We start from the raw sequence: 72,089 nt of genomic DNA, 5'->3' as shown, positions 1-72,089 counted from the left end.
TTACTTACGAAATAAATATTTCAGAGCAATTTTGTGTAGCTTTTGTTGTGTGACAGGCATTATTCTGAAGATATTCATAGATAAACCAATGTAATCCTTGCAACAACCCTAGTAGGTAGGTATAGTTATTCATCCTTTTTACACATGGGGAAACTGAGGCACAGAGGAGGTAAATTGTTCAAAGTCACATGGCTGATAATGGGCAACACTGAGATTCAAACCCAGGAAGTCCGCCTCCAGACAAGATTTATTTTAGATTTTGTTCACTGAAAGTTTACTCATTTTCATGGAGGATTCCTGAAATACTGGGTAAGAGTTGGCATAAGTGATAATCAAAATGGGTGAGCAGGACATGAATAAGTAATACCAACTTGGACTGGATATTTGAATCATTTAGGGGAGTTTAAAAGGTAAAGGGACCTGCAACCCACCTGAGCTGAATCAGAATCTTCGGAGGAGTGGCTCACATAACTGTAATTTAAAGGTTAACAGGCAATTCCAATGTGCAGCCAGGCTGAGAACCATTGGTTCAAACCTCTTTAGCTAAGTCTTGGTGCAGGAGACCTCAAACTTTAGTATGCATCAGAATCACCTGGAGGGCTTGCTAACACACAAGGGGCTGGGTCCCATTCCTAAAACTTGTTTGGTCAGACTTGGGTAGAACCCAAGAATTTCCATTAAGTTCCCAGGTAATGTTGATGCTGCTGGTTTAGGAAGCACACTTTGAGAACCACTGTCTTAATAGGTTGGGATAGGAGTAAAGGGGGGTGGTGGAGCCCCAGGAGACACTGGACTAATTCTCCCAGTAGCTCATCAACCCTGATGACACATTTCCTCCACTTTGTTGATTTGTCCTATACCGCAGATCCAGGATGAAGGGGGAAAGGGAAAAAGAAAGATATGAAGTTAAAGGGAAGTGATGGAAAAGAGAAAAAGAAGAGGAATCATCTTCTGGTCAATAAAATAAAGTTTTGTGGCTCTCTCACTGCCCTAACCGTATGTCAAGTAGAGATAGGTAAAATATAAATTGAGAAAATTTAAAGGTAAACTTTTCTATATCAGAAACAGAACAGAAACACATGGCTGTGAGTGAAACTAGTGGGCAGGTGAGTTGGGCTGTTGGTTCAGGTTATGAAAGCATTTGTTAGTTCAGCCTCTGTAGGGTAACCTGAAAACCTGAGCTAGGGTCACTCTTTGAAGCCAAGGGCAAGGACAGATACGCTTTTTAAAAAAAAATCCTAGCTTCATGGAAAGAGACCAAATGATCTGCCACTAAGAATTGCCTTAGGATAGACCAGCACTTCTCAACTGGGGATGATAATATCTGGAAATGCTTTGTATGTTGTCACAACGAAGGGGACAGGGGTACTACTGACATCCAGTAGGTAACGACCAAAGATGCTGCTAAATATTGTGCAAGGCCCAAAAGTGCTGAAATTGAGAAAGCCTGGGCTAGACACAGTCCCAGAGCCAGAGCCTGGGCCAAGGTGCCAGCTGACTTAGGAATGAATATGCTAAATGGGTAGTATTACTGTGAGCCTGGTCATGCAGCTGTCAATGTAGAGCTGGTTCTGGGCTGGGGTCCTCAGGAAGAAGTAGTAGAGAGGAGCGCAACACTAGAGAAGGCAGTTAGGATGAAAAGATGAGCCAGTCAACAAAAAAACCTTTCAAAATGGGTCTACAACACAAAACTCCAAAATATGGGAAGAAAACTACGAATAAGAAATAAAGACCTAACAAAATCAACAATTAAAAAATGGGTTTACCTTCAATTAAAATGATAGAGCAATCTGAAAATGACTTTCCAGATTCAGGAGTCATCAAGAAACAAATATATGAATAACATCCATAGGAGAATATATGAACATTTGAAACAAAATAGGCAGATAGTAAGTAAAAACAGGTGAAAACAACCAATTCAAAATTGGAAATAAAAACTTAATCATTGAAACAAAAATTCAGTATATGGGTTAAAACCTGGATTGGGTATGAATAGGGTGAACAACTATCCTGGTCTGTCTGGAACTAAGAAGTTTCTGGGACATAGGACTTTAGTGCTAAAACTGGGAGAGTGCTGGGCAAACTGAGAAAATTGGTCACCCTGGACACAGATGAAGTAAACCTTAGTGGATTGAAAGATGAAGTTGATAAACCGATTTAGAATTCACCACAGGGAGGCACAGGGCTAAAAAATTTGGAAGAGTAATTAAAATCATGGAGGACAGCATGGGATTTTTATCTAATAGGGACTCTAGACAAAAAAACTAGGAAGGATAAAATGGTAAGGATAAAATGGTAGAGTAATAGTTTTGAGGAAATCATAGCTAAGAATTTTGCAAAATTAAAAATGTCATTAATCTTTAAATCAGGCAACTATAGCCTGTGGGCCAAATTCAGCTTGCCATGTTTTTATAAATAAAGTTTTATTGGAACACAGCCATACCCATTTGTTTATGCATTGTCTATGGATGCTTTCATGCTACAGTGGTAGAGCTGAATAGTTGTAACAGAGATCATAGGGACTGCAAAGCCTAAAATATTTACTATTTGGCTCTTTATAAAAATGTTGTAGGCTCCTCTTTAAACTGATACTCTCAGGACCAAGCAGGATAAATAAAAATAAATTCACATCTCTATGAAGTATAGTAAAGCAGCAGAACAGAAAGATTAAGAAACATCTTAAAGGGAATGACAGAATTTCACTTACAGAGAATGACAGATTTGATAGCTCATGTCCTCCAACAATAACTGAAGTCAGAAGCCAGTGGAGTGAGTCTTTAAAGCACTGAAGGAAAGTAACTATCAATTTAAAATAGACACAGGTAAACTATCATTTAAGAATTAAGTAAAAATGAAGACGTTTTCAGTCACACAAAGACCAATATACATTTTAGTATATATTACTCTTTTTCCAGTGGGCATCCATCTCTGCCATTACCCCGAATGCATGGCGATTATACCTCCCTACATGTCTGTCCTTTTAGCTGAGGTAAGACCATGTGTGACTTATTTTGGCCAATTAAATGTGAGTGAAAATGATATACATCTCTTCCAAGGAGAAGTTTTAAGAACTAGAAATAGGGTTGGAGGGTTGTGTTCTATAGGTAATTACACTGTATTTAGGTCCTTGTTGTGTTTAGGAGAGTAATAATGGAAATCCTAAAGAACTGTAGAAATTGCTAGACAGTAGGCAAGAGCATATGTACTTGAGCAAAAGGATATATGAATCCAGAGCAGATGAGTAAGACGTAAGAAACAAACATGGAGTCTTATAAAAAGTATTGTCCAGTATGACAGAATTGGGAGCCTAGAAACAGAGTCACATATACATGGGAAATAGACATATGACCGAGGAGGCATTAGAAAGTGGTAGGAGAAAAAAAAACAGATGCAAATAAATAGTACTAAATTGGTTATCCACATGGGAATATATTAGGTGACTACCTCACATCACAAGTATATATAAAATCTTGATGATTAAAGACCTAAACATGAAAATCAAATCTTTAAAAGGTTGAGTGAAAAGCAAAAGGTTAGGAAATAGCTTTAATATCTAGGGGTAGGGAATAACTTCTTTAAAAGGACATTAAAAATGATAAAAGGCCTATTTTTAAATTTGTTGGCATTAAGATTTAAAACTTCCATATAAAAAAGAGACACCAAAAGAATAAAGTAAAAAAGAAACCAGGGAGCATAAAATTCACAATGCACGTAATCGACTCAGAACGCCTAGAATTGGATAATGATTTTCTATAAATCAACATGAAAAGATGATCTATAAGAAAATGGACAAACCACCTGAAAAGGATTTACAGAAGGGGTTGCCTGAATGGTCAATAAACTTAAGAAAACATGTTCCATTTTCGTAATAATAAGGAAAATTAAAACAACAGTGAAGTGGGGTTTTACATATAACAAATTCTCAGAAGTCTCTCAGTAAACCTGGACGATACCGGTTTTAAGAATGATGGAGGGGGGGCACCTGGGTGGCTCAGTTGGTTAAGCGACTGCCTTCGGCTCAGGTCATGATCCTGGAGTCCCGGGATCGAGTCCCGCGTCGGGCTCCCTGCTCGGCGGGGAGTCTGCTTCTCCCTCTGACCCTCCCCCCTCTCATGTGCTCTCTCTGATTCTCTCTCAAATAAATAAATAAAATCTTTAAAAAAAAAAAAAAAAAGAATGATGGAGGGGGCGCCTGGGTGGCTCAGACAGTTAAGCGTCTGCCTTCGGTTCGGGTCGTGATCCCACCGTCCTGGGATCTAGCCCCGTGTCGGGCTCCCCGCTGGGCGGGGAGCCTGCTTGTGCTTCTCCCTCTCCCTCTGCCTGCTGCTTCCCCTGCTTGTACACTCTCTCTCTGTCAAAAATAAATAAAATCTTTTTTTTAAAAAAAATGAATGATAGAGAGAGGAGGGCCCCTGGGTGGTTCAGTCGTTAAGCGTCTGCCTTCGGCTCAGGTCATGATCCCAGGGTCCTGGGATCGAGCCCCGCATCGGGCTCCCTGCTCCACGGAAAGCCTGCTTCTCCCTCTCCCACTCCGCCTGCTTGTGTTCCCTCTCTGGCTGTGTCTCTCTCTGTCAAATAAATAAAAATAAAATCTTTTTTTTTAAAAAAAAGAATGATGGCGAGAAATGGCAACTGATACACAGGCTGGTGAGAGGTTAAATTGTCATGATGACTTTGGAGAACCATTTGCTAACATTCAGTAAACTTAAAGGTGCCCATGCCCTCTGTGTAGAAACATATTCATTCTAGGACTGTTTGAAATGGGAAATATTGACAATAAATTAAATGTTGGGAGAATAGGTGAACAAATTGCCATATAATTACATAGCAAGTCAATAAATTGAACCAGACCTGCATGTGTCCAAATGGATATATCTTGAAGACATACCAATGTAGGGTAAAAAAAAGGCATTTGCAGAAATCATAAGTAAATAAAAACAGACAAAACAATACTGTATGTTATTTTATAGATGCCAGCAAATGAAATAAAAACATAAAAACGTGACTGGGTAGGCGAGATGCTGCTTTCAGAGCAGGCATCTCCCTGCTGTTGGAGGGAGGGGCATGGAACTGGGAAGGGCAAAGGAGAACTTCAACTTTGTCTTTTTTATTTTTCTGAAAAGATGGCAAAATGGCAATATTATGACAAAATGGTAGTATGTGTGAAATCTTGGTGGTGTGTGAGAATTTGTTATTTGTTTCATAACATACCATAATATTTTATTTTATTAAAATTTTTAAAAAATAATTTATTTCTTTATTTGAGAGAGAGCAGAAGCAGGTGAGAGAGAGAGAGAGAGAGAGTGAGCATGAAGGGGGTGGGGTAGGGGCAGAGGCAGAGGGAGAAGCAGACTCCCTGCTGATGCAGGGCTCCATCCCAGGACCCTGGGATCATAACCTGAGCCAAAGGCAGACCCTTAACCCACTGAGTCACCCAGGTGCCCCCATACCATAATATTTTTAAAAAGAGAATGACATGAGAGGACAGAAAGGGCAGATGGAATCTAACTTGGAGAATCAGGGAAGTGATACTGAAGTTACCAAATCAAGAGCTAGAGTCCCACACCCACTTACTTTAAGGACAAGGGTGTCACACGTTTAATATATGCCAAAATGTGCTCCAAGAAGTGGCTCTCATGTCCTCCTACATGTCTTGACGTGTGGATGAAAGAGAGATCCCTTAGTATTTGAACCTCTCATCCTTGGTTTAAAACTGGCTTGTCATAGCCCAGGATTTTTTTTTTTTTTTAACACATCAGGCTAGATCTTGCTGCAAAAGGCAGGTGTCCCTTTTTGCAGAAGAGGATATAAGCCAGGTAGTGGGGATGCATGAAGAGGTGAGCGGATTTCCATGTGGGGATATTAGCATATTATTCAGGAGCCCTCCAGCTTACATGATAAGAATTCTCCTTGAAAGAAAATGGCTGGAAGCCCAGCTCTTAAGGTGATCCTTCTAGCTCACCTTTCATGTTCTCTGACTTCCCTGGGACACCAGCTTCCAGCTAGGCTATCACTGCGGCCACTCAAGTTATTTGAAGGTCTCTAAACCTATTCCTTTCAGAAACCCTACACTATTTATTCTCTAACTTGATGGTGTTCAAATTTGGGCCACAATTTTAAAAAGACAAGAGAGAAAAAGTCAATATTTAAGCCCCAGGCACGGTCAAGACTGCCTGCAGAGTACACATGTCACTTTAGAAGTAGCCCTACTTTCTTTCTTTCTTTTTTATTTTTAAAGAGTTTATTTATTTATTTTATTTGAGAGAAAGAGACACACACAGTGCACACGCATGAGCTGGGGGGAGGGGCAGAGGGAGAGAATTTCAAGCGGACTCCATGCCCAGTGTGGAGCCCTGCATGGGGCTGGATCCCACGACCCTGGGATCATGACATGGGCCGAAACCAAGAGTCTGACGCTCAACCGACTGAGCCACCCAGTCGCCCCAGAAGTAGCCCTATTTTCAAAATGTAAACCAGATAATGGCATTCACTCCTTTGCTTCAGATCCTCCAGTGACTGCTAGAGTGAACAAAATAAGATCGAATCCCTTGACTATTGCCTATTTCTTAAAATCACCTCTGGCCACTTTCGTCTTCCCTTGCTTATCCTCTAGCCATCCTGGTCTTCTTGCAGATCCAAGCCCTCCCCGTCTCACAGCTTTTGCACCTGCCATTTCCTCTGCTCAAAGCGGTTCTTACGGCCACGTTTCCCGTGCCTGGCTCATTCTTGCTGTTTGGTGCAGCAGTTCTCAACCCTCGCTGTGCGGCGCCTCCCACTTCAAGGTTTTGATTGAACTGGTCTCAGTGGGGGCCTCGGGAATGGGTATGACTTATAAGCTGCTCAAGTGATTCTCATGGGCAGCCAGAGTTGAGAACTGGTGCTTTCGTGTAGACAGCACTTTATCAGGGACCAGAGCCCTGGAGAGGGTATCTCCTTTCTCTGTTCTATCTCAGCTCCTTCTTTAGCTTCTTTCTGAAGTCACTACAAGGTATTGGACTTGTTTACTTTGTTTCGCTTTTGATCCATCACTTCTACCAAACAGTGGTTCTCTAGTGCCTACCAGCAGCAGCATCTGAAAACTTACTAGAAATGCAAAATCTTCAGCCCTGTCCCTGACTGAGAGGCATACTAACGTTGGAGACCCACTGCACTGAGTGTAAGCTCTAGGGAGCTGGGACCCCACCTGCGTTGTTTGCCCTGCATTCTCCTCTAGCCAAAACCCAATGTGGGGTAGAGGCTCAACAAACCTTGGTTGAATGAACCAGTGAGAGCACATTTCTTTTGTCAGTAGCTCACATGTCAACTGAAAGTCCAACGAAAGGAGCAAAACAAACAAAAGCTCCAAAACCAACTTTCACTCCATTTCTTAAAACCTTCTAAGTGTATTCATAGAAGATCTTTCCCTCACCCATCACGACCATACAAAAATTAGTATGTAGAGGGGGTGCATTATTAGATATCTGCTTCTGCTTTTTTTCTTCCAGAAAATTCAGCAACTTGAAATGTACCTTAAATTACTTGTCATGTAGATGGGTAGTATTCTATTTTTTTTTTTTTCATTTTAGGACCGTGAGGTGGGAGTTAATTTGTCTAGGTTCACAGATCAAGTCAATTTCCACAGGGGCAGATGTTTGAGAATTAGAATCCTATTGCCATGTCCTTCCACTTCTAAAATGTGCAATCATGTTATAAAGAACATGGGCCACTTCTAAAATGTAGAATCATGGGGCGCCTGGGTGGCTCAGTCGGTTAAGCGGCTGCCTTCGGCTCAGGTCATGATCCTGGAGTCCCGGGATCGAGTCCCGCATCGGGCTCCCTGCTCGGCGGGGAGTCTGCTTCTCCCTCTGACCCTACCCTCTCTCATGCTCTATCTCATTCTCTCTCTCAAATAAATAAATAAAATTAAAAAAAAATAAAAAATAAAATAAAATGTAGAATCATGTTATAAAGAATGTGGGCCAACGTAAGGCCAACTCCATACCTGTCCTGAGCAGCAATGTGTATAAATGAATATATTGCCTCTATTACCATAAAGAAAGAAAAATAAGAAGCAATCTAAATGTTTAACTATATGGAAATGATTAAATCATGGAAAAATGATTCATCATGAAAAATGATATCATAACTCAGATATTATTCAAGATATTTTAAATAAAAAAAGCAGGTAAGGAAATGGTTTATAAAGTATAATAGCACTTATAAAAATCGTATTTTTAAAATATGTTTTAAAATGATGAAATTCTGGAAAGATCTGTACTCACATCACAGGGATTGCCCCCAAGTGTTGAAACTATAGAAAATATATATTGTTTCATTTCTGCATATGTATATTTCTAAGAAATTTTCTCTAATAGTATGTGTTACTTTTGTAATAGGGAGATGGTAATCCCCTAAGAAAACATTGCTTAAGTATTGCACCAAATACCCACTATCCAGTTAAACTTTTTTTCTGGTATTATCATCTCATTTTCCCTAAGAAAACCCAAATAACTCAGTAAACCTCACTTATTTTTGAAAAGGCTATCAGTAATTAAGGTCAAGCTTTCTTCTAAGAATCTGGGACCTAAAGACCCAGTTGGAAACACTCCCAGGACTTGTAAGTCCCATCTTGACAGGTGACTGCCTTTCTCCACATGAGTGTGGCTGCAGGTAGGATCCCTATGCCACCATTTCCTCCATGGCTGTGCATTCCTCCCCGCTATGACTCCGCACCCTGACCCCGTCTCTTCTCCTCCCTTTCTCCTCTACGGCAAGGTTAGTCTCTCTCACCTCTGTACTTCCCAATTCTGGCTCAAGAGGCCCCCGCCTTACAGACACATCCCATGAAGACCTTGCTCTCTACTCCAATGCCTGCAGTGCATTCCGCCCCTAGCTGTGTACCTGCAGGAGTCATTACCTCAGTCCCTGTCTTTACACCAGGGGCTGGCAGGAAGCAATCCCCTTCCTCACAAGAGAAGGGATAACCAAGTTTCCAGCCTTCTGGGGACTGGGGAGTAGTAGAGGGGGTGTATGGACTAGAAAGTTAGCTCTCTTCTAGACTCTGGGAGCATAAGAACACTACCAGTATAAGAACACAGGCAATTTTTACAGAGAAATAATAGGAAACCATGTACTAACACTGCAGTTCAGCTATATTATGGGTTAAGCGAGTTGTTATGGTGCCATCGGGAACCCAGTCACTCTTTTAAGTGTGCTCCAAATAATGACTTTCAATTAACTTTGGGAACACAACCTGTCCCTAAGGTTTGGACTATTTGGGTTTTGTTTGCTTCTCTTAGCTAAAATAATAAAATGCATTTTTAAACAAAAGAGCTCCTTTACAAAATCCACTGTGTTGTCAAAATGGCACTCATCATCAGCAATACTTACTGCCCAACATTTATCATTGGAGTTCTCCTCTGGGATCCCAAAAGCTTATAATAGGAAACTTGACTCCGTTACTGATCCTGGCACCTCTCTACCTTAAGAGGCAAAGACAAAGAATGCAACTTTTCTTTCTGTAAGTCATAGCCCTTCCTCTATTCTGAAGGCTAGAATCAGAAACGGGAAATCCTGAAGCCACAGACTCTCAACTGGTGTAACACTCAGCAACTTTATTTGCAAATGGAACAACAACGGGTCAAGTAAACATTCCAAAGGCTTGGAGGACTTGGCAAGAAGCCTCCCCACCCCGCTCTGCTCTACCTAGAGAAGATGGGATGTTTGCCAGGGGACCAGGGAGAGTCATAAAATCTCTTACTTACCATTTTACTGAAAAGAGTTGATGTGCCTGGCACACGGCGACCCCGAAGATGCTGTAAGGCGGACAGTGAATGTGCAAGTTAGCTTTGCAGAGTGCACTTCCTTTTTTGAACTGTGTGGTCTGTCCAGTCTTCACACATTGATATGTAGGGTTTATTTGCATGTTATCTCAGCCCTCAGAGCATTTGTATAACTGACCAGGTTTATCAAGTTATTATGCTTTAATAATATGAGGACAGGTACTTGGGAGAGGTTTGAAGTCTGAAAGATGACATGGAATTTTTTAAGAAGTGCCTGGGTATTACATTTTGTGAACACAACCTGTTTTTTTTTAAAATTTTTTTTAAGATTTTATTTATTTATTTTTGTGAGAGAGAGAGAGAACAAGGGGTGGGGTGCAGAGGGAGAAGCAGACTCCCTGTTGAGCAGGGAGCCCGAGGTGGGGCTTGATCCCAGGACCCTGAGATCATGACCTGAGCTTAACTGACTGAGCCCCCCGGGCACCCATGATTAACCTGTTTTATATAAAATCTATATTTGTGAATCTATCTATCTATCTATCTATGAATGAAGGACACAATCTAAAATGTTAACAGTGATTGACTTAGGTTAACGTTTTATTACAAATAATTCTTGTTTTGTACTTTGCTGACTTTCTGACTTTTCTGTTTTGAGTATACTTGTTAAAAATGTAACTATGATCTTAAAAAGAATAAAAGGAACATGATAACAATCCCAAATGTATTTAAATCTATCTCACCAATATTTAAATGGTGGAGATATCCATAAACTTATCATAGGATGGCATTCGTTTCATTAAAAATATAAATTGTATGTGAATCTAGCTTCATGTGTTAGGTTTTTAGCAATTTTTATTAGCATCACCTATCTCAATCTCTCAGGCTGGTAAACTATATTCTTAAAGCATGGTGTTTGATCTCAAATCCCATCAATTATCTGCAATACCTGTCTGAACACATTCTGGTACCAGGATTTATCTCCTTTATTTTGAATACATAGCCTGACACTAAAGTAATTTCAAGGGCAGAAGATCATTTGTGTTGCCTCTTGAAAAGGAAAGGCAACTGATGCCTTAATTTTGGGTTGCAAATTTCTAGATCTTCTTGTAAGTACTACCACCTAGGAGCGGGGCACCAGATTTTTTCACTTGATGCTGAGCTAATACTAATTACTGCTATGACAATCCAAATCCTATATTAAAAAAAGATGTTTCCTATTATTTATTTTTTTAAAATGAAAATGCTTTTCAAAATGCAGATGTGATTAGCAATATGGGTAGCATCATTGCCAGGACAAGGAGTGAAGACAGAGCAGGGGGCAAGTTCCAGAGGTGGAAAAGAACCTGATACTGCCTTGAAACCTGTGGGTATTTTAAAGAGGGTGTGGTCAGGAACTAGGTGCGTAGTCAGGAAATTGAAATTGCCGTCTCTGGCACGTAATAAATGCTCAGTGAATAAAAGGAGGATACAAAATGTTTGTTAGCGGAAGACCTTGAAATGGAGACATTCTTTAGCTTAACCAAAACGCCTTGTATCTACTATCTGCTGAAACAGTTTTTTCACAGTGCAGGTACAGTTCAGAGTGTAAAGCAGTGGTTTTCAACCTGGATGCACATTAAAATCACCTGGGACGCTTTTAAAAATCCCAGTTCCCCGGCTTCACCCAGACCATCAAATCAAAATCTCTAGGCTTTAGACACAGTCATCAGTATTTTTTAGTTTCCCAGGAAATTCCAAGGCGCATGCAAGCCTCTCTAGAAGGAGGAGCAGATGACTCCTGCCAGCAAGATGGTGAACAGATCACCAGGCAAGGCTTGCAGGTAGAAATAACCCTGATACTCTGACATTGTTTACTACTGAGTTTAACAACATATTTTCACCAGACAGTCCATAATAATTACTTATTCTTGGTCATTCTATGATTTTTCTCTCTGTGCCAGTAAGTTGGACAAAAATGACAACATGAGCAGAAATCTAGCAATTTCCATTAACAATGTAGCTGACTAGGTAAGTCTCTGGTTAAGACAACTCCGAATTTCAATTCGTTCATTTGCATTCCATTTCAACTTGTGCTTATTTCCAAATGAAACTTAAGGTAATTTTTAGTTGTTACTGACATACAGTCAGCAGTCTGTCAAAAATATATATTTAAAAGAAGTAATTTGACTAAGAGAAAACAGGTAAGGACTCAAGCTCCCAATCCTAATTTATCATCCACCAATGAGTTTTTATTTTTGGAGTGTAATCACTTTACTTAAGATATATTTCTTTTTTTTTTTTTTTAAGATTTTATTTTATTTATTTGAGAGAGAGAGAATGAGAGACAGAGAGCACGAGAGGGAAGAGGGCAGAGGGAGAAGCAGACCCCCTGCCGAGCAGGGAGCCCGATGTGGGACTCGATCCCGGGACTCCAGGATCAGGACCTGAGCCGAAGGCAGTCGCTTAACCAACTGAGCCACCCAGGCGCCCTACTTAAGATATATTTCAAATATCACATATGTGAGTATATTTCCTGTGAAGTCAATTAAGTATATAAGCCCCTGAGCAGGAAGGCGAAACAGGAAATGCAATAAAGATGACAGACAATATAGAGATACCATCTAAAGAAGATAAAGTTCTATTTTCCTGGTATGGGCACTGCAATTATTCCTGCTAGTGAAAGGGAGAAGTAGCTGAGAGGATGCAAGAGTCGTTAGAATTCTTTAACTACTTGGGCATGCATTCTCTTTTCCTAAATTTGCATTCCAGGGAACGGCTTTTGTTCAGGCAAGGATAAAATGAGTCCGCCATGTTGGTATTCACCGGTGACCGCTAGGGGGAGACAGTGAGGCCCAAAGATGTGGGGTGGGTCACAGAAACCAGCTTCATTTTTCAAAGTCAATTGACAAGAAGATGGAGGGAAACAGCATTAATAAAAATTTAGGTAACACTACTTACTGAGCATTATTTAAAAGCATTGTCAGTGTTGTATCTATCAGGGTCTTAAAAGGAGCCTGGTTAAAATGGTTAGCATAGAGGGTTAGAATGACTTATAAACTCTTACATAATTTCACCTTTATATCCCAAATGGCTAACATTTTAGAGAAGAAACAAATGATCACCTCCTTTATGTGCCCAATGCTAACATGCCCCGGGCAAGACCCCAGAGATAGGAGAACAGAGGGATGTTGAGTCTCACCTCTTCCAGGAAGCCTTCTCTTCTGCGCACTCCCTCTTCTCCCCCTTTTTCTGGACGCCTGCAGACTGCACCACCAAATGAAGCTCTTTGATATGTTTGCCTTTTATGGTTCTCCCATTGTATCGGCTGCATTAAGTTTGGCTCCCTAACTAGATTTGAAACTCTTCCAGTGCGAATTAATTTGCATACTTCCTTCTGTCATCCTAAGATCCTAGAGCAACTTTTATTTTTCTAAACTTTTTTTTTTTTTGGCTCATGGGTTCCTTTCAGAATCTGATAAAAACATTACACCCTTTTGCACAGTAAGCCCGCAGGCGTATGGCCTCCCTTGAAACCCACTATTTATGAGAAGCTGTAGGAAAACTCTTGGCTAAAATATTATCAAATACTAGGAGATGGTCATTACATTACTGCCCTTTGACGATGAAATTAAAGCACAGAAATGTGGAGTGACCCCTCGAGTTTCCAAACTGGGAAAAGTGTCAGCTAAAACTTCATTATTTGGTAAACTTGTCTCTTTCTATCAGCATGCAATTGAACTGCGCCAGCAAAGAACTCAAACTCACAAAATAGATTCGTAGAAATTCAAGGAAATTCTAGTCTCCCTGTTTGGATAGATATGGAATAGCCAAGTGGAAAGTAGCAGGAAGAAAGCAGGATAAAAACAAGCATGTTTAAAAAGGGTGTGCAAGAGGAAATGGGCAGTTCCTTGGTTTGCCTTATTTCTCTTTCACTTTTTGTTTTGAAAACAGAGTGGATTTTAGCTCTTGTACTTTATATTTTTGATGAAAGCAGGCCTTAACCCATTCAGAACATCAATGCTCTGGAAGAAATAACATTTATTTTTTAAAAGATTTTATTTATTTTAGAGAGAGAGGGGGTGAGCGGGAAGAGAGCCAGTGGAGGAGAGAGAAGGAAAGGGAGAGAATCCCAAGCAGACTCCATGCCCAGCATGGAGCCTGATGCAGGGCTCCATCCCATGACCTTGAGATCATGACCTGAGCTGAAACCAAGAGTCAGACTCTTAATTGGCTAAGCCACCCAGGAGCCCCTGGAAGAAATAACTTACTAATCAACTTTAGTAAAAAATGAACTCATCCTCCAACAGAAGGAGAGTTCCCACTATTTTCAACAGGATGAGTAAATTGTTTTTAAATTCATGGAGAGCAGGGAACGATTTTCTTTACAAGTTAAACCCAACCCCAGGCAAGCATTTACTGATCTCTAAAAGAACTGCTGAGACAGGACAATGGAGAAATAATCTAAAATTTATTTAAGGGGTCTTTTATCAAACCAACTAACTTGAAAAGCAAAGAGACAAAGAACAAAGCATATAGAATTCTGTTATTTATTAATATACTTATTACTTTCTTTTGCTCTTTTGGCTATAATTTTTATCTTACTATCTCTTGGGTTTTGGGGAGCTTGTAAGGCTCTGCAAGGTCTCTTGAATCTTGCTGTTTTCTACTCATGGCTCTTGCTATTCTCTTTTCATGGCTTCTCACCTCTTCGGTCCTTATATGGTCTTCTCAGAGGCAGAATCTAAGTTGTAATCTTTTTGTCTCACTAGATCTCCAAGTCAAGGATGTTTAACTGACATCATCAAAATAAACACTCTCATTGGGTTGGTCATTGGGCTTGACAATTTGTTAATAATAATTTGTACTTTAACGAGTAAAAGGTCATATGTGAAAAATGTATTTCTGCTTTTGTCCCCTTCCTTCCTTCCTTCCTTCTTTCCTTCCTTCCTTCCTTCCTTCTTTCCTTCCTTCCTTCCTTCCCTCCTTCCTCTTTCCTTCCTTCTCAGTTTCCTTCCCAATAGTAAGGTTAGGCCAGAAAGGTTGGAAAATAAACAGATGTGCCTTGGGATTTTACAGACTCAGAGAAGATGACAAAGGGGAAAATGGATCTCTCTGCCATTTCTTGAGTTCTTATTCTTTCCCACTGCCAACTAATTGCAAGTATGAATATACTCATTTTCCTAGTTTGTTGTCTGTTTAATTTTAAAATAGGAATATTTCCATTTCAGTACAAGATACATAGTGGTGAAGACTTACATTCTTTTCTTTCTTTTTTTAAATACCCTGATTTTTCAGGCAAGAAGCCTACCTAAATATAAAATTATCTATGACCTAATATAAAATTAGCCATACCTGGGTGTAACCTAGTGACAATTTTTCTTTTGATCAGAAGAATGCAAATGTTGCTATTTTAAATTCTATAGTACCTTTCAGAACTCAATACTACTACTTAGCAATGTTATAGGAAGTCTTCAGAGTATCTATAATGTAGCTATGAAACAAATTTATTATAACATAATTTATGAGATGATTCAAGTCATCCTGACCCTCTTTTTTTTTTTTTAATCCTTTCTAGGCTGACAGCCTTTAATAAGCTAGCACATGATTAAAAATTATTATAGATCTATACATGATACTGGGAAAACTGGATATCCATAATGCAAAAGAATGAAGCTGGAGCCTTACCTTGTACAACACAAAAAATTAACTCAAAATGATCAAAGACCTAAACATAAGAGCTAATAAAACTATAAGACTTCTAGTAGGACACACAGGGGAGAAGCTTCATGACAAAACTGACATTGGATCAAATGACTTCTTGGATAGGACACCGCAAGCACAGGAAACAGAAGAAAAAAATAGGTAAATTAGATTTCATCAACATTAAAAACTTTTGTGCATTAAAGGATGCTATCAATAGAGTAAAGAGGCAACCCCAGAGTCAGAGAAAATATTTGTAAGTTGTATATATGATAAGGAATTAATATCCAAAATATATAAAGAATTCCTATAACTCAACAACAAAGAACAACCTGATTAAAAAATAGGCAAAGGACTTACACAGATATTTCTCCAAAGAAGATATATAAAAGGCCAATAAAAACATGAAAGGATGCTCAAAATCACTCATCATTAGGGAAATGTAAATCAAAACCACAAAGAGATACCACTTTTGTATCCATTGGGATGGCTATTTTTAAAAAACCTAGAAAATAACAAGTGTTGACCAGGATGTGGAGAAATTGGAGCCCTTGCTCATTGCTGATGGGAATGTAAAATGGTGCAACTATTGTGGAAAACAGTATTGTGTTCCTTAAAAAATTAAACATAGATTTAAACTTATGATCCAGTAACTCCACTTCTGGAAATAAACCCCAAAGATGTGAAAGCAGAGATTCAAAGATATATTTGTACAGTCATGTTCATTGCAGCCCAAAGGTAGAAGCAACTCAAGTGTCCAGTAACAGAGAAATGGACAAACAAAATGTGATATATATAAATGTGATATATATATCTTGAATATATAAATATAACATCAATATATATATTTCATTGCTTTTTAAGGCTGAATAACATTGTATATTGTATATAGGGAAATTCTGATATATGCTGGAAGATATTCACTAAATGAAATAGATGCAAAAGGACAAATGTTCTATGATTCCATTTATATAAGGAACCTAAAATAGTCAAATTCAGAGACAAAAGTAGAATAGTGGTTATCAGGGCTGGGGAAGTAGGGAATGGAGAGTTATTTTTTACTAGGTGCAGAATTTCAGTTTGGTATGATTAAAAAGATCTGTGATGGGTAGTAGTGATGGTTGCACAACAATATAAATGTACTTAATGCCACTGAACTGTACACTTAAAAATGGTTAAGATGAGGGCACCTGGGTGGATCAGACAATTAAACATCCGCCTCTTGATTTCGGCTCGGGTCATGATCTCAGGGTTGTGGGACCAAGCCCTGAGTTGGGCTCCACACTCAGTGGGGAGTCTGCTTGAGATTCTCTCTTCCTCTCCCTCTGCCCCTCCCCTGCTCACTCTCTACAAAAAAAAAAAAAAAAAAAAAAAAACTTGTTAAAATGGTACTTTGTCACAATAAAAAAAATAACTCCTCTAAAAAATGTCACTGAACCCACTATTTAGAGGAAAGTACTAAGCCATTCTGCCATAAAACATTATTTTCAGTTTTTAGATTTTATCTTTTTGGCTTTTTTAAATGTCACAAATATTAGAGTCATATTCAGAAGGATTTATATCAATAGCTTTGCATAATAACAATAGTAACAGCTACTGTTTATTGTTTTTCTACAAAGGCCAAAGTCATTAAATACGTTATATCGATAAATCAACGCAAAAATTCTATGAAGGGAATATTATCACCCCGGGGCATATCTTAGGGCTTGGGGGTTTAGTAACTTGTCTCTTGTTAAAAAGCCACATCACTCCCTTATCTTGAATCATTTCACTGCTCTTAGCATGGTAGTGGTAATGAATATGAGGTGGGGGTGGAGCGGTTGGGGGGAAGTTGGAGGTGAGCAGAGAGATCGATGTTTGTCCTGTGAAGTCATTATGTAAGTGTGCTTGTGTGTGATTGAGGAGAGAATACTTTTATTTATTTTTTTTTAAATAAACCTAAGGTGAGCCTAGTTTCTTATCCACCACTTTGGGTTATTTTCATAAATAACTGTTGGGAAATGAACTCAAGAGTGCTATTGTGGGCTGTTGTATGCAGCGTCCCCTTGCATATACCAGCCAAAGGGCCCTGGGGAGACAGTGGTGTAAAGCCAGGGTAAGGATGCCAACCCACACCTCAAACATTTATTAGTTGCCAGGTATACGATGCTATCTACCAGGTGATCAGTAGAATGAATAAGCTACTTGAGTTTTGAGTATAAAAAGGGAAAGCCTTAGCGATTCACCAAAGCTTCTTTTCCCATTAGGCCCAAGAGAATATGAATGCCCATCCAGCTTTTCGGGGTCCTCTTGATAATGGCTAGGGTTCAGGGTAATCATCAGAATGTATGGCCTGAGACAGAGGACTGTTTTCCCCACGTGTTTCTTTCCTTGAGTTTGTGGTGTGCCTCCCTCAGAGAGCACGCGGGGGTGGGGATATACCGTGCCCCGTCTGCCTGGACCGAGCTACCCCTTTTCTTCTCAGGAGTCTGCTTTCTCACAACCACAGGCCAGGCTGAGCCAGGTAAGGCCTGGCAGCCCGGAGGTCTTCATCTCCCCCAGTTTCTCCTGATTCTTCCTCAGTTTAGATTTAGAGATGTTCTTCTAGGAGCTGATTCCTGTTGGGCAATTTCTGGTGTCTCAGTGGTGCACCCTGCTGGAAATGCTCTACCAGATATGTCACTTGGGAAGGGAAGTTGGAGGATCTGGCGGTCAACAGTGAATCTGCACCTTTCCCTCCATTTCCAGTAGAAGGGGTTCTGACAAATAATTAAGCTGACCATAGGGAGTCTGGTTGAGGCTCAGCTTTTTTCTTGTTTGACGTTATAATTCAAAAGAGTGCAAGGAATTTTCAGTTTTTACTATGATAAGTCCCCTTAGTCTAGGTGCTCTACAGCAGAGACTCTCTCAACAGTGAATTGTCTAAGAGCTGAGTTCAGTATTTGCATGCATTTAACAGATCTGAATTCTTTTTGATTCACCCAGGTTTCTGGGGGCAGGGAACAGGAATTCTTTTGAGATCCCAGGGCTACTTTCATATCCTAAAGGACCAGGCCGGCACTTCTATGTTTAGAGCTCCATCTCCGTATCACACCTAACATATTAAAATGCATTCCATGTCCAATAACATTTTTCTTTGCTGTTTAAAAAAGAACTTGAAAATTGTCGTTAAATATTTTGCTTTCAAATTGTTTGCAAATAAATAATTTGCTGTGATCTTTCAGTAATTATGTGCATTCTGAATTTGTGTGAAGTGAGAAAAATGAACAAATTTATTTATAAATGCAGGAAATGTTTATTAACAATAACAATTAATGGAGTTGACATGATAATATTGTTTATGTTTATTAAACATTTATTAATTTTGATTTTACATTTTTTCCTTTGGTATTTTGAGTCTTTTTTTTAGGGGAAGTCTCAGACCTTTTCAAAAGCTTTGAGGCCTTAAGTATCACACTATTTAATGGATAAAATCATACAGTCAGTTCCCTTAATCACTTTCTTTTTTTTTTTAGGATTTTATTTATTTATTTGACAGAGAGAGAGAGCACAAACAGGGGGAGCGGCAGACAAAGGGAGAGGGAGAAGCGGGCTTCCTGTTGAGCAGGGAGCCCAATGTGGGGCTCGATCTGGGATCATGACCTGAGCTAAAGGCAGATGCTTAAACAACTGAGCCACCCAGGCACCCCCTTTAATCACTTTCTTATGTAGCCTTACCTCATAAGACTGGGTATTAAGCTGGACCATATGAAATTGCTGGTTATTTGTTTTTTTTGTGTTTGTGTGTGTGTTTTTTTTTTGTTTTTTTTTTGTAAAATATGACTGAATAGAGGCAATTTCACATGATTTAACCTAATTGTTTTTTGTTACAAATACAATACATTTATTCCTTTGGAAACAGAGTTAAACTGGAGAGGTAAGACTAACAAGAGCAGAGTGCTATGCATGGAGTAGGCACTCAGTAGGTATTTGCTGAATGAATGCATGCAGGTACCAATGAATGACCCAACAAGAAGCAACAACATACACAAGAATGAAATTGCATGTTATGGACTTGGGGTAATGAAACTGGTGGAATATATTAATCATACAAAGCACTTTGGCAATTACTTTTAAAACCAACATTCTCTTTTTAACTTAATTTTGTTTGTTAACAAGAGACTGACATTGCCTATGGGAGAAAGCATAGTGTACTGCCTACTGCTCATTCAGGAATAAAAAAATGGAAACACCATAGGAGTTTAAGGAGGAAGAGAAGCCTTGTGGATCTGAAAGTGGAGATTTCAGAGGTCAATAGGATGTTCATGTTGCTTTTCATTTGGCAACAAGAACTGTCTCCAAGGGCAGGATCCTTAATTGGAAAGTCTTGGTTTTTAGTTTTGTTTGATCCCAAGGCAGTCAACAGCTTAATTGTTTTTTTGGCTGGAAATCCTAGAGAAAACAAAGGATTATCAAATCTTAATGATTTAATAAGACTTCAACTTTGGGTCCATCCATCCATCTATTTATTTATCCCCTTATTCTATTGCATCATGATGTACCAGATACTCTCTAGGGGCTGGGAACAGAATGGGGTTTAGGATACAAGAGACACATTTCCAAACTAGAGGGATATTCTCTTGTGTAGAAAGATGAAATGTCATTAGTTCTGGAAAAGCAGAGGGAAAAGTGCTCAGGAAGCATAGACAGAGAACTGATTCATGGAGAAATTGGAGAAGATTTCACTGAAGAGATGTTAATTGTTCTGGGTCCAGAAGGAAGGTTTTCCATGATTAGAGTAACCAAAGAATGAGAAAAGGGGAGGGGGAGGAGGAGAAGAGGAAAAAAAAAAAAAAAGAATCATGCCCCAGGAAGGATCCACCACAAAGGTTTTGGTTTAACTGGCATGGATGGACATCTGTTTTGTTTTTCTTTTTGGCCTTTTTAAAGAAGCTAACCAGATAATCTAGAGAGCATTAGGTTGAGAAACACTGGTGTGGAAGGAGTAGAAACACACAAGGGGAATAAAGGAGAGGGGGCTTGGATTGGTTGAAGGAGGAGAAAGTTGGAGAGCATTCTACTTTAAGTAAATAGTATGTTAAAAAAGGTGATGTTTAAGGTTTTCAATCTCATGATGGGGGCATGTCCAATCTAAATGGGACATTGGAACTGAACATTTTGCAGAAAATTGGATGTCTGGAAGAGATTCCTTGAGAGAAAGATTCAGCAAGAAAGATTTCATCAAGAAAGATTTCTGGTGGACCATCCTGAGTCAGGTGTGAAAAGTCAACCAGAAGATACTAGCGTCCTTAAAGTTACTATGTAGATAGGTGGGGGGAACTTGATCTTCATTATCCATGAAACACAAAATGTGGAAACTGAACCAAGAAATTTACGTTAAAAAACTGGTGCAAAATGAATGAAAACAACAGGACCTCTCAAGAAACAAATTAACCCTTAGAATACTCAGAGTAACAGGATTCCCACAGGAAACAATTTCCCCTGAGGATTAAGCCTGTAATAAGAAATTACTAAGTACACAGAAAAAAATGCCATGAGAATGAGTTAGTACACTTAATAGACAAAACAATTGCAGTGTGGAAAATATATATTGGGGAGCAAATTAAGAGAGACTCCCAAATGAACATGTTTCATATCTTCGAAGAGATAAAAGTAGGAAAATAGTACAGTAGGCTAGGATTAATTAAAAATAGATTAAGGTCTTGAACGTAAGATCTGAAACCATAAAGCTCTTAGAAGAAAACAGGTAGTAAACTCCTTGACCCAGGTCTTAGCAATGACTTTTTGAATCTGACACCAAAAGCAAAAGCAAAAAAAGTAAAAATAAGCAAGTGGGACTACATCAAATTCAAAAGCTTCTACACAGCAAAGGAAATCATCAAAAAATGAAAAGGCAACCTACCGAATGGGACAAAATATTTGCAAACCATAGACCTGATAAGTGGCTAATATGCAAAATATATAAAGAACTCATACAACTCAATAGCAAACAAATAATTTGATTAAAGAATGGGCAGAAGATCTGAATAGACATTTCTCAAAAAAAGATGTACAGATGGTCAATAGGTACATGAAAGATGCTCAACGTCACTAATCATCAGAAAAATGCAAATCACAACCACAATGAGATATCACCTCACACCTGTTAGAATAGCTATTATCAAAAAGACAAGAAATAACAAGTGTTAGTGAGGATGTGACAAGAAATAACAAGTGTTAGTGAACCCTTGTGCACTATTGGTGGGAATGTAAATTGGGGCAGTGGCTATGGAAAATGTTATGGAGGTTCCTAAAAAAAATAAAAAAATAGAACTACTATATGATCCTCCAATTCCACTTCTGGGTATTTAGCTGAAGAAAATGAAAACACTAACTCAAAAAGATATATGTACCCCTATGTTTACTGCAGCATTTTTTACAATAGCCAAGACAGGAAGCAACCTAAGAGTCCATCAATGGATAAATGGATAAAGAAACTGTGGTATATACACACAATGGAATATTCAGCCACAAAAAAGAATGACATATATGGACCTTAAGGGCATCATGCTAAATGAAATAAATCATACAGAGAAAGAGAAATACTGTATGATCTCTCTTACATGTGGAATCTAAAAAAACAGAAAAACAAACAAAACACAAAACTCATATAGATACAGAGAATAGATGGTGGTTGTGAGAGGTGGGGGTGGGGCGGGAGAAATGAGTGAACTGTTTTTGGTTTAGTTTAAATAAATTGAATAATTAATAATAAATAAATAATAAAGAAAGATCTTTAAGATTTATTATAAGTGATAAAAGCCAGATGGATCAATGTATATACTTTACTACCATTGGGTAAAGAACAAAAATGAGGAAGGAAGGATATCTCTCTCTCTCTCTCTTTCTCTATCTATCATATATCTATCTAAATATATGTGTTTTTTTTCTTATTTGCCTGCATATAAAAAAGAAGATGTGGAAATAGGCATCAATGATAATAATACCAAATAGTTTTTGAACTCTTTCCCCAAATTCAAGTTAGTCTTTTACATGTGTTACCTTACTGCAGGTTCATGAGTCCCAAGCACCTTCGGTCTAGTTTTTGTTTTTAATTAAAGCAAACACATAAAAACCATGTTTTAGGTAACTGACCCTGCTACTGTGGCCATATCCATTTGGCACAAAAATCAGCACCTTGGCAAAAGTCCTCTATATACAAAACAGACATAAGGAAGACCAGGAGTTTACGCTATCGTTAGAAACTCCTCCTGTTTTAGGAACACTATGTACTGGATGATGGAATAAGACTCAGTTGACCCAATCAGACTCTGTAGCAGATAGCATTCCCTTGGAAATAGACTCTGAGGATCTGAGTTTGTATGCAGCGTATTTATTAGTGTTTGTTCTTGGGAAAAAATCTGTGAGGAGTGTGGAAAGCAAAATTAGGAATAAGGGGAAGCTCAATTGTGATGTTCTTGCAACAGAGGCTTCAGCAAATCACATGGGGAGCTGTGAAGCTAGGTGGTGCTTCAGAGGGCTTGTTCATCAAATACCAACCACACTGACCAGTTATCAGATACAAGCCTCCCTCAGGCTGGGAGCATAACCTTGGGTGTGGTCGCTTCCTTGTTACAGGGTGATTCCTGAAGAGAATTGTTGTGTGAAATGTCAGCAGGTAACACTCCTAGGAGGTGGGGGGATGGGTCCTTGGTCCTGAAGGGAGATCTGGGCTGTACACCATGACATCCCCTACAGAGTCTTAGGGAATTTTGAATGCAGGAGGCATTGGGAAAAGATAAAAGCAGTAGAAGCAGAGGGGATAAAGGACGTGATAAACGGAGTCATGACAGTGGTAGCATCATTATAGTATTAACAACAAGGTAATTAGGTTGCTACAACAGTTTTTGAACACCTTGAGAGGCTTTGTATGTTTAACAATGATAAATGATATTTCAGATCTTCATAAATGCCATCTGAAATTGTGGAGACTGTTGTTATTATCCCTATCTGTTTCCTGCAATCTGAAAAAGTGAACCTAAAAGACATAGGTCTTAGGGATTCAACTTTGAAGTGCATCTTATTCAAGGGTATTTATAAGAACATGTGAAGAAAACATTCTCGGGAAAATATATAAAAATTTTAGAGAGATTAGGGATTTTGCTTACTTGCTTAAAAAAATTACAGTTGACCCTTGAACAACGTGGGGGTGAGGGACACTGACCCCTGCAGAGTTGAAAATCTGTGTAGAACTTTTGACTCCGCTAAAACTTAACTACTAATAGCCTCCTCTTGCCTAGAAGCCTTACTGCTAATATAGTTGATTAACACATATTTTGTATGTTAAAAGTGTTATATAGTGTATTCTTACAATAAAGTAAGCTAGAGAAAAGAAAATGTTATTAAGAAAATAATAAGGAAGAGAAACTACATTTACAATACTACTGTAAAAAATTCACATCTAAGTGGACCCATGCAGTTCAAACCCATGTTGTTCAGGGGTCAATCATTACAATTAAAAAATTTTTTTCATAGTTCTGTTTAAATGCAGAGGTAGAAGATATAAAATTGCATGCTCAATGATATATAAAGTCTGATTTGTCCATTTTCATTATTCATTCAGTTTTTCTCCTCTCTTTACATTGATAATCTAGAAGTTTCATACAAATTAATTCAAGAGATAATTTTCAAATTAAATAACCTCAAAATGCACAGTTTTGTCCCTAATAATATATCATAAGTTGTTCTCACCTTAAGTTTTTCGTTTACTGGTTTCACAGGCAATCCCCGTAAATGTGATGGGGCAGGAACACAGACATTCTCCCTCCAGCAGAATCACGGTACCTCCATTTTGGCATGGGTCGCATTTTCTCGCACTGTATTCATTGAGGTAATCTTCAATGGCATTTTCCAAATTTTGTTTCTTTAGATGTGCGTCTTTTATTTTAACTGGAACCAGATTATATATAGGAGATAGCTACAAGAAAGCAAACCATTTAATTTCAGGACTTTTTCTACTGATGGAGCTTGTGCAATACCATTCATTGGATTAGTTGTTTATCAATTCATTAATTCAACAAAGGCTTATTTAATGACTGGTATTGGCAGATACGATGTTAGCTTTTAAGACTATAGTAGTGATCAAAACAAGGCATGATCTCTGTGATCATGGAGATCACATTACAGAGATAAGAAGACTGATACTAAAATAATCAGATTGGGGTGCCTGGGTGGCTCAGTTGGTTGAGCCTCTGACTCAGTTTCGGCTCAGGCCATGATCTCATGTGTCATGAGATGGAACCCGGAGTAGGCCTCCATGCTCAGTGGAGAGTCTGAGATTTTCCCTCTCCCTCTGCCCCTCCCCCCACTCTCTCTCTCAAATAAATAAACAAATCTAAAAAAAAAAAAGACTATAGTAGTGACCAAAACTAGGCATGATGTCTGTGATCATGGAGATCACATTATGGAAGTAGGAAGACAGATATTAAAATAATCATACAGATAAAATTAAAATGGAAACTATGGTAGGTGCTATATGGGATGGGTACACATGTTTTAAAAATGCACAACTATGGATTTAAACTTTTCTCAGGATCATGTATTAACATTATTTTTTGAATTGTTTTTGCTGACTTTTCCGCTCCTCTTCTCTTCCAGCAGCTAGCCAGGTGCTCGATATCTCTTGCTGGAGTGGGGGTTTGTGTGTAAGACCAAGATCAGAAAGCCCCTAAAGGCAAATTCTTTACTGACCTTCTCCCCCACACCCCCCAAAAAGTCTGAACTCACTGAGAAAGTTTTGCAGGGAGAAAAAGTGTAAGAAGAATGCCACTGAGGGAGGAGTTTCTTCCAGAATTAGTACGTCCCTTAAGTAGCAAGAAACCATAACTAGATCTCTGGCAGCTATTTTAGGAAGTAGCAGGATCTGTGGCGTGCCCCTAGGGAAGCTAGGTCCATATCAAGGTCCATATCAAGGACCACGGATCCAGTGAACATGCGAGTTTGAACAATGAGGTTACCACCACCATGGACTAAGTATTTATACATATCATATTCCCAATTCCCAACAGACGTTCTTGTATTAAGTTGGGCAACAAGGAAAGATCTCCCTGAAACCCATCTGACACATGAATAAAGGATGAATTTTCTAGCAGTATGAAGGTATCTCAATGTCAAACTTAGACTTAAAGAAAATGAAGTAAAATGATTTATTCTGCACACTTAAATTCCTGGAGTAAGATACATAGTTGTTACAACTGATGCAGGGAAGCTTGGAAAGGCTTCCCTGAGAAAATGACCCTTAAGTTGAGATTTGAGGGCCAGAAAGAAGAATATTCCAGTCATAGAGAATTCAGAAAGTTCTTATGGTGTATAAACCATAACATATATTGAAAGTGTGTATCATGTGTCTATATAAGAGCTATTTGAGTAAATAGGTCATTAGGAATTGAGACCCTTGAGCGGCAGAGCACTTTGAAACAGGAGGCCACAAAATTTAAAAGAAATTGGAATCCAAAGACTCAAGAAAGAGGAGATAAAAAAATATACCACAAATTCCTGCATAAGAGTAATGTTGGATTAAACAATGTCAACTGATTTTTTTTTTCCTCTGAGGACAATGACAAAAGCTGAACAAATAAACCAAAATTAAAAATCTGCTTGAAAGGGCACCTGGGTGGTTCAGTCGTTAAGCATCTGCCTTTGGCTCAGGTCATGATCCCAGGGTCCTGGGATCGAGCCCCGCATCGGGCTCCCTGCTCAGCGGGAAGCCTTCTTCTCCCTCTCCCACTCCCCCTGCTTGTGTTCCCTCTCTCGCTATGTCTCTCAATGTCAAATAAATAAATAAAATCTTTAAAAAAAAAATCTGCTTGAAGGCCCTGGAGAACTAACGAGGTAAAACTTACTAGGCTAAGATCTGGGAGGTGGTGGAAATGCAGTGAGGTGACCTAGTGTTTTTGGGCCACAGTCCCCTTGACACATTTCCTAATTTGGAAACAAGCAGCAGAGGGGCTGAGGTAAAGGAGCACAAATTACTGGGCTGGGGAAAGAAGGTTGGTATTCAGGGACAGCAAAGGAAAACAAGCCATGCTTTGGGTTGGGACACAAAAGACTACAGCCCCAGAAGTAAGAGGGAATTGGAAGTGGGGTAGCTCTGGCAAAGACTGCAGTCTGGTTTGCATTAGAATAATCTTGGAGGTGCCTGGGTGGCTCAGTCGGTTAAGCATCTGACTCTTGATTTGGGCTCAGGTCTTGATCTCAGGGTTGTGAGTTCAAGCCCCTCATTGGGCTCCACGCTGGGCCTGGAGCCTACTTAAAAAATAAAAATAAGTTAGAAAAAGCCCCCAACAATCTTGAATCATTGTAACCCCAGAAACATTCCAGATATAAATACATATTTTCTTTGGAGGAAAATAAAATCATCCCAGGCCTCAAGCTATTCCTAGAACAATTTTTAAAGTATAGTATCCAGCCCCCAATAGAAGTAAGTAGGTACACAGGGAAACAAAGCAACATGAATGAGAACCAGTAGGAATGCTAGAAACTAGAAGCAGAGCTGGGAGGATGCCACGATTTGATTGACCAGACTTTTAAAGAACTATGTTTACATGAGCAGGGGGATAAAAGAAGAGATCAACAGTTTTAGCAGGAAACTGGAAATTATCTTTTAAAACAGAAGATTTGGAAAAAATAAACAAATAGAACTATTATACCTAGATATTATAATATTCCAGTTAGTGGACTGGTTACATAGCAGCTGTGATACAATGAAGCAGTTAATGAACTGGAATATAGGTCAGGAGAAAACGCTGCCAAGGAACCATAAAGAGATAAGGATTGGGAAATACAAAAAGAGGGTAGGAAAACATAAAAGACAGAGTGAGAAAGTGAAAGATCCATATAATTTGAGTCCCAGAAGGAGAGAATATTTAAGAAGCAGTATTTGAAGAACTAGTGGCTGAGAAGAAAACAAGCCTGTGAAAGACAAGAAGGTACCCTGGGAATGAGAAGCGAGGTTACAATTTTTTCGTTTCACACCTAGGCCTAGCAGAGTAAAATTGCCAAAAAACAAAGGCAATGGAGTAAATCTTAAAATCATTTTTTTTTCTTAAGATTTTATTTTTAAATCATCTCTCCACCCAACATGGGGTTCAAACCCACAACCCAGAGATCAAGTGTGCATGCTCTACCAACTGAGCTAGCCAGGAGCCCCAAATCTTCAAATCATCTCAGTAAACAGCCATAGTACTTTGAAAGTAGACTGATATTTGACTTTAATAGATACAATCAATAATATAAATTGTTCTAGAACAATGAGATATTCATAGGAGATTTTTTTTAAAAGATGACCTTGAAACTTCTATCACTCATAAAAAAATCTAGATTGTAGATCAAAAAGTAAAAGCAAAACAATAAATCTTGAAGTAAGGAAAGATTTTAAATAAGACACAACAGTACTAACTATAATGGAAAGAAATACATATTTGAATACATCAAAATAAAAAAAAAAATCAACATTATAATTCCTGACATGATGTACTGAAAAGGACACAACATCACTTCCGTGGCATTCTCGCCAAAATGCATAACTTTGGTCTTCTCTAAGCCTAAATTGAGAGACATTTGACATAATAGATGGCCAAAACCTATCAAAACATGTCAAGGTCATGAAAGACGAGAAAAGTCTGAGAAACTGTCCCAGGATGGAGGAAACTAAGGGGACATGAGAACTAATTGCACTGTGGGATTTTGATTGGATCTTGGAACAGAAAAAGGATATTGGGGGAAAAACTGGTGAAAATTAAATAAGGTCTGTGGGTTAGACAATGTTACTTTTCTGATTTTGATCAACTGTATGATGGTTATGTAAGTTGTTAACATTCGGGGCTGCTGGTTTATAGGGTGTATGTGAACTCTGTTCAATTTTTGTAGTTTTACTGTCTGCACTATTTATGCAATTTTACAGTAAGTCTAAAATTATTTCAAAATAAAAACTGAACGAGAGAACATCTGTTATAAAAAAAGTATCATAAAGGGTGAAAATCCTCAGGTGAAAGAAAACATTTATAATACTTTTAAGTGAGAATAGGTTCATATCCAAAATATACCAAGAACTTCCACAGTCCACACAAATGTTCACCAGCACACACTGTTTTATGAGTTAGTATATAAGATTTAGATTTCAACGATGTCCTATTTATTTGGAAGAAAGTAACCTCTTACCCACGTTGCCACATTGGCACGAATGGCATAAGCATGTGATGGAGTTACTGTGATTTTTAGGAAAAGAAGTTCATCTTGTTTTACCCTTCAAAAGAAAGTCAAGGCCAGATAATCTAAGATACAGGAATAGAGGGTCATGGAGAAACTACAGTGTGGATGAAATGCATAAACAGTGTTCCAAGAGATAAAGACGAAGGTCATTTAGTGACCGCGGTCTGAGAGGAGCCTCAAACCCTGGAGGCAAAAGTCCCACAAGAAGACAAAGAACAATTAAAATGTACTTCGGGAAGTGTTCCTGAAGAGCCACATCTTTTTCTGATGAACTTTAGCTCTTTGCTAATTAAGAAAACAGTTCTAATTTTTCTCCTATCCTAGCTAACTCTATCTTTCTACCATTTGTAGATATATTTTCAGTGGATGTAATCTGTCACGAAACTTGCCAACATACAAATAAATGGAAATATAATTTAGTATGAAGTACATTGAGGTTTCTCACAGGCTTCCAAACTAATTAAACTATGTGCCAAATCCAGTTTGTTGATAGAAGGAGTGTTATTTTCATCCCTATACAAGAGAGTTCAGAATGATTTTTGCCATGTCTTTATAACTGTAATGACTACAGAACAGAGCACTGGTACTCCAGCTCTTTAAAATACTTATGCTCTTTAACATCCGGTGCATCACTGCTAAGAGTTGCACAATATAACAAAAATGGTAGGTAAATAGTTCATTATGTCTCAAGTTGATCCAGAAAGAGCTTAATATAGCTTGACACGTAGGTACATAAAGTTGGTTGAGGGAAATGAGAAAGGGAGAACAGAGGATGGAAAAGGCAAGATGAAGGCAAAAAGCAACACAAAATTCATGCCAGGAGGACCCCCCCACACTGGCATGAGTTGGGTCACAAATTTGGGTATATTTTCTAGTGCATTGAGTAAGACAACTGATTGTAATGGTCACATGCCTGTAAGAAATATTTACATGATTCCCAAGAGAAACAAAATGATCCTTAAAACTGAGATTAAAGAGTAGTATCTCCTGTGAGTTCTCATAAAGGAGACATTAGTATTATGTAACATCCTTTTAGTAAATAAATCAGTGAGTTACATAACTTTGGTTTTTAAAATGCCAAAATGGAACTTTACAGGAAGCCAACTTGCTCTACGCTAGCTATACTGATCTCTGCTGCTTTGCTCTAGAGGAAATAATACACTTTAGATATCTCAGGCCATCATTAATAAATGTAATTTCCTCAGCTGATGTTTTTATAACTAGTTTGTAGCAATAAGCTTAAGAAGAAACCAAGTTCAGCTAGTCTGTTGAGCTGAAATGTAGAAATGTTGTGTTAACATTCAGGCAAGCTGGAAATAGAATTAATATACTTTCATGAAAACTGAAGCTCTGACAAAAGTTAATACTGCAGGAGAGGCTCTATCTCTGCATGAAGAAGGGTGGAGGAAAAATTCTTGGGCTGGGTTAACATTCCTCAAGAAGAGGTTTGGGGTCTGCTAAAGCATGCAGGCAAAGCAAGAATCAGAGCCACAAGGTTATTTTTATTTTTATTTTTCATAGTTTTTATTTTATTTTATTTTTTCTTAGTTACTTTAGCATGGAAAAATACGTTATGCTATGTTATGTTGTGTTATGTTGTATATAATAACTGTCTTAGAAAATCTCTGTAAAATTCTTTAGAGTAATATAACTTCCTAGTGTTTTCTCCAAGATAAGCTATTTGTAACATAAATACCTAGATAATTGATTTAATTTGCTCAGAGGATTAAACATAAACCAGTTAATAGTTTCGTGTAGATGGGGAGAGATTTCACCAATTCTTTAAATAATTAAATAGAAGCGTCAACTATTTTAATATTAAGACCATCCCTGGTGTTTGAACATGTCATCCATAGATAAGAGAATGCTTCAACTTACCAAAGAATTAATTAGTGATTATAGATTGTTTAATTACCTCATGGAATAGCTTCTAAACCAGAAAAACACTTCTACTGGATTTATAAAATCAAAATAAGTTGCAATCTATTTTGAGGTCAAACCAGACTATATATCATATTCTTTAGGGATTTAAAAGTCACACAAAGTCAATAAAACACATAGTATTCTACTATTTTCTGCACTTCTATAAGAAGATACATTTTTAAAAGTGGTCCCTGGGTGACTTACTGTAGTTGTCATTTTCTTAGGTAGAACATTCATATGAAAAGCCCAGGCTTCCGATGTGTAAAGAAAGAAACTTATACAGGTAGTTTAGATGGACTGCCTACTAATCTAAAAATCTGGAGATCAATAGTTGCCCTTGAAGATAAACTATATTTTGCATCCAGCCAGTGGGACTGTCCAAACAGAGTTGATTAAAGTCTTTGAATAGTTCTGGCAAATCTAGTAGTAAATCTTAGGCAGATGTTTTATTTACTTGAGATTTTTTAAATTGGCTCTAGATTATGGTAGATGATGATTAAGACCTTCTCAGAGAACAATCTTGGATCTCTACAAGGACAGCTGAACTTCCTTTGTCGGGATGAGAAGACAAGCCAGTTTAAGTATCCATGTGGATATAAACATCTTTCTAAATGAATTCTTTTTTATTTAAGATTTTCTGACATAGATTTATTTTTACTGAGTTCAAAATAATGAATTTAAATGTGATTTAAACATAATAAAATAAAAGGGTACCTTTTTTTGGGGTGGGTATCTGGGTGGCTCAGTCGGTTAAGCATCTGCCTTTGGCTCGGGTCATGACCCCAGAGTCCTGGGATGGAGCCCCACATCAGACTCCCTGCTCAGTGGAGCCTACTTCTCCTTCTGCCACTCCCCCTCCTCATGCTTTCTCTCTCTCTCTCAAATAAATAAATAAAATCTTAAAAAAAAAAAAAAAGACTTGAATTTCGTATATAGACACGCTAATTTGGCCAACTTTTTTTCCCTGTTTGTCCTACTTTTGGGACAAAATATTTGAAGTTTCATAGATATGTTAGCATATCTATAAATGGCTAGATTTCTATGACTTAAAGGGAAAGTAGATTACAATTTTCCAGTTTCTTAGTTCTGCCCTCATATAAATGTGATGGTTTTGGTAGCTTCACTCACTCTTTAAAGACAACAAAAGGGGGTGAAGGAATAAAAATTTCCAATAGCCTTTATTGGATAGTCCTATCAAACTATTATAGGACTTTTGATAGGACTATTCAAACTAGAATAGTCCTATCAAAATCCCAAATGACTGTAACTCAAGTTAATCAAACTGAAGTCGAGGGTCATCAAAGATAAATCTGACCCAAGGGAGAATTGTGAAACCTACAGGGAAAATTGAAACCTATAAAAGGAAGCAGGAAAACAAATAAGGAATAAAGGAAAACACATACCCTTTCTAGTAAGTTTGGGGAGAGAGTGATGGGGCTAAATGAGACTAGCATTTATATCTTTACAATTACAATGCAGTTTGTTTCTCCTGGAAATAAGGACTAATGGGTTTATAAACTGAAGACTATAATCAAGATACAAAAAAGAAAGAATTTCTGGACCCTAAGAACTGCTCACCCTTGGTCTTATTTTCTGAGACCTTATGAACTTCCCTTTCATGAAGGCCCTTCATGATTCTCCTGTGTTGGAAGTGGTGCTATGATGCCCCCTGAAAGCAAGGGACAACCAGGGGCAGATGGAAGAGAACTGACAATTCTTGGGCACCAATTTTGTGCCAGTATGTGCGAGAGGCTCTATGCAAACAATGCTACCGAATCCTCAAAATAAACATGAAGCCCTGGAGAGTGTAGGGTTGCAGAGGTCAGAGAACCTTACACGTTCAGAGGACAGAGATCAGAACTCAGCCTGGGTTGGTGTGAGGCCACAGGTCATGCCTCTCCTCTCTGTCCTGCTTCTTTCCGGGGATGAGATAGCGGTGCGTTGGAATGCTCACATCTCTTTCAGATGAAGTTAACTTCATCTGAACCCACAGTTACATTGAATAAGAAAATGTAAAAATCTCCTATTTGAAAATAAACATTCTTACTTTTTGGTTTATGAGCACTGGAGCATCATTTAAGGAAGTGGCCCAATTTACAAAGTCAGTCATATCAACCGTCTTGGCTCCTTTGAGAAGCTTCTCTTTCAGTTCATATGCATATTTTTGGGTCCCTCCTCTTATGAGTGAAATAACGTCATCTATGATGCCGTCACGACTGATGTTTACTGAGAAGAGAAAGAGGATATAAGTGAAGCATTTATAGTTCTGTGACATTTGATTAATATTTATTGAACCCTTTCATAAAGTATCATCTAGTATATTTATTGAATTTTATTTATGTAATTTTTTTTACCCCAAATCTCCAAGACCAATTTTTATGGGTAGCCAATGGAAGACTTTAATTGTCTTAAAAAAATAAAAACAATATGACAATTGAGATACATTGATGATTCCAAGTTCATCACTTATGCACATGCACACATGACTTTGGGCTACACTATACATTTTTTGTTTCAGACTTACCTTCATAATTACATTTTATATAGGTTTGTGTTAAACTATTTTAATATTATGAAAAATCAAAGCATATAAAAAAGAATCAGGTGAAAAGCAAAATTCTTTCCATCCCACATTCCTACTTATCTCTCTCCTTCAATCTCTCCAGACTAAACCACCTTTAACAAAATTTGTGAATCTTACAGAGTTGTAAATTTTTCAAACTGGAAAGGAATTTTAAGGAGTTTTTGTTTATAATTTTTCATTTTTATAAATGAGAAAACTGAGACTCAGACAGGTGGAGTGACTAGTCCAAGACTAGCTTAAGGGGTAAATATTGAAATTAGGACATTTTATGGCAAGTTCAGTTTTCTTTGCACTTCATCAATGGTTTCCAATCATGGCCACACGTTAGCGGTTGGTATGCTTTTAAAAATATCAGGCTTTCTTCTCTCTGCCTCCCCACTATCATTTGATTCTTTAGAGGTGAGCCTCAACCATTTGTATGTCTGAAAATACTCTCAGATTAGATTAGAGTAAAAATTGAGAACTCCAGAACTACCTCATGCTTGTAAATCTGCTAAATATTACCAACACAAGCAACATTTTTACCAAAGATACTTATATTCTTAAAAAGGTTATGCACTGATTGAATGTTAAGGATGAATTGGGATTTCTTTTCCCCCCAGTTTTATTGAGATATATTGACACACTGTAAAAGTTTAAGGTGTACAGCTTAATGACTTGACATACACATATATTGCAAAATGATTACCACAATAAGTTTAGTAAACACGCATCACCTCATAGAGTTTACAAAAACTTTATTTTTTCCTGGGATGAAAAATTTTAGTATCTACTCTCTTAATTACTTTCAAACATATCATGTGGTACTGTTAACTAGTCATCTTGTTGTATATTACATCCCCAGTATTTATTTATCTCATAACTGGAAGTTTGTACCTTTTGACTCATTAGATGAAGGTGGATTGGGGGTTTTGAGTCAGGTGGAAGGCTGAGTTAGTGGAATGGTTTTGGTCTTCTCCTTTCTTAAAGGTCACACAGGGTCCTGCCACTAGCCTATTCGGAAGCTGTGTTAAAATTGGGGAGAAAAAAGGAGATCTTTCTTGAAGACATTTCTCTACCATTGGCCTTCTACCATTGCCATGATAAATATGAAATCTACAATGACCACGGCATAAAAGCCTTTCCCAGAGCTGCATGCTGTGTGACCTGTACAATGGTGATTCCAATGAATACATGTCCATGGGTTACTTGTGTTTATAATGGTTTGGAAACCACTATAAAGATAAAATAATTTTGAAGCACTATAAGTTTTTTTTTAAATAAAGAAGATAGACAATAAGGAGAGTTTACAGTGACAGAGCACTGCTCATTGACAACGCCCCTCCTTTTTTTTAAGGAGTGAGTTAGGTTATACTTACCAGTTCCACCTTCACCCCTCTTTAAGCAATCATTTTTATTAATTTCTCCCTTGACTTCAACTCCAGCTTTCAGAGAAACATCCAGATTAAACCCGAGGCATCTCTGTACATCCCTTAGTTCAACCCCTGTTTAATGTATTTAGTTGAAAATTGTTAAATAACGTTTATTAACATCACAAATAAATTCCAATTTTGCTATTTTGTAAGAAATGTACTTACTGGGATTCCTAGACATTATTACTGAGCTCAAATGCAAGGTCATATCGGCCCTGATTTGTCCTTATGTTAGAATCTAGTGGCCTCCTTTTGAATTTGCTTGTCAACTTAATACCAAAGGACATATAAATTTGCTCCTTGTTTGAAAGGGACATAAGTCAGAATAGGGCAGTTATAGTAAAGTCCTTTACCTCTAATAACATGGCAGGGAGACATTGACATCTAACATATATTGAATACTTATCATATACACAACATCATTCTAAGCATTTTGTATGCATTAATTAATTTAATCCTCACATTGGTCTTTTGAGGTAGGTTCTATTATTGTCCTCATTTTACAGATAAGGATATGGAATGGCAGAGCAGATAAGTAATCTGCCAGTGGAATTCAGCAATTAGCCAAGTTAGTATTTGAACCAGAGTTGTCTGGTTGTTAAGCACTTCTCTGTATTGACTTCATAATTTGGTCGTGGGATGCATCAACATCTCTTGATCCTCTTTGGAAGACTCTGTTCATTATTAAGGTAGCTAGTTATTGCTTTGAGCAGATGGCTTATATAGATGACAATTTTGTTTTTGTCCTATGAATGCTACTTAGTAGATAGCAGTCTCGGAAGCTGACTCACTGTGGTGTGTGGATGTCACAGTTCCTAGGAAGAAAAATCCTAATATTTAATTCAAGCATATAATTTATTATCTATTTAGAAGAGAGAATAATAATTTTATTTTAAGGGTAAACTTCCTCAGTTCATTGACCGTGTTGGTTTTTGCTCTTATTTATCTTTCAGATCATACACACACACATGCCAAAATGCTTTATGAAAAAGGAAAGGGAGAAGTTAAGTTAAACCCAGGGTTTCATGGTGGAATTTAAAAGTAGTGATCTGGGGTATTCAGGCATTCATTTATTCAATAAATATTTTTTGTGTACCCACAACTAGTGAGAACTTGAGAAATATCAGGTGGCTTTCCCCATGAGAAAGGGAGAGGGAGGATAAAAATGGAAGACCATGCTAGAAATCCAGAATACTAGATTTCCAACCGTAACCTAAGAAGCATAAAGACTTTGATTCTGAAGATGGGGATGAAAATACCTAAGTGATCCCAATGAACTTAGCTTCTCTACCTCTGCTGTGGACCTTTCACATTCAGAAAGGGTCTGGACATCCCAAATCTAGGTGGAGGACATGGCTTGGTCTTCAGGTATTGCCAATGAAGAAGTGAGAAAGATGACTTCCCTCTCAAAGATACCAGAACTGACCTAATGATCCTTGTCTACTAAGGCCAGATGCTAAGTAAATTTAAGTGGGTAGGTCTGAGTTATCCAAGATTAAAAATTTTAGCCCATGGAGCTTTTTCACCAAAGCAACTCTTAGCCTGAAGTGTTCCTTGTGTTTTGATCATCCTTGTTGAGCCTTTCTCTTCTGATTTTCAGGTTACTCAAGACATAGTCCTCGTGTGCCCCTCGCCCATATGATATCTATCAAAATAGCCTACCAGGCAGGACTCATGAGACGTCATCATTCTATATATAGACCTGTAGGGCAGTATAAGCCAAATAACCTCATATTCCTCTTCCCCTGGCAGTGTTTCTCTCTGCTCAAGACTGAGGCATCAAGAGCAATTTGTTCTGGCCAGGTCATATTTGTTTTGTCTATATAGTGCTTACCAACTATGGGGGCAATGTCAGACTTCAAGTTCATAGCCATACCCCATTCTTCACTTGACACAGATAGAAGCTACAGGGAAGGAGCCATAGAAAAGGTTTTTGCCAACACTTCCCTCCCTAAGAGACACACTGAAGAACGCTGAGGGCAGAGAAAGGAGATATGTTGGTGCCTATCTCCTCTTTAAGGAATATTATAACTAGAAATAATGACTCACAAAGTAAATAATTAAAATTGATTAACACAGTCACTTTGCATCTACTTCATTCTTAAAAGGCTTAGATAAAGCTGTTAGGCCAGTATGGTAACCATGTAGTACATAGGCTTTTCCTGTACGTGTGGCAGACATTGATGATCCACCATGACCTTCTTTCCACGTTCCAAGTGTGGTCAGAAATCTACTCAACATGGACCCAATTCAACTACCACCCTATGATTAGACTTGTCATAAGATGAGGTAAAACTGATTTTTCTACCCTTGCTTTAAGACACCAGACTTATACAATCTTAACATTACTTTCTTCCTCCTCCCTAAAAGAAAATAGAGAACAATATTTTCCTTCCAATACTGAAGAATCCTTTGGAAGATAATTGTCATACATATAATTGGACCAGCTTATTGATTAAGAAATAGATTATGTAAATTATGTCTCTTGTACTTTTTTCACCTTTTAAATAGTATGTCACTAGAAGCAGCATCACCAACTGATATTAAATTACAGTACAATTTTGTGCATTTCTCAATAATGCATGACCAAGTCATCTTGTTTGAGGTAGAAGTCAATTTGCTGTCTGATAGGGTTTTAGATGCCAAAGGGCAGGGAGAGAGTTCTCTCAAAGAAGCAGGACTTTATTTTAAAAGCTTTAACCATTGAAAGAGATCAGCAATAGGAATAATGATTGGCTAAAACAACATCAGAAGTTAGAACTCTATTTCCAGGTATACCTTTCTCTTTCATGGATGCTTTATCCAAAACATATATTAGTTCATAGAATCCTCCTAGAGACCCAGAGCTACTGTAGTGGGTTCCATAGGTTTCCAAAAATGCAAAATATTCCCCCTTTGCATAGGTAGTCGGCAGAGCTTTTATATCATCCAAGAAAGTTGTTGTCAGCATGACATCCCGACTTCTCATCACAAATCTCCCCAGATGAATTATTCCTTTCACATGCAGAAACACTTTTTCCTTGATTGTAGAACAGAAGAAAAAAAATATGAGTTTCATAACCACTATTTTAAATTTAAAAATCAAAAAATTTAAAAATTACAAAAAAATCACAAAATTTAGAACTTCCCCAGGCAACAAATGTTTTAGCAGTGACCCTAGATGACCACTTTAACCCAGTAGGATGGCAAACTCAAAATGTGGTTAGTCCCAACTGTTGATGAAGATGGGCAGCAATCGGAACTCTCAGCACTGCTGGTGGGAATGTACAATGGCCTAATCACTGTGGAGAACTGCTTGACAATTTCTTGTAAAAGTAAACCCACATCTACCCTGTGGTCAACAATTCCACCTCTACATAGTTACCTACGATCAGTGACAAAATAGTCCACAAAAAGATCCATACGAGACTTTTAGAGCAACGTTAGTCAGAAGAGCTTAAAACTAGAAACCACTCAAATGTCCAGAAATAGAAGAACTGATCAACAAATTGTGGTATGTTCACAAAAAGTACTACTAGTTAGCAATAAAAAGGAACAAACTACCGATACACACAACAACATAAATACATCTCAAAAATATTATGCTGAGTGAAAAGAGTCAGACACAAAAGAGTATGTACTGTATGATTTCATTTACATGAAGTTCTAGACCAGGTGAAATTAAGCTATGGTCAGAGAAATCTGAAAAGTGGTTGCCTCTCAGGCAGTAGGGGATTGACTGAAAAGGGCATGAGGGAATTTTCTTGAGGTGATGGAAATGTTCTATGTCTTGTTTGACAAGGTGGTCACACAGGTGGATACAAAAGTCAAAACTCATGGAACTACAGGCTTAAAATATTTGCTATTTGCATTATCACTTGTAAGTTATACCCCACCGAGTTGATTGTAAAATGTTGACAATGGAAAGAAATGTAGACATTCTATATGCAGCCCAATCTTCTCATTTTGCAAATGAGGACACTCTGATCCAAAGGTATCAAGTTATTTGCTCCAAATCACAAAAACAGTCTTTGGCAGTGATTAGAACTACAATCCTAGGTCTCAAGTCTCCCTGCTCCTTCCTCTATGTCCTTTCAAATTTTTATAACAAAGATAGGATAAACAACATTTTAAGAAATGCAAGCTAAATGAGTGAATAGTTAAGCATTCCTAGGGATGATGGCTCAAATTTCCAGGAGAAAACTGAGGCAGTGACAAAGAACTATGTGTTTCAATGCCACAGACTATCCCAGTCAAAACTAAACTACAATGGACACCTATGATTTGTAGACGGTTTGTTTAAGTTTCTCTTGCTATAGTAGTGGTTAACACATGTTGATTGTATAGAAGTTGAAAACATTTTATTATTTTTTAAAAGTATATGTTGGTGTATATGAACATCACATCAAACTTTCTGTGTTTCAGAAGCACAACTGTTCACATTGTATGGCTTCAGGTGATGGTCAGTGATTCAGTCTTCAACAATGAATTCGCCTTCTGATGACTTGCATAATAATTCTCAGTGGAGTCTCAAGGATGCACAAAACATATTTGGACTCCTCATTGTTGCTAAAATTAAGAGGTATAACTTGTCAGAGAGACGTTAACATTCTTTGGCTCAACTTATTTCAGAGGTAGATCTTAGATCATTTCCATCCAAATACAAAGTTGTTCCTTCCATCTTAGATAATAAAAACAAAATCTCTCGGCCTCACTTGTCTAATCATTTGCTACCAATTTCTTTGCCTTCATTAGAAGCAAAATTCCTTTAAAAAATTTTCTATACTGGCTGTTTTCAATTCCTGTCTTTCTATTTTCTCTTAAATCTAATTCAGTCATGCAGCTCTCCTCACTACTTCAGCAAAACTTCTCTTGTCAAGGTCACCAATGACCTTCACAATGCTAAAGCCAGCAGCTGTTACTTCTTAGTCCTTCTTCTTTGAAATATTCGCACATTTGACACAGTTCATTACTCCTTTCTCCTTGATACGGGTTCTTTTCTTCTAGGGCAGTTCTCAAACTGTAAAGTGTGGACAAATCACCCATAGAGTCTTGTTAAAATGTAATTCTAATTCAATAGGTCTGGGTTAGAGGCTGAGGTGTTAGCTTCCCGGTGATGCTAATGTTGCTGATCCATGGACCACACTTTGAGTAGTGAGGTTCTAGGGCATTAGATTTGCCACGTCTTGCTGTCCTCTGCTGGTTCTTCCTCTTTCGCCAGACCTCTTTCTATTGAAGTTCCTTGAGTTTAGTCTTGGATCTTCTCTTTTCTATTTACATTAATTCTTGGTGGTCACACGAAACCCTATGACTGTAAGCACCATCTATATACGAACAACTCCCAAACTTATAGCTCAATCCCAGATCTTTTTGTCAAACTCCAGACTTATAACACCAACTTCCTACTTAACATCTCCAAATGAATGTCTAACAGACATCTCAAACTTAATCTGACTAAAATTGAACTATTGTTTTTATTCTCTCAACCTGCTCTACCGAAAGTTTTCTCTATCTCAGTTAGTAGCAACTCCATCCTTCCAGTTGTTTAGACCTTAGACTCATGCTTGACTCTATACCTGCTCCATCCATCTGCACACACCTGGATTCCTGCAATAGTTTTCAACAAACCTTTTTACTTTTGCTCTTCACTCTCATAATTTCTTCTCATTTAAAATATACTAGCATATGCCAATCTTCTATTCAAAAAGTTCTACTGACTTCTCATGTCACTCAGAGAAAAAGCTAAACTCAGAACAGGCTGTGAGGCCCTTCATGATCTGGTTCAGGATAAACTTTCTAACCCGTTCTCCTGGTTCACTTGGCCCAATGGGCAGATATGTTCCCACCTTAGAGACTTGTCTCTAACAGTTCCTTCTGCCAGGTACATCATCCCAACTATGACTATTTGGCTGTTTCTTCTCCTTCAAATCTTCATTCAGATTTCATTTCCTTTATGAAGTCTACCCTGGACTTTCTTTTTAATATTGCCACTTGCCCAGCACTCCTGATTTCTCTTGTGTTATTCTACTTTTTGCTTTATTCCATAGCACTTATCACTTTCTAAATATTATATATCTCACTCTTTTGCTATTACGTTTATTTTTTCTATCTCTCCCTGCTGAACTTTCAGCTCCATGAGGCAGCAATCTTTTTTAGTTTGGTTCACAAATGTATTCTAAGCCCCTGGAACAGTGCCTGGCCACATAAGAAATCCACATTAAATATTTGTTGTATGATTTAAAGGATTTTCCAACTGCATCGTATGGATGGGTATGCATATTAATATAGAGACAAGGTACAGAGCCATACAAAACAATTGTATGATTAGGCATGACATAAGTACTAAGTGTGAATTATTATTATTTTTAAAGGAGGAGAGGGTATCTAAACAGGTGACTGTGTTATCAGAAAAGGCAGAATGAACATTTTACCAGCATCATACTGATTACAGAAAGTGTTTCCTATATTTCAAAGGTGATGAAACAAAATTCTAAATGTGGATTAAATATTAAAAAACAAACACATTTTTAGATGAGTTACTTAGAAAATTAAAGGTTTTAGAAATGAACGTAAAAACAAACAAACAAACAAACAAACACATTTTCAAAGCCTTAAATTGAAGGTGTGATTACAAAGTAAGCAGACCAATGTCATATGCAATGTGTACAATTTCATGGCACCTACTTTAGAGACACTTTCCAGTAAGTAAATAGTCATCAGTGTAAGACATTGCAATGAATTACCAAATTCCTCAGTCTGATTCTTCGTTGTCATTCTGAAGATGGTATAAATTCAACAGTCTATTACCACAATCTCAGTCTAAAAGTATGTTCCGAATTCTTAATATGATTGTTCTCTGTTTATCACCACCAAATATCTCGCCCCCTTATATACTGCAGATCCCATGGTCCCTTCTTCAGTTAGCATTCTTCTTCCTCACCTCCTAGCTCCATATTTGGGGATTTGTTGAGTATTATTTTTTCTCTGTCTCTCCAGTGAACTCTATCTGCTCCAAACACTTAAACTTAAAAGAGTTTTAAACTCTTTTAAGTTTAAGTGTTTGGTTAGTTTGAAAAATATCCCATTATATCTTCTATATGAAGTGTTTGGTCTTACCTTTTTAGAAGAATGTGACAAGAACAGTTGGTAAGTTTCATTTTTGGAATATGTAAATCGAAATTTATCCTCAGCATTTTTAAGATTGAAGTATTTTTTGCCAGGAGTTTCTTTAAGTGTGCTTTTAGACTTTTCAATTGCTTCAGTAGGTGTGAATTTTAAAGTTATATCTGCATTAAAATTTGATGTCTTCTCTTGGACAATTCTTTTGAATGCCTCCATCTGTTCTTCATAATGTTCAGTTCTGAAATTTTTATCGGCTTTTGTCTAAAAGAGAACGATGAAACGCTGTGAAAAACAACATGCAAAAAAAACACCCCAAATAAACACAGATGAAAGAAAAATCAAGCAATTTATTTGAAAGGTATTTGAGCAAAGGAGTTAAGAGTGAAGCACTGAAGTGACATCGCTGGGCTCTGATACAGACTCCATGACTTTGAGGACAGGACACAGTAATCTCTCTCTGTGTCTGATTCCTAGTCTATGAAAAAGAGATGCTCACCATACATAGCCCAAAGGCTGTTAAGAGATAATGCAATGAGATAATGCATATGAAGGGCTTAGAACATAGCAAACTTTCAAGTGTTAATATGTTAATAATTAAAGAGCAATTTGCATAACAGATGCACAATATACTTCCATTTGTGTAAAAAAAGAAAGGAAGAAAGAAATGATAAAGCCAACACTGACTGAAGGCTTCTGGGCCAGCACTGCTTTGAATATTTTATGCATGTTAATTAATTTAAGCAGAAAGGTTAAGACAAGGTCTGCACTCTGAACCTTTACACTCTCCTGCCCGTTAATACATACATACATAAATAAATAAATAATAAAAAACTAAAAAAAAAAGACTAGGAAAGCAAGCAAGTGAAGAAAGGTTTTTATGTGCACAGAAAATTACCAGAAAAATTGACAAAGCAAAGTGTTTGCCCTTGAGAAGGGGAACTGTGAAATGGAAATCTGGAGTGGGAGCTGGCTTATATTTCCTTGAATAATCTCCTGCAATGTTCAGACTTTTTGACTGTTTTTTTTTTTTTACCACTTTCATGTTTGCATGGGGAAAAAAAAAAACCCTGAACTAAACAACCTAGTTAAAAATTAAAAATACTAAACTTTCAATTAAAGAATTCTTAACCACAGAACCAAAAGACAACCAACAGAATGGGAGAAGATATTTGCAAATGACATATCAGATAAAGGGCTAGTATCCAAAATCTATAAAGAACTTCTTAAACTCAACACCCAAAGAACAAATGATCCAATCAAGAAATGGGCAGAAGACACGAACAGACGTTTTTCCAAAGAAGACATCCAAATGGCCAACAGACACATGAAAAAGTGCTCAACATCGCTCGGCATCAGGGAAATCCAAATCAAAACCTCAATGAGATACCACCTCACACCAGTCAGAATGGCTAAAATTAACAAGTCAGAAAATGACAGATGTTGGCAGGGATGCGGACAAAGGGGAACCCTCCTACACTGTTAGAGGGAATGCAAGCTGGTGCAGCCACTCTGGAAAACAGTATGGAGGTTCCTCAAAGAGTTGAAAATAGAGCTAGCCTACGACCCAGCAATTGCACTACTGGGTATTTACCCCAAAGATACAAATGGAGGGATCCGAAGGGGTACGTGCACCCCGATGTTTATAGCAGCAATGTCCACAATAGCCAAACTGTGGAAAGAGCCAAGATATCCATCGACAGATGAATGGATAAAGAAGATGTGGTTTATATATACAATGGAATATTATGCAGCCATCAAAAGGAACGAAATCTTGCCATTTGCAATGACATGGATGGAACTGGAGGGTATTATGCTGAGCGAAAGAAGTCAATCAGAGAAAGACATGTATCATATGACCTCACTGATATGAGGAATTCTTAATCTCAGGAAACAAACTGAGGGTTGCTGGAGTGGTGGGGGGTGGGAGGGATGGGGTGGCTGGGTGATAGACATTGGGGAGGGTATGTGCTATGGTGAGCGCTGTGAATTGTGTAAGACTGTTGAATCACAAACCTGTACCTCTGAAACAAATAATACATTATATGTTAAAAAAAAAATAAGAAGAAGATAGCAGGAGGGGAAGAATGAAGGGGGGGAAATTGGAGGGGGAGATGAACCATGAAAGACTATGGACTCTGAAAAACAAACTGAGGGTTCTAAAGGGGAGGGGGGTGAGGGGATGGGTTAGCCTGGTGATGAGTATTAAAGAGGGCACGTTCTGCATGGAGCACTGGGTGTTATGCACAAACAATGAATCATGGAACACTACATCAAAAACTAATGATGTATGGTGAACATAATAATAAAATTAAAAAAGAAAAAAAGAATTCTTAGCCAACTTGACAATTGTCAGGTATCAGTGGGAGGTTTGTTAATCTCAGTGGTGAAACTCTTCCCAGAGGTCCTCTGCAATAGGTTGTAACTCTTGTCTGAGAAGGAGCCACCCATCTCTTCAGTCAGCACAGACTGGAGCCGTAGCATACAGTGGGGAACTGTTCTGCACAGGGAATGCTATGGTCTGAATGTTTATGTCCCTCCACAAAATCCATATGTTAAAATCCTAATGCCCATTTCGATGGTAGGAGGGGGGCCTTTGGGAAGAGTCTTCATGAATGAGATTAGTGCTGTCATAAAAGTGACCCCACAGAACTCTCTAGCCCCTTCCACCATATAAGGATGGAAGAAGTCTGTAGCCCATAAGAGGGCCCTAACTCAACCAGACTAGCACTCTGATCTCGGACTTCCAGAACTTCTGATGTTCTCATCTCCAGAATTGTGAGAAATAATTGTCACTTTGCACTTATTAACACATTTAACCTTTTCAAAATCTTATGAAATATGTATTATTACCACTCCACTCTATGATAAGAAACTGAGATTCAGGAAGATAAGTTACCTAATGTCCCATGGATGATAAGTGGAGGAACTTAGGATTTAAACCCAGGGAGTCTTAATTCAGAACTGACCAATTGACCATATGCTACCCTGTTGCCAATTCATTAGTGAACTCTTTAGTTCTTAAATATGCTAGATTTAAAAAAAAAAAATGCTGATTCCCTTTCTTCCTTTCAGTCTCTACTATTATATAAACAGTTTAGTCTTTCATCATTTCCTTCTTGGACCATGAAATAGCCTCCTTCTGTCGTTACCTCTCTGGTCTTGTCCTTTTGAAATTTATATCCATAAAACACAAAGATTTAAAATGAAACTCTGACCATGTTGCTGTCCTCAGTGGCTGCCTTCTCATGCTCAGGATCATGTCCAAATTACTTAATATGGCATATGAGAACCTTCATTATTTGATTCCTGTCTGTGACTCCAAATTTGAACTCATATTAGTTTATCATATAGACCATAGTTCCTTTCAAAATAGACCAGTCTTTTGTTCCTTGGAAACATCAATATACAATAAACAAATCAGCAGGTGCATAATAAACCTGATCTATACACTGCCAGGGCTTCTAAATGGACTCAAGTTGCAGCAGAAAGTACAGTTGGAATGTTTATTAAGCCTCTGTTTTCTGTTTTGTTGTCAATCTTAATGGCAATTCCAATGAAATATTTACTTGATTATGGGCTCTTGCCTTCGTTAGAAGCATAAGCTTTTAAGGAAAAGACTGTTGGGGTGCCTGGATGGCACCACCGGTTGAGCAGCTGACTTCTGATTTCAGCTCAGGTCATGATCTCAGGGTCATGAGATTGAGCCCTGCGTGGAGCTCCACACTCAGCCGGGAGTCTGCTTGGGATTCTCTCTCTCCCTCTTCCCCCCCCCCCCCCTCGCCCCCCCCCCCAAAATAAATAATTAAATATTTTAAGAAGTAAAGAAAAGATTGTTAATATACTGCATGCACTTATTTATTAATTCAGTGATCATTTTTTTTTTTAGCAAAGAATACAAGGTTAGTTTCTCAGGATTCCACAGTAAATAAAATAACTAGAAACTTGACTTAGGGTATATATGATGCAACAAAATAAATGCTAGAACAGAAAGGGAAGCAGAGGCTATTGCATTAATTTACAGGTGGGGCATCTAACCAAAACAGAGAATTCAGAGGAGAAAGCTGAGGGAGGAGTGGTAATCAAAAGCCAGGTTAGGAATGACCTTTTTCTCCCTATCACAGAGATTGATTATTATCCTGCTGGCTACAGGGAAACATTCACTAAATTTAAGCAGCTAAGTGATAAGATCAGATTTATCATTTATCTTCATACTGATGTGTGTGGAACGAATTGAAACTGAGCAAAACTAGAGGTCCTAAGCTGATAAGAAGACACAGCAGCCTAGCTGAGAAATGACAGGTGCCTAAGGCCATGGCCATGGCAGTGAGAATGGAGAAGAGGAGACAAATTTAGGAGACATTGTGAAATAATGGAACTTGGAGATTGATTGGATACTGTAGACTTTGAGGGAGATGCGTCTGTAGAGGAAGTCTTTAGGATGATTCCCAGATTTTGAATTTGGTGATTAGGAAGATATTATTTCATTGTTTCATTGTATCCATTTAAGTGAAGAAATCAGGGCGCCTGGGTGGCTCAGTTGGTTAAGCGACTGCCTTCGGCTCAGGTCATGGTCCCGAAGTCCTGGGATCGAGTCCCACATCGGGCTCCCGGCTCAGCGGGGAGCCTGCTTCTCCCTCTGACCCTCTCCCCTCTCATGCTGTTTCTCTCTCAAATAAATAAATAAATAAAATCTTTAAAAAAAATAAGTGAAGAAATCAAAAGCAAGAATCAGGGAACTGAGTGTTAAGAGTGGATATCAGCTTTGGATATGTTAACTGTGTGATGACTGCACACAACTAGCTATATAGGTATCCAGTTCAGAGAGAGACATGGGCTGGTAATATAGTATTTGTAAGCCATCAGGTTAGAGGTGAAAATTGAAGCCACAGGAGGGAATGAAATCAACCCAAGGAGAATATGTAGACAGAGACTAGTGAAACAAGGTGAAGTAGGAACTCTGGTAAGACCTATATTTAGGGGCTGTCCTAAGTAAAGGGAGCTCAAAAGAATCTTCAAGATGGACTTCGGCAAAAGCAGTTTGCGCAAGAAGGTAATAGAGATTTGGTGTTGTGAGCTGTACTATGCTCCCCCCAAATTCATGTGTGGAAGTCCGAAGCCCATGTACCTCAGAATGTGATTGTGTTTGGAGATACAAATATTAGAGAGTTAATTAAATTAAAATGAGGTCATTAAAATGGGCTCTAACCCAATATTACTGGTGCCTTTATAAAAAGAGGAGGTTAGAACTCAAACAGAAGGAAGAGGCTGGGGAGATCCAGGAAAAATGTCATCTACAAGCCAAGGAGAGAGGCCTCAGAAGAAACCTGATCTCAGACTTGTAGCCTTTCAAATTGTGAGAAAATAAATTTCTGTTGTTTGAACCATCCAGTCTGTGATACTTTGTTATGGCAGCCCTAGTGAACTAATATAGTTAGGGAGTTAATGGGAAATGCAAAAATTGAGACAGCAAATGTAGATAAGAAGAGTATGTGGAGATGGGTGTTTCCTTCTTGTGTTTGTGTTTTTTTTAATGAGAGTCTTGAAGTATTTATTTATATATTAAGGGCAGGGTGGAAGATGAGAGAGGGGTTGACAGAAGGCTTAAGAAGATAATTAACAAGGCACTTGACGTGGAATCCAACATATGGAAAGACACACTTTCTCCTGAGACAGAATAGAAGGATGTTAAGGGTGGACTGAGTGAGAAGTAAGTTTGTACACAAGGACAACCTTGAAGAAAAAACTAGAAAATTCTTTTCTAGGCTTTGGTATTCTCTGTCAAGTTGAAGCTAATGCCATCTACCGAGCTTAAGGCCAACACGGTCAGATGAGGAGCTTGAGGGGGATGCTGGAAATTTTAAACCACCCCTGTGTGGACTGGGGAGGAGTGCAGCCTGGGGGGAGGTGTGTGGACCAGCTGAGCTGTGTGGAGGCCCCGGGTGAGGGTATAATGCCAAGAGTTCTTATATCATTATGAATTTCTCTAAGCAGTACAAGATTACAAGAGGGGCAGAAAACTAATAGGGTTCATCAAAAGTTGGAGTGTTTCTGGATTATAGAAGGAATAGAAGTCAAGGGCATTGATAATATTATCAAGAGTGGTCAAAATGGATCTGGATTGATTCTAGGAAGGAATTGAAAACCGGAGGAGCAAGCTGGAATGGGAGGAAAGCCAGTGCCAACGAACTGGATCTCGATGGGGTCCAAGAGTAGGTTTGTGGTCACAAGTGAGAGTGAGAGCTGAGAGATGGGCCAGTTGCAGTGAGGCAAAGGGTTAAATGTTGGATTCCCCAGTGTTTGGAATCCACATACAGCACAGTTCTGGTGAACACAGCTAAGGATGTGGTTCCAGATGTGAGTGGCTCTGGCAGAGCAGACACAAGAGGTTAAGAGGCCACAAAAAGTTACTGGCAGAGTCCACAGGATATAAAAGTCACCCAGGATTTGGGAAGGATTGGGGGGAAAGGACAACTAGAATCCAGGTGCATTTTACAATTCTTTGTTGATCTCTTAAATCTTACATATTCATGGTGACCCAGGTTTAAAGAAAATGGTAATAAAAACCTGAAACCTGATTTACCAATTGTTACTTTCCAGAACAAAAGTGGAGAGGACCAAAGAAAGACAAGGGAAAAGGAACTGATTTGTACATGACACCATCCCTGTTTTCTTCCCCATAATTGCAGGCTTCAGAGGTTCAGTATTACTTCTGATTTATTAAATAGCCAGTAGACCTTGACCTGTAATATGAATGCTAATTATGCATTGAATCGTAGCAAAGTCTTTTACTAATTATATTCTTTAAAAAAAGAATGATAGCAAATATTTATTGAGCGTTTGCTATGTGCTGATAACTTCCCAGGTGTTTTAGACTCATTTATCTTTACGAGATAGGCATCAGTATTTCTATTTTACAGATGAGGGAACTGAGGCAGAATGAGGAAGAATAATTTACCCGAGATCTCACTGCTGCTTAGGAGTGGAGCTGGGATTCCAACCTATGTACTATGTCCTGGGGAGTCAGAGAACCAGAGCCACTCTTGAGAGAAGAGGCACTGAGGGAGGGTGAATGTGTTAGTCAGATGTCATTAGTACGAAATATTCCTCATACGCTGATAGTTCGGTAGAATTCTTTCAAAACATAAAAGACAGTAAATTACTGTTGATGAGTAACTAAGACAGGATTTTAAAAATTAATTCATCCAATAAAAATTTGTTGAGCATCATATATACACATATATTGAGTAGAGTATTAGTATAACAGGCTGTAAGGACGTATAAAATGCATTCTTTGCCTTCAGTTCCTATAATAAAATACGCAAAAAAGGAGGCAAACTATTCCATTGGATATTAAAAGGTGTAGGAAGAAATTCTTTCTAAGAAGTCAAAATAGAGATTTCCACTGAATAAGTTCATGTTCTTTTACGTGTGGTAGAAACATATTTGGCTATTTCCCAAGACCATCACAGATAAGAGTGAGGGGAGCACCAGCAGCTGGAGCACTAAGGAAGTAATGTGGGGACTTCAGCAAGCCCCCAGCCAACTCCATCAGCACTCCTCCTCAGCTGACACCAACTCACCATCCAGGCCCACAATCCCTGTCTGCTTTTTATCAACTTGATGCCAAGACCCATTTGGAGGCATTATTCTGATTGGAACTGATAAAAATTTACTAGAGTCTTCATTTCTCCCACTTTATGTGAAGATCAGTTAGTTTTGCTACAGAAATATTAATGTGCTTGGTTATGAGATGCTGCTCCCAACTCCCCTGGGGGTGTAAGTAATATATGGGGTAAGCAACACATCATCTTTGTAAAATCCAAAATACTGACTATAGAAACCCATCTATTTCCAGGGTTATAAATAGAGAAAACAGTGTATTTACTCTCCAAATGTAGCTTCAAGATCAGTCATGGGCAAGGTTCTGGCCCTGACCATCTTGTGTCACTCACAGCCATTCCTACCCCTAGAGAGAAGCTAAGAGGCTGGTCACAGTGACGAAGACAGGAAAACTGTAAGACACAGACCTGAGAACTAAAAACCAAATAAAGTAAGATGTCAACAACCCTTCTTCCATCAGCAATGACAAAGGTCACCTTATCTTTGGAGTATTCTTTTTTAAGAAAGTGGAACATTTTGGGGCGCCTGGGTGGCTCAGACGGTTAAGCGTCTGCCTTCGGCTCGGGTCATGATCCCAGGGTCCTGGGATCGAGCCCCACGTCGGGCTCCCTGCTCAGCCGGTAGCCTGCTTCTCCCTCTCCCTCTGCCTGCCACTCCCCCTGCTTGTGCTCTCTCTCTCTCTAATAAAAAATTAAAAAAAAAAAGCGGAACATTTGTAATAACCTTTAGAAAGATGATCATCTTCCCTTCAAAAAATGTGCTTAAAGAAGGTAAAAACCTGGCATGAGGGGGAAAAATCAATAATCCAACACGCTCCCTGAAATTTGTGGGAAAATGATTCTATGCTGGCCTTACAGGTACAAAAAAAAAAAAAAAAAAAAAGGATAATGTGGTCACATGTAAAAGAAATGCCAGTCAAATAGTCCAGACTTTAAAATATTTAGTATTCATGGGAGAGCAGGATCGCTTCAGGCTGCAATGAGTAGGGACTGTTTTACAACATTATTAAAAAGAAAAGAAATATTAACTACATTTATTTAAAAGTATATGTGTTTTGGAAACCGTCGCGAGTGACCACAGTGATAAAGGACTTTGTGAAAACTGAATAAAGTAAACTTTATGGGTCACCAATGGGACCATTGAAAAAAAAAACAGATTATTGTAGCTCCTGATTCAGAATAAGTGAATTATTATTCTTTATTTTTATCTTGCTTAGACCAAAAAAGTCTCTCTAATGGTGACAAATATTGATCCTTTAAACAGAGGGTTCCAGTTTGTGGATGGTTCTAGAGAATTTTGGTGACTTTCAGGAAGGTGGTTAAGTTTGGAGAGGCATTGGGTAGAGCAAAAATCATTTTAAGAAATGGTTTAACAAGAGCTAGAGGGGTTTGAGGTGAATGAAAACAGCCACTCACATTAGTCAAGCAGGACTTACCTAGGGGAATGCTGAGGAAAAAACCAATGTCAAGAAGAGTTTTGATTTGTAGGCTAGCAAAAAGTGAGCTTAAATAGCATGAGCAGTGTACCCAGGACTTAAATCAGCATTAATTTAATTTTTATTTTATCAGGCTTTTAGATGATTCTTTTAATGGAGTCTAAGTATTTGCCAAAACTATTACTAGGCGCCCATTCCTGAGGGTTGACTGTAGACCACTGTATGTTTTCTAAAGAGATCGAAGCTACACCTCCTCTTCTTTCAGTCAATTTTATATGCCCATCAGATTCTTATTCTACTGAACTTTTCACATTATTTAGTGTTACATTTATTGAAGTGGCTTTTCAGCTTAAAGCTGAGCAATATGTTTGCTTCTGAGGAGACTTACTTCATAGGCCAGAGAAGCCACGTTCCAGGGTCTGCGGTAGTAGACCAAGGTGTTTCCATCCCGAACGCGGTCACAGTGTCCATTGTAGTACTCATTGTCAAAAGGTGTGCTTAGGGGATCCATCCCTAAGACGTTCATGCTGAAAATGAACAGAGTAGCATCAGATATGGAAATCCCAGGAGCTAATGCAAGGCAGTCCTCTGTAGCTTGGGAAAGAGAAGGCTTTGGCTCATGTCCCCATCACCCCATATATGCGTGATATAATCAGGAACAGAAGCAAGAGTCTGCTCACTTCTGCTTTATGTCTCTGGCAGCAAGCATACGTTAGGAAGGCCTTATAAACTTCCAGGCAACTAGGGCATTGTTGGGAGCACAATGAAAGAAATGCAATAACTAGGGAGCAAGGGACCATCTGGCTCCTAGAGTCTTAACTCCACTGCTGTAACTCTTAGCTAACCTCCCTTAGTGAGCTAAGAGCCAACTCTGTAGTACCCTATTTAAATTATTTGAGAACAGAGCATCTCGGGGGGGGGGGGCAGTATAACATATGCATGTAATTTTTAATCTATGAATCAACATTGGGGCTCTTTCTCTCCCCATTCTCTTTAAACTGAAGCCTTTTCCTCCAGCTGTCTCATTGCTTGTCAAGAACCTCATTCCCTCCAGGCTTATATTATTTCTATTATACTTTCCAAGGGGAAATACAAAAACTTCAGCATCCTGACAAGGCATTCTCAAAAGTTCTACTTTTTCCTCTCAGCAAAATATTTTTATTTGGCAAGCTTTAATTCAGAAACAGAAATCTTATCTAGCTTTTAAAAAGTTAAGTTTGATTTGTAGACCTAAAAGCAATGTATGAACAAGGAGCAGTTCATTCTCTGTGAAGTACACTTCTGTTAATCAGAACGGTCATTGCTGTCTAGTCTGGAATATATGGCTCCAGACCAGGGGGGCCAAAATAGAGGTTTGATCTGCACATCTATAACTGAGTTTGACACAAAAGCAGAAATTCTTCCATGGATCTAGACCACATCCCAAACTCCAATGAACTGGATTATGAATCTAGATGTTGGTTTCAAGAGTAATATGTCAAAGGGTGTAGATGGTTTACTCTAAAACCCATTGCTAATGAAAGAAAAATAATTGAAAGATTATCTTACTGCCAGTGGTTTAGTTAAAAACAACATCTTCACATAAACTGCACATTCTTTTTTTTTTTTAAGATATTATTTATTTATTTGAGAGAGAGAGAGCTCAAGTGGGGGAAATAGGCAGAGGGACAAGCAGACTCCCTACGGAGCGGGGAGCCTGATGCAGGGCTTGATCCCAGGACCCTGAGATCATGACCTGAGCCAAAATCAGATGCTTAACTGACTGAGCCACCCAGGTGCCTCCAAATGGCACATTCTTAATAAATGTTGAATCTACAAAGAAAACGACATTATAGCTCAACTTTAAAGGAAGGTAAGTTAAGGAACCAATTCAGGAATATCTTTCTCAGAGCTAAGTGTATAGTTAACCACTTCTGACTTTTTGCTCTATGAGAACCTTTCATGAAAAATGCTATGGCCCTAAAGTTTAATATATGGCCAAAAATTAGGCTTAGTTGAATAAGAAAGAAAAAAGAGACATTATTATCTGGTTTACTTTCTCAAACATCTAATGCCTCATGGTAGGTTAACATTTCAGCTTCACTTCTTCACCCATCCCTGCATCTACAGCAAATGAATAATACCTCCCCGCCCCCCCCCTTTGGTATGACTAAGGTTTTGATACAAAGACATGGAACACTGGAAACAAATTATCTGTGTATGTTTCTTTTTTTTTTTTTTAAAGATTTTATTTATTTATTCATGAGAGACAGAGAGAGAGAGAGAGAGAGAGGCAGAGGGAGAAGCAGGCTCCCAAGGAGCAGGGAGCCCGATGCGGGACTCGATCCCAGGACCCTGGGATCATGACCTGAGCCGAAGGCAGACGCTTAACCATCTGAGCCACCCAGGCGCCCCTGTGTATGTTTCTTAAACAAGCCTGGCAATACATTTTCTTTGTTCTATAGTGAACTTGTCCTTCATAAATCTGTATTAACAGAGACTCTGTACCTCTTCACTTTCAGGGAACAATGACGTTAATCTTTGTTATAATGATGATTAACTCTTGGGTGACTATGATATCTACACAGAGTGTATTATTTGTAGTAAATAGTAGTATTAAGAGAGTTAATACGGAGTCTTTGATCTCATGAAAATTATATTCAAATTATGGAGTTGGACACATAACCACCAATTTCAAAAAAGAGTCCAAGGTCAAATACACGTGCGCCAAATAAGTAGCACAGGCAAGTGCTGCGCAGGTTCCCAAAAGGAAGAAACCCCATGGCAGGGTCATAAATAGAGATTAGAAGAAGTAGGATTTGATTTGGGCGCTGCAGAATGGGGATGGAAGGGCAGGAAGAATGGTGTGCACAAAAGCCTGGAGGAGGAAATGTGTATGGCATGGTTTCGGGTAGTAGTCTTCAGATTTTCTGCTTGTCTACTCTATGAAAACATGATGACAAATTTTGCCTGCCTGCACAGTGTTGGTGTGACATCTAAGATTTTTCATCTTAAGTTTAAGTAGTTGCAAAGGATATAATTTCTCAGCAGGCTATAAATATTTACATCTTAAAGTACAGTTATTTTGCCTCTTTTTAAAATAAATCCAGTGAAATATAAATGCCATAGTGATGGTGGGTATCAAATCGCTGCAATGTTTATCTTTCTTTAGCAACTAGAGATTTTATGATATTCCTTTTTATTCTAATTTCTTTTTAAAGACACTTTATTTTTTAGAGCAGTTTTAGGTTCATTGCAAAATGAGTGAAAGAGACAGAGATTTCCCATATGTCCCTACCCACTTTTGATTCTTGAATCCATACTTCTATTCTATTTCCACCACAGAAGTTTAACCTCTTGTAATGTTATTTTAGCTTGGAAGTTTTAATGGATCACTTTTTTATACTTTTTTGTACCAAAAAGGTATTAATTGAAATTTAAAAAATATTAAGTATCCTTTAACTATCGGGTCTAAATAATTAAAAACTCCTCTGGATTGAGTTATAATTATTAGCAGTATATATATTAAAATGTTTTAAATAGTTAACAAACTTTTTTTTTTTGGAAAGGTGTCTCAGTGAAATGAACGGGGCGTCTTTTTTAATTAAGTGATTAGTTCCTGCCTTCATAGATGGATACTACTTATTGCTAGAAAAAGACAAGATTCAGGATCGACTGTATTCTTACTTTCCATTTTTATAGACACAAATCCTGAGAAACTTTACTCATGTACATAAGTGGAAAAGAATAGAAGGAATTTTGTCATGGCAATGTCACTTGATTCTTTGATCTTCTGAGTTTTGTGCCAAAAAGAAAGATCACAGACTAGTCTTTCATTAAAAATTATTTGTATAGCCCATTATCTGATAATTGATTACAATATCTTTCAAAGAGAATTGGAGATGGGTTGACTTACAAGGCACTGGAGTCCAACTGAGCACCAATATTTGGAAATGTTTTTTGATTTTCCCACCACAGAGTAAAATTGAGGTGGGTGAGGGGGGTACTCTTCTTTTGGACGGTGAAAGTTCGGTGATTACAAAAGGGGACTGCAGAGGGGAGAATGGGCTTCACAACTTGGATGCCACGGGGTTGTTAAGCTTCTCAAGTTTATGAAAAATACGTATGTATGGAATAAAAGATTTACTGTTGGTTCAATAGATTAGTTAAGCCACTAATTGTTGAGGAAACTATTACCTTAAAACTTACCTGTCTCCCCCTTAGAAAGTCTTTTTGCACCCCACAGAATGCATACCCCACTTTGAAGGTTTTGTTTTACACAACAGCAAACTGACTAGTTGGCTGGATCCATCTGGAAAGTTACAATGAAACTGCTCCACAGTCTAAAGCACAACTAAGGAAGAAATGTTTCAAAACTTTTGACTTGGTTCCACTACTACAGAGACAGCCAGTCTAGTCTAGAATGAGCCAATTTTTTTTTTTTTTTCGGCCAAGAAACATGAAAACTTCTCATGGATGGAATGTCATCGCCTGGGAAATAAAAAAATCATGTGTATTTTGGCAGCACCTAGAGATGCCTGTTTTCATGCCAGCATCTAGAACCATAGGCAGTTCCCATTTACCAGGTGACCAGAAAAGAAAGCTCCCTCCACAGAAGGGGTGCTATGCTTAGATCACATAAAAAAGTAATTCATTACCATACATCATTTACAGCTGGTTTGGATTTATATTTTTTCAATGAGTGCAAGTTAGGGGATTTCCCTAAACACTTCTGGAGAATCTCAAATGCCTACAAGGCAAGAGGCGGAAATATTTGTGATACAAGGGAATTCTGCTGGCATTAAGAATTTAAGGGGGAGCCCTTCAAATGAAAAAAACAGGTACAAATTAGTGACTGTGGGTACTTGTACTTTCATGTATGAAAGAATCTGATTGTATATGACTGCTCATAAGACTTGTTGAGATTTTCCAGATTGGATTGTGTAGAAGCAGTTTATAAGTCTGTTGCTATGACGAGGGTGTTTACTCCTATTACCTCTATTCAATATATCCCAGAAACCCTTAGAAGAATAATGGTGATGCATGGTAAATAAATACATAATGTTCATGGGATTGAAGAATATCACCAATATAATAAAGCATGCCATTTTGAGAACTCTTCTTAAATCACTGATTTCTACTCTTCTATACTCTTAATTCAAAAATTCGGATAATTAATAGCAACTTAAGGAGTTTCATTGGTTAGTTTTGCTTTGAAGCTAGGGTGTTGATTTACAGGTTTTACAGTGATGGGGTAAATGATGTGGGTGGAGATGAGCATGTGGGGAGAGGCCAAGGTAAGGTGGCATGGTGAAAAAAATATAGTTTTATAAAAGTCAGAGAAACTTGGGTTTAGTTCCACTGGAAACTAAAGAGTTCTGCTAGAATCTAAAGAGATAAAATGGTCTTACTTGCTTCTCTCATTTTTCTTTTTTCTGTAAAGTGAATGTAATACCTCCCCTGACAACCTCAGGATTATTATGAAAACTCTATAGAGAAAAAAATGTAGAAAAGAAAGTTCAGAGTATTATGCAAATGAAAGCTGTTGGAGAATAATAGGCTTTAGGAAGACTAGTTATAGGTAATTGTTCATGGTAATGGGAATTTAATAAAAAATGCTGGTAGATTTATTCTATGAGGACCTACCTCATTTTTCACCTCTTCAGCCATCCTTCCCCATAACTGGGATCCCACCCTCTTGCTTGGTCCTGAAGACTCAGCCCTGTGTCATTCCCTGTCACCAGCCCTTACCGTGGCAAAGCATGATATATTTAGCCAGCTCTCTAGGATGCCTCATTATGAAACTTTCTAGCAAGTGTTATATAATAATTTTTTTTCTCTGAACAAAGAAAATGAATAGATTGTGAATGATTATTTTTCAGCTGAGAGGGCTAAAATTTCTGTATCCTTTCACAAGGTGCAAATTTGCATTGAGCGAAAATACATAATATATGCAATGCCCTGCTTCAAGCCCATCTGTTTAGATTAAGGAGAAAACTGTTTCTTGGATCCCAAATAAAGCAAAAACAAAGTCATAATGGACTTTCACCACAGACTCACAGTGTCTCCCTAAGGAAAGCAGCAGGAAGAGTCAGAACTCATTGGAGCATGCAGTGATCTGGTTCTAAGGTTTCTGACAACCTCCATACCATTTACTGACAATTATTAAAAGAACCTCCTGTGTTTGGAGACAAAGACTGTACACTGGATTCAAGACTCCTACCTTTAGGCTAAGGGCCAAAGACCCTTAGTTCGTGGGCAATACTTGAATGTTGCTAGGACAAGATTTTATAAAGTGAATAAAGGGTGTATGAAATGTTTTATCTGGTGCCTGACTCTTGGTACCCTGGACTTTTCTCCTTATTGAGATTCAAAGGTACAAGTTCCATCTGGCTTAGAGAGAGAAGACATCTCCATTTATAGCCAACCTTGATCTAGAGGCCTTATCTTAGGAACTGCCCCCTATCCTGGTGTAGGGTTTCTCAGCCTGAGCACCACTGACGCTGTGGGTCTGGCTGCTCTGTGCACTGCAGGATGTTTGGCACCATCCAGGGCCTCTACCCACTGGATATCAGCAGTGCTACCTCACCCCCTGAGTCCTCCATCCCATCCCCCACAGTTGTGACCCCCTAGAATAGTTTCCAGGCATTGCTAAATGTCCTCTGGGGAAAAAAATCACCCCTGGTTGGGAACCAGTACCTTAGTCCCTCTATTAGCCTTGCTTTTACCATCATCCCCATCTTCTTTCCTCTCCTTATCCCCATTCCCAGGACTTAAGTCCTGAACCTGAATTTATTTCTAGGGACCCAGTTTCAATCTTACCTGATGCCAACTGACAGTATTTTAGAAGCACATATTTTCATTAATTCATGAACTGATTGACTGATTCACCTATTTGTCTACTTCCCCCCCACCCAGGGTTTATGGAGCACCTATGATGAACCAGGCACTGAGATCATGAGGTTGATAAGACACATCGCATGACAGGCAGTGAAACAGAGCCACATGCCATCTCTGTCAATAGACCAGTGGACTTGGGAAAAGCTGTGTCTCTGTTGAGTACAATTTGCCAAGAAATTTACCCAAAGTACCTTTGCTGAAAACAGCTCAGAACAACAAATGGAAACTATGTCATGGATATCCCTGGAATCTTCTCTGACTATATGGAACAGAACAGAACAGCACCTCGGGCCTACGTCATTTTCCTAATTCCTAGAGCGCAGATCTCTGGGTGACGGTCTTTATTCTGTGACACTCTGAGTTCTAAACTGTCCAAGACCTCTCATCCGAGCTTAGCTGGCCAGAGCCCCTATGTTTTGTACAGAAAGTGGGTGAAACTTCACTTTGTAATGAGAACCAGAGTCTCAACACCATCACCATCTGCATCAGAACTGCTTCTCCTGCCCTTTCCTCTCGGGTTGACTCTACAATGCTCTACCTCCTGAGAACTGATAACCTGGCGTAGATCCAGGACAAGTTCCCAGGGAAGACCAGCCTTACCAACAATTCAAATATTTGAATGGCCAGACCTACCACTGGCAACTCAATGTCAAGTGGTAACATGTCACTTGAACATTGTTGTGGCCTTCCTGAGGTTCATAACCAAGGTGTGTCATCTCCTGATGGACTCGGAGAAAATCACCTATCCTCCAGATTCTACAGACCCCCTCCTGAGGCCAGGCGCTTCGTCCAAATGATCTCGAGATACTCATGTCACACTTACCTTCTTTTAAGCTCAAGCATGTTTCAAGCAGAAGGCAGACCTGGGAGCTGCTCCCCACCCCCACCCCCCGCCCTCTCAGACCCTCCACTACCCTAGCGCGGCAGGCAAGACCGAGGTGCCCCTTTCACCCATCTTCATCTAGAAACATTTATGCCAAATACGGACCCATAGCCTGCTGTCCGAGCCAGCTCAGATTCTTCCACGCTCCTCTCACGGCAAGGGGAACGGAGATCACCTTCACAATCAACCTCATCTGAAAAGTCTCCGCAGTCATTGTCACCGTTACACAGAAGCCCCCTTTTGATGCACCTGCCTGCAATCAAAATCAAGAAAGACACTGCGTGTCTAACGACAGATTTCCTTTCTCTTCCTGAAGTTAGCAAATGGACTTTAATGATAGAGGGGAGGGAACAGGCACACACTTGAATTCTCAGAAGCACCCTTTACAGTTATTTCTGAATTCTTTTTTTTTTTACGGTACATCTAAAGATGCCTTGTTTATTAACTAACTTGTGGAAACCAGGAATCATTGTCTCTGAGGCTGCACCTGCCCCACAGTGGGGTGTGCTGTTCAGCATTTACAGACAGCACTTTGACTGGCCCCTTTCGCACTTGGAAACACGAGCATGTAAAAGCAGGCTTCATTCTTTTCGCTCTGTGGTGAGCAAGGGGGACGCAGGGATTACCTGTACCGCATTTAAAGTAATTGCCACAGTCCTCCTCCATGTCTGCACAGGCCTCAGTGGGCTCACACTGTCGTCTGTCTCCCATAGCGTCTATGCACTTCTGCCCGTTGTATTGTCCAAAGATCTCAATGCTCCTTGAGCGGAACTGTGTAAAACCAGCTGGAAATATTAGAATTTCTATGACCAAAAGGGATAATGATCTAAAACTGCATCCACAACACTGTAGTCCTCCAGACCCAGTTGAGTCGATGGTTTTAAGATGGAAGCCCTAGCACTGGGTGTTATATGCAAACAATGAATCATGGAACACTACATAAAAAACTAATGATGTAATGTATGGTGATTAACGTAACATAATAATAATAAAAAAAAAAGATGGAAGCCCTAAAGGCAGTCACTAATGTTAAAGTAACACCTTGCATGCCAGGGTTGGCCGTCTCTCCTATAGCATCCGGGTCCTCGTGGCATGCATTTACCATTGTGTGCCACACTGAGATTTCCAGGCAAATCGAGCCTCGTTCACGTAGATATTTATCTTTCCTTCTTAGTTTGGAACTCAGCGGGAGGCTCCCTGCCTCCTAGTCCTTTTCCTGGAGATGCTGGGAACACAGTTTCCATTTGGGGTCATGGGTGGGGAAGGACAATGAACACTTACCATTTGTTTGAGGCAAGGGTCACATTCTGACCATTCGCTCCAGGAGCTCATTCTGCAGTCGATGGGAAATGGCTTCTCGTTCTCTTGTATTATCTGTGGGCCATAACTAAGATAACAGAACGCGTCAACTTCATGGCATGACGAGTATCTGTGTCCACAAAGTCTTCCCGAGCCAGTCTGATTTATTTACTACTTTTCTGCCTTCCAAATCAAAGGACTTATCCTTTTTTTTTTTAAGATTTTATTTATTTATTTGAGAGAGAGAGCGAGAGATTGAGCATAAGCAGGGGAGAGAGGGAGAAGCAGGCTCCCTCCTGAGCAGGGAGACCAATTCAGGGCTCGATCCCAGGACCCTGGGATCACGACCTGAGCAGACACTTAACCGACTGAACCACCCAGGTGCCTCGCAAATCAAAGGACTAATCCTTTTACTAGATCTCTCATTTGGCATTTGATCGTATGCTGCTCTGTGTTTTCATCTGGTCTTCTTGTTGAATTCTTGTACTGCTTTGTGACTTAACTTTCGACCTAACCAAAAGATAGTAATGGTGATGAGAAAAATGGGCAAGTCATCCTGCTGCCTGTTTTACATTGATTAGTCTTAGATTTCCCACTACTTTCTGAACTCAGTGAGGCTAGAGACCTTGTTTCACTTTGTGTCCCCCAGAGTCTGAAAAAGCCTCCAGTTGCCTGGTTCTCTTGCAAATGTAAGCCAGCCAGCCCAGCCGCTCCTGTAGCCAGCACCTGGGATATAACGGTGTGCAAAACAACAAAACAAAATAAAGCAAGAACTATGGTCCCCAAACTAAAAGAGCTTATATTCTAAATAACAACATCAGTGAGCTGGGACACTTCTAAACCCGTGCAGCTTGCATATCAAGTTCTTGGAACATAGTAGGTGCTCAGTAAATGTTTTCTGAACACAAATGAATAACTACGTGCAAGAAGGGGCAGGAAGTTCTTGATCATGTTTTCTTGGGCAGATCTAGGTCTATATTTCTCTAGGCTACAATCTCCTAGTGAACCACCCACATTCTACTTGTGCACGATTTGTCTGTCAATAAGGCAGACTTTAAGACTGGAGACATCCTACACCATCCAGAAAATCAGGGGGTCTGATAAGCATCCATCTTTTAAAAGGACAGGTTACACCTGTATTAAAAAGGCTGCCAAAACTCTTTGGTGAACCTGCTTTCCTGGAAGCCTGAGTATTAGCGTGAATCTGAAACCACAGGGCTGAGAAATTCTCTGCTAGAGCTTTTCCATAAAACTAAGATCTCCTCTGGAACTATTGGGCCTCATCAAGAGGCAATGGCAGATGCACCTTTATGATCTATAGCAGTGGGTCTCCATACACTGCATGTCATAATCCTCAGATATTAAAAATAGGAATTTGTATAGTTGTGATTGTCACTCCAAAACAATTAAATCAGGCTTTCTGAGGATGGGCTCCAGGCACCAAATGTTTTTAAAAAGTACCCCAAGTGATTCTCATGTTCATGCACTGTTGAGAAACACTGCATCAGAGCATATTCATGAAATCTGAAAGGGTACAATTCAAGTAGGTTGGGGGTGCTCATTATATCAATATAGCTCAAACTTGAAGCTACCACTAACTTGAAAATATCACTGAGCTGGTTTATCATTAATTTTGGGAATTACTCTAGGCTCTATTTATTAATGTCTCTATGGATCTTTTCAATATCTTTGTTTCTCCAGTATTAGTCCTGTTGCCTTCAACTAGATTATCTGCTCCTGTCTATCTTTTTTGTATTTATCACTTACTTAGATGGTCAGGTTAGCATTTTGTTTTAGCATCTCCCCCAAAGAGATTACTCCCTTGGTTCTAAAAAATTCACCCTATAGATCAGTGACATGATACTTTTATCCTTCCCACCTGCCACTGAGAACAGCTTCAGTGAATAACTAGTTCAGAGGGTGAAGTACGGAATGAAGGATCATGACGGAAGGTAAAATCCACTGTAAACACTCCAGAGTGAGGAGTGGGCAAGCCTAGAACCCAGCCAGTGATGGGGGCTGATGAGAAAGGCTGTTCATCTCTTTCACACACAAGGACCGGGATCCTGCTCCAAAGATATTGGCATCGCCCATAGACTGTTCTCTAACATCCTTTACATAAATAATAACACCGCATTAATTATGTACACACTGATTCCCTTCTTTGTCAGCTTCTAACTAAAGGACTCCTTTTCTTTTTTACAGATTTGACTCACACTCTGGACTTAGTAGAGAGCTCTGGCTTTGATCTTTTATTGCCCTCCTAGACCACGATTTGGATTCATCCCTGGAATGACCCTCTAGGAAAGTCCTCTATCACATCCTTGCCCTGGGGGTGAGACTTACAGCCCTCTAGATATCAGGCGCAGTGTATCTGTTGGCTTACTAGTTCTGTCATAACCAGATCCCACAGACCATGTGGCTGAAACAACAGAAATTTATCTTCTCATAGTTCTGAAGGCTAGAAGTCTGAAATCAAGGTGTCTGCAGGGTTGGTTTCTTGTGAGTCTTCTCTCCTTGGCTTGTAGATGGCCATCTTCAGATGATCTTTCCTCTCTACAGCTCTGTACAAATTTACTCTTCTTATAAGGACTCTTCTTATAAGTCGTATTGGGTCAGAGCCCACCATAATGACCCCATATTAACTTAATTGCCTCTTTAAAGACCCTACCTCCAAATACAGTCATATTCTGAGATATTGGGGGTTAGGACTTCAACATATGAATGGAGGGAGGGGACACAATTCAGCTCACAACATTCAATAAATTTTTTTTAATTAAGCAGTTTCTTCTATTTGTCTACTAGTTTTACTAGACAATTTTCAAATCTCATTTTCTCATTAATCTTTTATTCTACCACTGAGACTTCATTTTGTAGGCATTATTAGTTCTCTTTTACAGATGAGAAACTAAAACCAGAACTACACTACTTATCCAAAGTTGCACAGTTAGTGGCAAAACTGGATTCGGAATCTACTTCTCTCCACTCCTAGTTCACTGCAATTTTGCCCTGTTCCCTATGCTGCCTCCCCTTCCCATCACCAATCAAATCCTAAAAGGTCATAGTCAACACTTTTTGGATATAATAGTCTTATGACTTTTTAGACATTTTGAAATACAGTAAGTTAACAAAAATTTTCTTTCTTCCTTGCTTTCTCTCTTCCTTTCCTTCCTTCCTTCTTCCTTCCTTCCTTCCTTCCTTCCTTCCTTCCTTCCTTCCTTCCTTCCTTCCTTTCTTTCTTTCTTTCTTTCTTTTTTCTTTCTTTCTTTCCTTCTTTCTTAATAGAGCCATTCTAGGTAAAGCACATCAGTTGGACAACTTGGTTCTTGCCTGGATCTATTTTAAGCTTAAACCTAAATGATGTCAAATTAGGCAAAAATAAACTGAAAAGTGTAAGCATCTGGCTGTTTTCTCTTCATTGCACCAGATACCTGGTTACTTGGAGGCAAAATAAGCAGGACTCTGGGGAATTATCAGGAGGAAATAGTAGATTATGCAAAAGGAATGTGTAACTGAAATGAATGTACTACATAAATATTAAGAAAGAAGATAAGTGATCTTGGATAGCTCCTTCTGAGCCCACTCCTCCTTCCTGAGCTCCTCTGACTCACTAGGCAGATAATGTTTTGTGGCTCAAAGACTGTGTATGCACCATGCTTACCACCTGCCTTTCACCCTGCTGAGTTATTAGGCTGAGTGGAGAAGTATTTGTAAAGCACTTTCTGGATTCCTAGATGAAATGTGTTTATCAAGTAAAACGTATCTCTAAGTGTTTCAATCTCAGCTTGAAAGTCACTTCCCAGATCAAAGTGATGTATATCAATACGATAGGAGGTCTAACTCTGGGCCAGGAATGCATTAAATGAAGGGCCCTTGATGTATGCCTTCTTCCATCTCCCGGCCATGACAAGCTTCAAGCTTTAGTAAAAGGAAACCTCAGGAGCAGCTCACTCTCCAGGACACATTGTGGCAGACCCAGGCGAAAAAACACCTGCCGTAGGAAGGAATCTTTTTGTCAATAAATAAGACAATGTGGCTCCTTTGAGTGGAGAAATATAAGCTAATTAGGACTGCATTCTTAACCCACAGATCTGCCAGTTGGCTTAGTTCATGCAATTCATCAAGACGAAAAGATAATATAACAGCAGTGTCCAACACTCATTTTTTTCAGGACCTTTCCTGATTTTCCAAGTATTATTTAGGAGCTGCTTTCATGTGCTCCCAATGAGGCAATATTCAACGACCTTTATGGAGGGCCTGCTCTGTGTCAGGAATGCTTCTAGTGGCTGGGGCTACAAAACAATGTCCTTACCACCATGGAGCCTACATTCTAGTGGGTGAGATACACAATAAACGAGTATCCAGCAACTATAACATGCAAGATCAGTGAAGACATTTGAACTGTAAAGGAAAATAAAGCAGGATAAGAGGATAGAGAGGGCTCTAGGGCTGGGGTAGGGGAAGGAGCTTTCTTATATGGGGTAGTCAAAGAACCCTCTCAGAGGAGGTGTGGTGATGTAAAAATGTGTTCACAATTTTTTTGGTCATTCTTCCCATCAAAGACGGGGTCTATGTGCCCTCCACTTGAAGCCGTTAGTGTCTTTCTTAACACCTTGATGAGTAGAATGCAGTAGAAGTGAGCCTGGATCACTTAAAGGCTAAGGTTCGAGAAGGCCATGCAAATTCTGCTGGCTTATCTCAAGACATGTGCTCTGCGAGCCTTTTCCCACTATGTATGAAACTGACTACCCTGAGTCTACCACATGGAGGACAGAGAGAAAGAGAGAGATAGAGAGACAGATTCTCAAGGAAAATCAATTGTTCCAGCCCCTAGCAGTTTGGGTCTTCCCAGCGCAAATGACAGACATGAGTGAAGAAGCCATGATAAGAATCCCAGGCCCAGCCACCATCTGACTACATCCATGTGGGAGACCCATGGGAACACCTTCACTGAGCCCAGTCAACCCTTGGACTCATGAATCAGTAAAATAATTGGTATTGTTTTAAGCTACTGTCTTGGGATGGTTTGTTACATAGCAAAAGTGAGCAGAACAGAAGGTGATACTTGATGAGATACTTGGATGAATTCAGAGAGAAGCTCTGTGAGTATCTGGAAAACAAGTGTTCTATACTAGGGGAAAGTAAGTGCAAAGGCCCTGAGACAGTATGTCGGAGGCACAGAAGTACGGTGACAGAGCAGAGTGAGCAAAAAGAGGGTGGCAGACATGCCTGGATAAACAGGTAGGGTGCAGCTCCTTCTTTGTAGGCTGTGGTGAGGAGTTTGGATTTGATTTTGAGCTTGATGAAAATTCTTAGAGGAGTATGAGAACAGGAGTAACACCCAGAGTTATGTTTTCAAAAGATTTAAAAATGTCTCTCGTTGTTAGATGGAAAACTGATTAGTGGGGTGTGGGCAGGATGGATACAGGCCAGAAATGATAGTGATTTGGGCTAGAATAGTCACAGTGGAGATAGCAGGCAGTGGGCAGATTTGGGATATATTTTAAAGATAATACCACCAGACGTGCCGTTAGATTGCCTGTGGGAAGGACGCAAATAGAGAAGTCACCTGTGATTCCCCAGTTATTACCTGAGTAACTCTGTGAGTAGTGGTGTAGGTTGGGTGAGGTCGGTAGAGAAATCAATGGGTATGTTTTGGACATGTTAAGTTTGGGATGCCTGTTAGATTTTCAAGAGCTGCTGACTTAAGTAATTAGACATTGTGTTCAGGGAAGCAGGGTGCACCATAGATATAAAATTGAGAGTTGTCAGAATGTAAGTGCTATGTCGCTCCATGAGGCTGGATGTGAGTGTGTGTCTGGAGTGAGGCTGAGGATGAGCCAACATTTAACGGAAATGTTACAACATGTCTGTAGGCTGATGGGAATGATTGGCTACAAAGGGAGCTATTGGTGATGCAGGAGGGAGGGGCAGAGTTACAGGAGCAAAGTCCTTGCAGAGGCTGGAACAGAAGAAGCCAGTGCACGAGTGGAATGGTGACAGTCACAGGAACATATCTCCCTTAGCATCATGCGCTTCACTCAGAGACATTGGCTGAGTTTCAGTCGCTGTATATTTGTTTATATTCCTAGAATCTTCTGATTCGTAGTCAGACGCGTTATCCATTGCGCCACTGGCCCCGTTGTTTATATTCCTTAGTAGGCTGTAAGCCCAGTGAGGGCAGAGACCCTTGTAACACGTTCAGTATTAAGCTGCAGTTCTTGATGCAATGTCTGGCCCGTGTTGCAAACTCAATAAATATTTGCTGTACTCCCTGGATGAATAAACAAATGACCATCCATGTCCAATAGTAGTTGACGAATAAATTATCTGTTAACTTGTATTGAATGTGAATATTAAAAACACAGGTGTATACCACCAGAGAAGGAGGGAAAACTGACATTTTGGATATATTCAACTTAATAATTAAGCCTAGCTTTTCCATTAACAGATGTTTGGGTACTTTCCCAGATTGTTGAGATAAATTTAACTCAAATAAATGGAATGATAATTGCTAACATTTGGGAGTGTTTAGTCTACATCAGGAACTCTTCGAAGCCTTTATTCTTATAACCTTACTTAATTTTTACATCAGCTCTATGAGATATCTATCACTAGTATTATCACACTTTAATCATTTTTTTTAAAGATTTTATTTATTTATTTATTTGAGAGAAAGAGAATGAGAGACAGAGAGCACGAGAGGGAGGAGGGTCAGAGGGAGAAGCAGACTCCCTGCCGAGCAGGGAGCCCGATGCGGGACTCGATCCTGGGACTCCAGGATCATGACCTGAGCCGAAGGCAGTCGCTTAACCAACTGAGCCACTCAGGCGCCCCTATTATCACACTTTAAAGATAATGAACTGAGCCACAGAGATGGTGAGTAATTTTCCTCAGGTTACACAGCAGAGGGCACTTGGTGGCCAGGTTGGGATTCAAACCCAGGCAGTTTCTCTCCAAGGATCACCTACCTAGCCACTCTTGGGACTTCTAACTCCCAGTTTAGTGCTCCTTCTTAACTATTTGAAAAATGAAGAATGAGATAAATATGAAAATTATAACTACACCAAAACCACACCACCTATACATTCAAAAGATGAATGACAGATTGGGGGAGATGTTTGTAATTCATACCAGAGACAAAGGACTAGTTTATAAAGTGGTCATAGAAATCCATAAGAGAAAGACAAGAAGCTCAACGGGAAAAAGAGTAAAGGACATGGACAGTCACAAAGGAAAACATACACATGGCCTTTAAACAGATAAAAAGATACGCAACGTTATTGTGGGAATCATTTCATAATGCATAAAAACATTGAATCATCATGATGTACACCTGAAACTAATAGGATGTTGTATATCAATTATACTTCAATTAAAAAATAATAAAAAGAGAGAGAGGGAAATTAAAACTATTTGAAGATACCATTTTTTTACCTATGAGACTGGCAAATACCAAAAAGTTGGCCCAGAGCTGTTGGCAAGGCTGTGGGTTAAATAAGCACACTCACACTCTGCTGGGGAAAGTGCAAAGTGGTACAAACCTCCTGGGGCCACGGGACCATTTTAGCAAAGTGACAAAGGTGATTTCCTTTTGACTCCTTTACATCACTTCTGGGAATTAGTCCTCAGGTATAACTATCTACTTGCAAAATGACATAGGACTAAAAATATCCATTGCAACATTGTTTATAGTACAAAAGATTGGAAACAACCTAAGTTTTCATCAATCAAAGATAGATTAACTGGACTGCCTATCCACACAATGGGAAATTAATCAGTTGTGAGGAGAATTAGGAAGTTCCTTCTAAATTGATGCGGCAAGGTTTCCAGGATATATTGTAAAGAAAAAAGGAAAAAACAAAGTACAAGATAGTATGTAAAAGAAAGGGGAAGTATAAGATTACATATGACTCTATGCTTTAATCTGCACTAAAACATTCTGGAAGGATGCACAGAAAGCTAATGAAGGTGGCTGCCTCTGGGAATAGGGTAGGGCAAGAGGGGTAGGATTCTAAGTACTTTATATGTAAAAACGTAAATCTCATGAAAAGTTATGGGTGGGGAAATCAAGACTTCTCAATGTATACCTTGTTATATTTTTTGATCTTTGAACCGTGGGTTCAATATGTTGTTATTTACAAATTAAAAAAATATATAAGGATAGCTGTGCCCATGGAGCCCTCAAAGCTGCCCCTTCACTGTGCGAAGAATATGGCATGAATTATCAGGAATTTCACATAGCAAGTCACAGTTTTATTCTCAGTTTGCAGGTGAGGGACAGATTTAGAGAAATCAAGGACTTTGCCTAGGGTCATGAAGCTAATAAACTATGGACCCTGGAATCAAACTCAGGCCACCCAGTTCCAGGGCCTGTATTAAGAGCTATGACTATACTAACACACTGGTTTTAACATTTCTACTCCACATTGAGAGACCTAAGAGATGATGCCCTGCTTATGACCTGTCTTCATGGGCCCTCTTATGTTCATCCATCCCCAGCGATTCTCCGGTAGCAATAGCTCATGGTCACTGTGGCTCCAGGTTAAGTATGTGCAGCCAGGTGATATCCCCTGAAGGCTAGCTATAATTCTATCCCTTCCTTTCCTCAATCAGAGAGCCTATCAAAGCAATAGCAAGTTATTATTTTAAAGAATATTTCAAATATACTGAGTTTTGTGCCAGGCACAGATGTTATAAATACAACATATATATAATAATTTAACTGTCACAGAGACCCTTATTAGATAGGTGCTGTTGTTGTCACTGTTATGGGGTGAATTGTGTCCCCCCACCCCACCCCCCTGCCCAGAAAGTTGAAGTTCTAACCCCTGTACCTCAGAATGTGACCTTATTTGGAAAGAGGGTCTTTACAGAGGAAATCAAGTTAAAGTGAATTCATTAGTGTGGGCCCTAATCCAATATGATTGGTGTCCTTATAAAAAGAGAAAATTTGGAACCTGACAAACATGCACAGAGGAAAGATGATCGAAGATAGCCCTGTGGTGCCAGAGCCAGGCACTGGAATTAGGTAGCTATGAGCCCAGGATGCCAAAGTTTGCCGGCCACCAGCAGAAACTAGGAAGAATGCTACCCAGGGTCTCAGAGGGAGCACAGCCCCACGGACACCTTGATTTCAGACCTCCAGCCTCCAGAATCGTGAGATAATAGATTTCTGTTGTTGGAAGCCGCCTGGTTTGTGGTACTAGGAAATGAATGCAACTGCCATCCTACAGATGAGGGAACCAAGGAACAGAAAGGTTGAGTAACCTGCCCAAACTTACATGGTTCATTCGTTAGTAATGGCACCTGGAGCTGAGTTTGGGAAGCCTCGCTCCAGAGGAGTGTGCCATTCTGATCAAATCTGTATTTAAAAAAATCATTTGCAAACTCCAGGTCTCTGGTCGAACTGTGTGTCTCACTTCATGACAGATATGAACACTCTGTTTTGATCTCAACCCTCTATTAAGGGGCAGAGCACGGAGTGTTCGAGCAGGGTAACCCTAACAAACTCCTAAGGGCCTTGGCGGTGAGAGCGCTCCAACCCAAATCCGGCTCAGCAGTGCAGCTGCTTAGAGCTGGGGGGCCGACCAAGGGGCCTTTGTGGTCCTCCCTGCAACAGCTGAGTGTGGTTGGGACCCGGGGGCACAAACTTCAAAGTGGTTGCAGCCTTCCCCACAGCCTTCATTTTTGATCAGCGGGAGTCTCAATCCAGGAATGCGGGTTGTTTAAATTATTTTTTTAACTTAAGAAAGGGTCAGGGTAAGTACCAGAAGGCTAAAGCAACTTTCAGTAACTGCCTTCCCAAATCCCCCTTGTGCCGATTGCCCGGTAAGTGAAAATGTTTTCTGAATGGAACAAGGCTTTTAGCTCACGGGGGTAGAGGAAGTGAGGGCATGAAGGAAAGCCTGGTGCAGCCTTTAGCCGAACCCGCAGCTCCGTGAGCCCCTACTGGACGGCGCAGCCCTGTGAGCCAACCACCTGCCCTGTGGGGCCCAGGAGCTGCGGCGGCCCCCACTGCAGCCGAGGGGCTAAGGAAGATTGCTTGCCACGGCCATCAGATTCCAAAACAGAATTTGGTTAAACCAAGAGTCAGATGACCAAGTGGAAATGGCTGCAGGTTGCAGTGATGTCTGGGCAGAGGGTGAGCGTCTGGGCAGATATTGTCCCCCAGCTACGCTGTCAAAACCCGAAATAGTTCAATGCTGTCCCCAAATTGGATCATTCTGTATTGGATGGTGTACGTGTTCTCCAGCAATTCTGGGTGCAGCATAGGTATTGAGTAAGCACATAGTACCTGCGTGATTTGTTTCCTGGCTCGGCTTGGTATGAGCTTCCTGTTCCCAATTAGGGTCAGAACAAAAGGAGAGAAAGTCAGTCTCTGCAGGAAGCATGGCTGACAGGTCCACAGGTTGGTGATTCTTCTTGAAAGGAAGAACTACAACCCTAAGCCTGAGGTCAAAATGTGTGCCTCTGGACACAACTTGGGATGTCAAGGAGGAGAAGCAAAATGCCTAACCTTCGCCCGACACGGGGGCACAAAGGTGAGGTAGCCAATTGTCAAGAGCGGTAGACAATGGAGGCAGAATGAGGGAGAGGCTAATTTTCTTTCTTTTAAACTTTTCAGATGTGAGATACTGATATACTCAGGTTTATCAATCATACCCTGGTGAAAACCAGCTTTGTTTCATAATTCCAAGTACTGAAAGACTATCTCGGCCTTAACATTTGAATGTCTTGTTTAAAAGAAATTGCTGGAAACGGCCACAGGTTTCCTTAGAGAACTCTCAGAGACACACCCCTGCACTTCTCCTCCCCTTTTTTCAAACTTTGAGGCTATCTATCTCAATGTGGGTTGACATTTTTTTTTTTTTTTTTTACCTGCTTTCCTGCTAAGAAGTAGACCTTGAAATATCAAAGCCGGCAGTGAAATTCCAGAGACAAACAGAAAAGCGACTCACCTAGCAGTGGGCCCAGCGGTCAGGACACTGATTTCTATAATGCACAGAGCCAAGGCAAACCTCTGGCCGGCAGACATCTGCTCTGGCTAAGACGGCTCCGCAGTGTATGGCCGATAGGTCCAGCAAGGCGTTTATCTGCAAGGGGCCGGAGAACTGGGGGAACAATTATTGCTTGTTTTCGGTCAGGATTTTTGTCAAACTGGGCTTCCTGGGAGCCAAAGTCCAATCAAAGGAGAGTCATGTCGTAATTCTTGGCCTACTGTTTTCTCATATTGATGAGCATATTCGGGCACCCAGCCCGTGAGTACTGAATTGACTAAGATTAGTGGGAGCGTTGAAAACAAAACAAAAAAAACAAAAACAGAAGAGAACTCCAGTGTTTCTCATCTGGGGAGACTCTGGGTGGAAGGATGAGAGAGTGTGCAATTTGGGGGAAAATGGGTCTGGGGATGGTTCTCAGAGAGGCATAAATTAGTAAAAGAAATTAGTCAAAGAACTGTGGTGACTGGAAAGGAGGCAGGGACCGATGTGGCCATCTGAGACTGCGCCGTGTGGGTTATTGATGCACGGATACTGCCAAGTGCAAAATGCAGTTACAAAGCTGGCTGTCTTTATAGACCCGGTGGATCATCCTGAAGAATCTAGGTAAACTCCTTAAGGCATGTACAACATCCCACCGGAGGATACGTTCTCCTTATCTCAGAAATGCACCTGTCAGCAAGATAGATCCTGAGATGGAGCAATTTGCTCCAGTCCATCCTAAAGGACCCCCTACCCTGCATATTTTCACTTTCTCTGGGACTGGTGGAAAGGGTAAGGTGTTTTCGAAGTGCCAGAGAATGTGGGTGTCACGGCTGCTCTTAAAACACTGGTTGTTCGATAGAATGACCCGGAACCTGTGCAAAGCCATTGATGCCGGCCCACCCCCCACTGAATTCTAATTTAATTGATCTGGGATGGGACCCTGCATCCGTGTTTTTTTAAAGCTTGCTGGGTCATTCAAATGCGTGGCCAGGGTCGGGATTTAGAATGACCAGCTTGAGAAGCAGTATTTCATTAAGTTTTTGAAAAAATGTCTGCGGACACAGGACTTAAGGGGCCTTCATCAATACTTATTAATTACAAAGAGGCAATTTTCAAGCATTAGCACATACGCAGTCTGATAAAAAACAGAGGGTGGGGTTGGGGGATAACAGACAGCTAGTTTTTCCAGCACCACCCTACCTTTCCACTAATGGTCCTCCTTAGAGTAAAAGTTATTTATTCTCCACAGGCTTTCTTGCCTTCCTTTCCTTTTCATGTGGAGAGTTTGAGATCTCTCATGG

The 72,089-nt window shown here is 39.3% G+C and overlaps 1 protein-coding gene across 1 annotated transcript; it reads right to left on the bottom strand.

Moving 5' to 3' along the window:
• Positions 1-19,226: 19,226 nt before the first annotated feature.
• C9 (complement C9) lies at positions 19,227-70,997 on the bottom strand. The gene is made up of 11 exons (XM_021696375.1): positions 70,765-70,997; positions 59,786-59,891; positions 59,131-59,275; positions 58,610-58,757; positions 51,131-51,269; positions 41,682-41,948; positions 37,365-37,605; positions 34,533-34,658; positions 32,638-32,816; positions 24,150-24,375; positions 19,227-19,850 (listed from the first exon to the last, which is right to left on the bottom strand). The coding sequence occupies exons 1-10, from the start codon at positions 70,839-70,841 to the stop codon at positions 24,151-24,153; spliced, it is 1,653 nt and encodes a 550-aa protein (XP_021552050.1). The 5' UTR covers positions 70,842-70,997; the 3' UTR covers positions 19,227-19,850; position 24,150.
• Between the last annotated feature and the right edge of the window lie 1,092 nt (positions 70,998-72,089).

This window comes from Neomonachus schauinslandi, chromosome 7 (assembly GCF_002201575.2).
Source record: "Neomonachus schauinslandi chromosome 7, ASM220157v2, whole genome shotgun sequence".
NCBI classification, from domain to species: Eukaryota; Metazoa; Chordata; class Mammalia; order Carnivora; family Phocidae; genus Neomonachus; species Neomonachus schauinslandi.
Note: the sequence above shows the minus strand (reverse complement) of the source record. Positions and strands in the feature narration are given on the sequence as shown.

What these genes read in the sequence shown, in the direction of transcription:
- C9 (XM_021696375.1), bottom strand. Translation starts at nt 70,841, where the DNA reads ATGTCTGCCGGCCAGAGGTTTGCCTTGGCTCTGTGCATTATAGAAATC. An exon ending in ACCCTTGCCTCAAACAAATG is followed by an intron (nt 59,276 to 59,785) that starts GTAAGTGTTCAT and finishes GGTTTTACACAG; the next exon opens with TTCCGCTCAAGGAGCATTGA. An exon ending in TGGCTTCTCTGGCCTATGAA is followed by an intron (nt 41,949 to 51,130) that starts GTAAGTCTCCTC and finishes GTTCTCTTTTAG; the next exon opens with ACAAAAGCCGATAAAAATTT.